We start from the raw sequence: 72089 nt of genomic DNA on the forward strand, positions 1-72089 counted from the left end.
AGGTGTTAATGCCATAAATCCCATGCTCATGCAAGTGGTCTTCAGGAGTCTATTTGTATGTTATTTACAGGTGAGTAAGCTTCAGCAAGTAAGTTTGTCTCAATTATGAAGCAGCCTACAAGCCTTTGAGCTTCAGCCAGACATTTGATACCTGATACAGCAGTGGTATATAAATATGTAGTGAACTACAATTATTTAAATAACCCGAGATGTATTTAAGACTAATTGAACAAGCAGTCCACTGGTTTATCCACTTAAAACTATCAAATTAAACATTTATGTGTGCAGACAATAACACATAAAACCCAACATATTTTATTAGAGTGTGTTGGGATTCCACAGGCAGTGCTCAGGCCTAGTTTGATTCCTCCCTGGAGTTTCTTCTATGTGAAGATTGTATGCTTCTCCCAATTTCTAATGTATTTTCCTGTGCCTCTGGTTTCATAAACATTTATTGTAACTTTACCGGCCATTTCAAATTTGTCTGGGCTCAATTAATGTTTCTTTCTAGAGACTGACATGCCTTGCAAGGCTGGTTGCTAACTTATCACTGTTGGCGAAGGCAATTCTTAACATGTAAACATGAGTGTTTTCAAAATGGTTATTTGTGTAAATAATTTCATGTTTGGTTATTAATTTATGTATTTTTGCTTTTACCAAATAATTATGTGAAGTAATTATATGAAGTAAAAATTAAGATATTTTCAGATTATTATGCAAATATACAGTATTGGCTAAAGTAACGAACTGTCCCATCCCCCTCACTGACTCCCTGTGAAATTCTACGCAAGTATGTTCACTTGTCTAGGCTGCAACTCTACTAGAAACTGTATAGCATGTTTAAAGGCCTTGAAGTTAGTGTTCACAATGAAATATGCTAAATATAATAATACGGTGTCATTGTTTCAAAACACACAAGGATATATACAGGCTTTTTACTCATTTTGATGTATTTGTTTAAGTATTTCACCTTTCATTTGTGTTATTAAGCTTCCTTTTGAGGTACCAATTTAAGAAAAAACAGAATGTGGTCAAGATAACCTTTCTTAAAGGTGTAAATATATATATATATATATATATATATATATATATATATATATATATATATATATATATATACAGTATATATACTACTTTGAAATTTAGTGTCTTGCATATAGGCCTCATCAATTCCCTGATTTTCCAAACAGTTCGTCTTCCATTATTATGTCAAAGGAAGCCTGAGCCTATTACAATATCTACTTTTAAATATATTGCCTAGTTATGGTCTGTGTGGTGTTAGTATGTTCTTCCTGTGTCTGCATACTTTTTATTTCCTCTGTTTCAAAGATGTAGATACTTCACTAATTGGTGACTATAAATGGGCCTTGTAATGGGCATGGTTGGTCTCTGACTTTCTCCAGTTCTCCCAGGCTAGATTCCAACACCCCACCCAATCTTGAGTAATGGATAGATGGTTTGAACACCCCACAATACTTTAACAAATGAATGCCACTGTGTTGGAGTCACATACAGTATACAGTATGATGGAAGCATTGACCTGCATCACTGGCCTGGATTTGAACCTACATTTGCAGCACTATTCATGGTTCCTCCGACATTCCATCAGAAAGAAACATCAGAAAGGATTTTATGTTTTTCACAAACTATAAAGATATCATAAAGTACTTGGCCACAACTGCTATATATTGCATGTATTAACCATTTATTTTCTGTAGGACAGAGATCCGTACATTAATTTTTCATTTCTTACTTGAAACTTTGTATCTGTGCAGTAGTTGTTGAGGCAGCAGTGAACAACTGATGGGTGTTTTATTTCTGGATGAAATATACAATAACAAAGATATGTGTGTGTCTTTTATATCCAGAAGTACATTGGCCTTCCTGAACTGTCTTTGTCTAATTTTTTATTAAATACTATTGAAACAGCCTCCTTTCTGATGAGTACCATCTCGGCAATTAAGTGTAAGGTAGGAAACAGTCCCAGAAAAGGCAAACAGCCACAGTCTTTCATATATGGTCAGCTTAGAGGTGTGAACTGTCAATGAATTACAGTGGATTCACAAAATATACAGACCCCTTTAATTTTAAATTAATACATTTGCCATTTCTACCCAGCAATCTACATTTAATGACCCATATTGACAAAGTGAAAACATGTTTTCAGAGTTTCCAGCAGACCCCCGTGACCCTGTGTTCGGATTCAGCGGGTTAGAAAATGGATGGATGAAAATTTATTGAAAACCAAAAACTGAAATCTGTCATTCAGGTAAGTATTCAAAACCTTACTTTAGTACTTTCTATAAGTCTCTTTGGCAACAATTGCAGCTTTGAGTCTTCTTGGGTAAACCTCTACAAACTAAACTGGGCAATTTCTCCCATTCTTCCTGGCAGACCTTCTCAAGCTCTGTTAGGCTGGAAGGGAAGCATCTGTAAACTGCCATTTTGTAAGTCACTCCACAGATGTTCTTCAAGTCTGGATTTTGGCTGGGCCACTCACAGTCAGAGATTAACCCTGAGGCATTTGAATGCACACATCATTATTGTGCTAAAAGGTGAACCGTCACTCCAGTCTGAGGTGGCATACACTCTGGAACAGGTGTTCTTCAAGGACTTTTCTGTATATGGCCGCATTCATTCTTTCCTCAATTCTGACCAGTCTCCCTGCCGCTGAGAAACACTCCCAAAGCATGATTCTGCCACCATCTTGCATCACAATAGGGATGGTATTAGGCAGGTGGTGAGCAGTGCCCGGTTTCCTCCAGACATAGTTCTTGGAGTTCTGCCCAAAGAGTTCAGTTTTGTCTCATTAGACCAAAGAATATTTTTCCTCATCCTTTTTGAGTCCTTTAAAATGCAATTAAGTAAACTCCAACTAAGAATTTGGCACTCTGACATAAACAACTGATTGATGGAGTGCTGCTGAGATGGTTGTCCTTTTGACAGGTTCCCTTGTCTCAGCAGAGTACCTCTGAAGCTCAGTTACACTGACTCTTCTTGACTGGTAATTCAGTTTGGCTGGGTGGTCAATTCTAGGAAGAGCCCCGGTGTTTCTAAACTTCTTCCAATTATTAGGGCCACTGTGTTCCTGGAAACACTCAAAACAATAGGAATTGTTTTATACCCTTTCCCTGATATATGCCTCACCATAATTTTATCATGGAGATCTGCAGATAGTGCCATGGACTTCATGCTATGTTTTGTCCTTAGATGCAGTGTGAATTGTAGGACTTTATATACAAAGAAGTGTCTTTTTCTAAGTTGTGTCCAATCGATTAAGTTTACTACGGTTTTAAATTTACCAATCAAGTTCTGGGCACATCTCAAAGAGAATTGGAGCAAACAGAATGTGTCTGACCACAATTTGGAACACCAGAGCTAAGCATTTGAATGCTTGTATAAATGAGGGAATTCAGTTTTTGATTTTTAATTAAGATTTAAACCTTTATGAAAATTATTTTTCGCTTTGTCATTAAGGATTATTAAGTGTAAACGGATGGGCAAACCGGCAAATAAATCCATTTAAAATTAGATCTACAATACAATAAAGTGTGCAGAGTGTCAATTAACACATTGTAGTATACCATTTATTTAGAAGAAAAAATCTTTAACAGTACACCAGTACAACCTAACACACCTTATCATTTACTCTCTGTACGAAGTGTGTATCATTGTTAAATGCATTATACGTAAGCCCACGTCTTACTATGTAGAATAGACACAATATACATACACTCTAAAAATGTCACATGTTGAGAATGGACATATGGACATACAGCAAAGTAAAAGAATACTTGACCTTATTGAGGAATTAGTTGGAATGAAAGTCGGCCGGGCATGTGGTGTACTTTATGGACTGGCTCAGTTACACTGGATCGCTGACGTTCTCAGTGACGGCCAAGACTGACCGCGTGTTAAATAGCAGGACGGCGAGCCCTTAGGGACATATCTCATCTTGCTCTTTGAACGGGAGTTTACTTCGCGCCCCCGTTTCCATAGAAAAGGACGCTTTAGATCAGTCAAAGCCGCATGCAGGCAAGCAAGCAAGCACATGTTGCCAGAATCTGTCGTTTTACTTTACTTGTTGTGTTTATATGTATTTGTAAAAGACAACACACTGTATTATCTGGTCACTCGAAAGTAGTCGTCGTGCTGGGGAGAAAACGTTACGTAAACTAAGACATTCGATGAGCTGCTCCGCAGAAACACTTTTTAATAATAATCCGCAAGTAAATAAAGTGATATTGTGTATTTAATGCTAAGAACCCAGAGGCACGCTAAATATGTTGACTAGCCGTATTTCCTTTTATTTAATCGGTGTGACTCTATAGCGTCATGAGATGCTTCCTCTTGTTTTCATGAATCTCCTGGGAGATGCTTAAGGTGCTAACCACCCTCTGCCTGGTACAAAGATTCATTCAGGGCGCCGCACAGCACGACCTGTTTTCTGTTTTAATCGCAGATTTATTTTTCTTCTTTTAGATTTTTTTTTGCCAGTCTGCATTATGCAAAGAAGATGAAAAAGGAATTGATGTCTGGGAAAAAGAAGAAAGAAAACAAAGGCGGAAAAAATGGCAAAAAACGTTCGACCGTTGAAGCTGGCACAATTTTAAGAAGGTTTTTAAAAACCTATGAGAAGCATTGTGTCCAAACCCAAAGTAGTGCCAGTATAACAATCACGAAGAATGTGCAATACTGCTGTGAACATGAGAAGATCATGACTAAGGTGAATGCAAAATGTATTTCATATAATGTCTTTTGGGGTGCACATAATATTAAATAAGTTTTTTTTTTTTTTTTTCCAAAAGACAGTTGATTTAATGCTTGTTGACCGAGTCTATGCACTTGTGGATTTCAGTCCACCTCTTTAAACACTCATCTACTGCATTATACCTAATGTGATCGGAGAAACAGCTGCTATTAATATATTTTACTGAATGGAGTTTCATTTTAAACATACACTGTTAGTGTTATTATACTGTTTTCTGTTATTCTTTTTTAAAAGGACAATATATTATTAGCTAAAATAAAGTTTATACTTATTACAGACATCTCAGAATCTCAAATTTAACCCATGGCCTGGTCAGTGGTCTGTGGAGTTTGCGCAGTCTGGCTGTATCTAAAGGATTTCTATAGGTATTGTGTTTTTTTGACATAGGGAGGCATTTCAGGTTACTTGTCTGTAAGTCGGCCCAATGTAATTGTGTGTTAGTGTGCTTGTGTTTATGTGAGTGAGTGTCTGTGTTTTTGTGTGTGAGTGTACCCTTAAATCTACTGGTATCCCTCATTGTAATGGTCCCAGGCTGTTGCTCAATGCTGCTAGGATAGACACTAGACTTGCACAGGCAGAAATTAAATATTTTCCTAATAAATGGCTGGATACACAGTTAAAACTACTGCCTCAATTTCCTTTATTAAAAATTGTGTTGTAAACAAGCTAAACATGGCAACAACTAAGGGCATAAAGCAAGTCCATCTGAAATCCTGAAGACTCTTATTCCGAACAGCAAATGTTTCAGTACTGCTAGTAAATCCAGTACAATTAATGTGCTCATCTGTTTAGCTAATACTTGCTTTTATACCCCTCAGTAGTTCGATTAGTTCAGTGTTTGTACAGTTTAAGCACTGGCAGGTTCAGTAACTTCTTCAGAATCACCTGGTACGTTGGAATATGAATAGAATGACATTCTTTACTGGCATATAGCAGCCAGGACGCCACACTACAATTTGTGTCTTTATAAGCCCGCTGTTTATTACACGGGAACTGCAGAGGAGCCCAAGCTGAACCTGAGAGCTTTTGGAAAAATCTTATTTGCCATGGGATGCTGCTAATTTAGGTCATTTTGATAAATCTTTTATACTAAGGAGTTATGTGACACCAAAATCAAACGTGATTTGAGTGATGTGGTATTTGTACTTTATGAGGTGTCTATTTTTATTTTATGTGTTGCACCAACTATATTTAGGAACAAAACCTAACCCTGTGTTGCCCTCCTGTAAAAATGGGAAATTATTGTAAAATTTGGGGGAAGGTAGGTTAAACAATGTGAATCTGTATACCATTTAAACACACACATAAACATACATTCATCTTTATATATTAGGTGTGAAGATATCTTTTTATTTTGTGTTCTCTAAAGTAAAATAATGACAACCTTGTTTGCATCACCTGATCTCTGCTTTTAATATGCTGTAGATACTCCTTGCTTCTCCTGAGGCCGCCACTGCAAATACTCCCCCAGTTTACCTCAAGCCATTGCTCATGACAATCAGAGATGAACGATACATGTTTGGAAAAGAACTGTGCATATGGAATGTATCTGTGAGCAATCAAGACATCGCTGACCTTGTAAGTAGCAAAAGACCTTTTAAAACTGGGATGGAAAGTATGATGATAATAATAATAGTGGTAATGTATCATGCTCAGTTCTCGGAGCTTTTGATTGATTAAACAGAATCCAGAGCCAAATTTTGCAGAATCTGTAAAGTTTTTGCTGTACACTTTTTGCAGCTGTCTGCTTCAGAATATTACTGGCAGAGAATATACCTTGTATGATGTTTCATGTCATCAAAACTAGTTTCTATTTTAGTTACTTATAGTCTTCATACTATTACATACAAGGTTACTGATGTCTCCGAGCAGCTTTGCCCTGTATTGAATCCTTCTGTTTAACTTTTTGCTTAAAAGACAGGGTCTTTATTATTCCCTTTGTCTGCCTTCCCTTGTCCTACCTGAGAATTTCGGTTGCATCCTGTTTGGCAACAAGTATAACAGAAGCCACTTTAAAGGTGCATGCACCCTCTATAGATACCCGATTAATATCTTCATTGATCCTTATGATAAAGCTAGTTATCCATCTCTTTCCTTTAAATTTAGAATTTCCAAAGAAAAATAATGTGTTGTCCGAACTCTACCTTGGCAGGTTACTGCACTCTAATGAACGCAAAAGCCCTGGGTTACATTCTGAGGATTATTGGCCTGAGATACTAATTGAAGAGTATAATGCTCTTGATTTGCCAGTCCAGACACTATGATCACCAAGCGTTTACAATTCAGTGTGTCTGCAGATCAAAACACTTCTGATCATTACATTAAGGCTCCTGTAGGTGCAGCTACAATTATAAAAAACATGATAAGTAGTAATTTAAATCGGTAAAATATGATAGTGGGCGGCACGGTGGCGCAGTGGTAGCGCTGCTGCCTCGCAGTTAGGAGACCCGGGTTTGCTTCCCGGGTCCTCCCTGCGTGGAGTTTGCATGTTCTCCCCGTGTCTGCGTGGGTTTCCTCCGGGCGCTCCGGTTTCCTCCCACAATCCAAAGACATGCAGGTTAGGTGGATTGGTGATTCTAAATTGGCCCTAGTGTGTGCTGGTGTGTGGGTGTGTTTGTGTGTGTCCTGCGGTGGGTTGACACCCTGCCCAGGATTGGTTCCTGCCTTGTGCCCTGTGTTGGCTGGGATTGGCTCCAGCAGACCCCCGTGACCCTGTATTCAGATTCAGCGGGTTAGACAATGGATGGATGGATGGAATATGATAGTGCAGTCCCACAGAAAGGGTAAAATCCCCAGTTTACAATTAATTTTTATTTTTCTAATGGAAATGTTCATCCATACACAGTTATTCAGTATACATGCTATCATGTGATTGTGTAGGAGAGGCATCATCTTTTCCTGACTTGCATGGAACACAGGACCCTGTCTTAAAAAGCCAGGACCAGACACTCTTAATGCCAGCTAGAAAGTCTCAGTTTTCATGACGTCGGATTGCAGCTTCAGCAACTTATGTGATAAGATGATCAATCCTAGACCACGTGACAGCATGGAGACATCTCTTGCAGGCATCAGCTGGACACCCAAATTCAAACAAATGGCTATAATTCAATAAGTGGAAACCTTGATAAACATAAATTTGCAGAAATTGTCATTAAAAAGGATGGGCTTATGTGCATCCAAGAAACCAATGGCAAGACTTTTCTGTTCCTTCTTTTAAAAACTCTTGCAAATCCCAGATCTGTGCTTTTCTTATCAAGCTCACTACTCTAAACCTGGCTGTAACTTTGGCTATCCATTTTCTGGCAGCTGCTCTCGAGCTAGGACAGATCATGAGGTCCCCTAAAACCTTATAAAGTTTGTAGTAATTTCCTAAATTAGAAAAATTGATAAAATGCTTTAACTCCTAATCCTAAGAGTTGGATGACATTTGGATCACTCTGGGAAGTTTGAGCTACTTAGGACTGTTTTCCTACTCTGAAACACTTGGTAAATACGGGCACAGATTTTAAATGCAGCACCATACAGTTCCCACGACCCTCCATATCACAGATGTGAGTAGCTGATGACTAACTCAAACCTTTATAATTTGTCCGATTTACAAAATACAAAAACATTTATTTCTATAGTACGTTTTCATACAAGTTATGTAGCTCAAAGTGGTATATGATATGTCAAAGAAAAAATTGCAAGGAAAGTAGAATAACAACAAATTAGAAATACATAAGTACAGGAATTAATACATTTAATACCAAAATAGTAAATAAGAATACATCAATACTTAATTAATACAGATATTCAAGTAAAGTAGAATCCTTAATTATATATTTATTGTAAGTTTCTATGTTTATAATGCTATCTACTATATTAAAATGTAGAATTAATTCTTGCTGACATATATTTCTCAAGCTTTATCTGATGTTTTGATGTAATTAACTTTTTAAACTTTAATATTTTATAATTTCTTATCTTTGTTTTACATGGTAAATTTGTATTTCTAATTTAAAGTACTGTTACACTTCCATAAAGATGAATTAGGTTTTCAGCAGAATGTACATTGATATTAAAGTAGGTAGAGACTCCCATTTGAACCAGCATGTGGGGGTCTGACTGAGGACCAGGTTGGGGCTGGCTAGGTTCAGGGTTATACAAGGTCCTGAATTGTTTTTTATTTTAAGAAGGACAGTGGGGGATGACCAGTAAATGTCAGGATCTCACTGAAAAGTGATTTATTTAAAATTGTTACTGTGGTAATTCTTTTTTTTATTATCAAGATATCATTAGAGAATGTTCTGGTTAATTTCATGCAATTTTGGAAATTATGACTGCCTTTATTTTTGTTCTTATATATTTTTAGCATTATTTTTCATGAGTGTTGTGATGTTGTTGATGGTAACAGCATCTGTTGCTAGCCATGAGAACCAATGGCATTAAGTGTGATGTCAGCATAACACTACTGTACTTGTAGAAGATGTCACTGAGCATGTTTGGTATCTAAACTTTGGATCAGAAATGTGGCAACCCGCAATAGCTGAGCACTTGAACAACACAAGAAGAAAACAGAAGAAAATAATTGGTTCAGTTTGGTAACAGTTGTCATTTGACTAAGAATTCTGAATCACCAATTTGGTGAAAGGCTGTTTTCATTAGCATGCACCTCACCTCTATATGTGTATGACTATCCTATTAATATGCCACATAATTAATGACATAATCTGTCTGTCGTTCAGACTACCACAAAGTATGTTTCAAAAAACAAACATAACAGAAATATATTGGGAACTACCCAACTTACTAAATGGTAGCAAGAGATTCCATCGTTTGGTGTATTCACTCCTCTGAGTCACTGTGGAACAGAGCCTATCTGGACTTCACCTCTCTCTCTCAAAGGGGATTATGCAACAGAAGTACAGGAGCAAACTATTGATATTGTGCATTACAATAAAAAATCTAACATTTTTTTTAGATCCTTTTCAGGCATTGGTCACAGTATTCATTGTGCTTGATGGCTGATTTATCCATTTACAAATAAAATGTGAAAATATTTGAGAGAGTTTAGAAAGTCATAGTTTAAATAATACTGTTGATAAATTAAACAAGCCTGTTAATTCTGTATAAAAAATATTAGATATTAGTTTTATATTTTAATAAAACACATCATATTGTTGTTGGCTTTTTTCTTAAATGTCAGTCATTAGTCCTCGAACTCTGTGGCAGAACAAGATACCCTTTTACTCACTTGGAACTGCTGGACTGTGGCATTGATGTCTGGTCTGCCGAGCGCCTTGGAAAAGCCATGTGCTTTAGTGCACTGCAAGAAGTTAACCTGGATTACAATGAGTAAGTCTCCTTGTAATTGTTTATATTTTATATGTGTGTTTTATGAAAAAACACAATGATTTAACACTGACCATGTATCTTAATCAAAACAAATATTCATTTTTAAGCATGTGTCTTGACATGTCCAGCTGTATTCACAACATCTAAGTTTTTCTTAGTTCAGGTTAGGCTGGATGTTAATTGGGTTTTCTGAATTAGCCTGGTTTGAGTAAGTAGGTGTCCTTGTGACAATGCCCTGGAATGGACTTGAATCCTTTGCAGATCTAATTCTTACTTTGCATCTATTAATCCCTAAAAATGGCTCTCTGCAACTTCTGTTAGCAGAAAACAGGTCCAGAAAATGGCTGGAATGGTTGACAAAGGGATGAAGTATTGTAAAGCATCCTGAAACAGAGATATAGAGGGCATTAGAGTTCCCATGTTTGCTGCCTAGTTGGAAAAAAACAATTTATAGTAAATCATTCTACACCATGTTATAGAGTAAAAAATCCTACACTTACCTGAAGTGTCACTGTCATCTCCCAACAAATTTTGTTTGTAAAGGTGCCAACTTTGTGGAACTCTTGACCTGTTTGTGAGGCTCCATTGATTATAATGTTAAAATCATACTTGAAAGCCTATTTTTACTCTGTTAGATTTTAGACTGCCTGTCCCTCTATTTTTTTTCTAACTGGAATAATATGTTCATGCATTCTTTACTGCGCTGTCAATCAACTCTGAATATCAATCTATTCTTATGTGCATGCAGTTTATATACTTTGTTAAATTATTTGTTTTTAAAAAATGTATCCAATAAATGTGTAAAAACATATTTGTAACACAGATGTCAGAGATGTTTTAATTATAGGTATTTCTTTACCACTTGGTAAACTCTCTTTTCAAGCAGTTTAGGGATTCTAGCACCTGTCTGTAACCCACTCATATACAGTGCATCTGGAAAGTATTCACAGCGCATCACTTTTTCCACATTTTGTTGTTACAGCCTTATTCCAAAATTGATTAAATTCATTTTTTTCCTCAGAATTCTACACACAACACCCCATAATGACAACGTTAAAAAAGTTTACTTGGGGTTTTTGCAAATTTATTAAAAATAAAAAAATTGAAAAATCACATGTGCATAAGTATTCACAGCCTTTGCTCAATACTTTGTCAATGCACCTTTGGCAGCAATTACAGCCTCAAGTCTTTTTGAATATGATACCACAAGCATGGCACACCTATCCTTGGCCAGTTTCACCCATTTCTCTTTGCAGCACCTCTCAAGCTCCATCATGTTGGATGGGAAGCGTCGGTGCACAGCCATTTTAAGATCTCTCCAGAGATGTTCAATCAGATTCAAGTCTGGGCTCTGGCTGGGCCATTCAAGGACATTCACAGAGTTGTCCTGAAGCCACTCCTTTGATATCTTGGCTGTGTGCTTATAGTCGTTGGCCTTTGCCATGAAGCTCAAAATTGAGCTCAGGTGCATCCTGTTTCCCCTGATCATCCTTAAGATGTTTCTGCAGCTTAATTGGAGTCCACCTGTGGTAAATTCAGTTGATTGGACATGATTTGGAAAGGCACACACCTGTCTATATAAGGTCCCACAGTTGACAGTTCATGTCAGAGCACAAACCAAGCATGAAGTCAAAGGAATTGTCTGTAGACCTCTGAGACAGGATTGTCTCGAGGCACAAATCTGGGGAAGGTTACAGAAAAATTTCTGCTGCTTTGAAGGTCCTAATGAGCACAGTGGCCTCCCTCATCCGTAAGTGGAAGAAGTTCAAAACCACCAGGACTCTTCCTAGAGCTGGCCGGCCATCTAAACTGAGCGATCGGGGGAGAAGGGCCTTAGTCAGGAGGTGACCAAAACCCGATGGTCACTCTATCAGAGCTCCAGAGGTCCTCTGTGGAGAGAGAAGAACCTTCCAGAAGGACAACCATCTCTGCAGCAATCCACCAATCAGGCCTGTATGGTAGAGTGGCCAGACGGAAGCCACTCCTTAGTAAAAGGCACATGGCAGCCCGCCTGGAGTTTGCCAGACCATGAGAAACAAAATTCTCTGGTCTGATGAGACAAAGATTGAACTTTTTGGTGTGAATGCCAAGCGTCACGTTTGGAGGAAACCAGGCACCACTTATCACCAGGCCAATACCATCCCTACAGTGAAGCATGGTGGTGGCAGCATCTTGCTGTGGGGATGTTTTTCAGTGGCAGGAACTGGGAGACTAGTCCGGATAAAGGGAAAGATGACTGCAGCAATGTACAGAGACATCCTGGATGAAAACCTGCTCCAGAGCGCTCTTGACCTCAGACTGGGGTGACGGTTCATCTTTCAGCAGGACAACGACCCTAAGCACACAGCCAAGATATCAAAGGAGTGGCTTCAGGACAACTATGTGAATGTCCTTGAGTGGCCCAGCCAGAGCCCAGACTTGAATCCGATTGAACGTCTCTGGAGAGATCTTAAAATGGCTGTGCACCAATACTTCCCATCCAACCTGATGGAGCTTGAGAGGTGCTGCAAAGAGGAATGGGCGAAACTGGCCAAGGATAGGTGTGCCAAGCTTGTGGCATCATATTCAAAAAGACTTGAGGCTGTAATTGCTGCCAAAGGTGCATCGACAAAGTATTGAGCAAAGGCTGTGAATACTTATTTACATGTGATTTCTCAATTTTTTTTTTGTTAATAATTTTGCAAAAACCTCAAGTAAACTTTTTTCATGTTGTCATTATGGGGTGTTGTGTGTAGAATTCTAAGGAAAAAAATTAATTTAATCCATTTTGGAATAAGGCTGTAACATAACAAAATGTGCAAAAAGTAATGCGCTGTGAATACTTTCCGGATGCACTGTAGATAATAGGCACAACTGTGTCCTTTTTCACCTCAGCATTACTTCTTATTCATCCATTGCTCCAACCTGATTAATCCACTTTTTGGGTTGTAGAAAGCTGGTGCTTCTCTGAGCAGTATTGAGTGCAAAACAAAGACCAGCCCCAGACAGAGTGCCAGGTCATCACAGGGCTCAATTACATGCTTGTTCACACTCATTCACACCAAAAATGTCATAATAACCTTGAGGTTTTTGTGGTGTGGAAGGAAACCCACATAGACACCTGGAAAACAAACAAATGTCTCACAGCTTGAACTCAGGACTTTGGGGCTGTGAGGCACCATATTAACAGCTGCACCACCATCACATTGGTCAGCTGTGACCGTTCATCCTATATTTTTTATTTAAATAAATATTTCCAAATGTTAAGTACTTTGGTGTTTATGTGTGTATATCAGCTGTTACAGGGAACGCTGCAGTCCCACATGTTATTTGCTATGTCTTTACATTTCCAATATTTGCAGTACTGTGGTAAATGCTTGCATAGTTACACAATCAGTCCCCTGTTAACTTTTCTAGTGCTGTGTTTTGCAGTAAATCATATCACAAATGCTATTTATAATGGATCACTGTTTTTATAGCTCTGTAGCACAGTGTTTATGACATAAAAATGCAACTGTTTCAAATAAATATTCATAGTATGTAAGTATATAAAGAAGACCAGTAAGGTACGTTCAGAGAAGGGCATTGTTAGGTCAGGGTGAAGGCTGCTGAATATCAGTTGCAAGTATAAGAAATATTTTACAATTAATGTAAAGGAAATACATGTTTTTAAGTGTGACAGTGCAGATAAAGTAAAAAATATAGTAGATGAGAAGAACACTTTGACCATTAAGTCATAGAAGCTGAAAAGGACAAGCAGATACTGGATTAAATTAATTAGCAAGCTTTCATCAGATATGATATGATGGATGTAAAAGAACAAAAAAATGTAGTTGTGAAATAAGATAAAGAAATCAATTCAGAACCCTTCTGGGAACAATGGTATGAACATTACTTTCCGGGAACTCTGCTCCACTAATCTTAATTACAAAAAAATATGGATAGATAGATAGTCAGGGCAATCATATAATGGACAGACTAGCGTAGATTAGTTATTGAGGGTAGTTTACTCCCTAGGGGAAAAGGCAGTAATGATACTCTGATGTGGTCCCAGTTTGGACTCCCACAGTGTTCCATAGGACCTGTAGTTTGGAAGGGCAACCCTGTCGGTGGTCCCGGGAAGCTGCCAGAGGACACTGCCAGGAAATGGTCTCTTTACTTTGAGAAGGGATTGGGACCGAGGCCATGACAGATAAGAGAAAAGATGAGCTGATGCCACATCCAGGGATTGTTTCTCATGCCTCATGCCCAATTGTTGCCAGAATGGGTGCAACCCTGGATTAATGGATGTAATCATTAAATATCCATCTTTTTCAGAGATATTGTGGCAAGGTGTCCTCGGAATTGAATTGATGTTTCAGGTAATTCACAACATAGTGAAGATGAATGTTTTCTCACCATGATGATATCTCACACTGCCACCTGGTGAAATTTTCCAGATTTACGTAAAGTACATGAGCAAGTACAAATAGTACACTGCTTGCATAGCAGTAGTGCCCGCAGGAGCATGCATTGCGTTGCATCGTGTGAAGTATAAACCCAACCTAAACAGTTCACCACTTGCACAGCAGTAGTGTCCGCAGGAGCACACATTGCATTACAAGAAGTATAAACTCAGCCTTACACAGCATTACACCTTTTCTGCTCCTGTTCATCATGTCATAAGCTGTCTGCATGTCACAATATATCAACAAAACATAATATAACAGAATTTAAAAAGAAAATTACAATGCAGAGGAACATTAACATTAATACAGAATAACATTACTGTTAGTGATTCCCATTTACGATACTTTTTTCAATTTTCTCGGCATCACGCTTTATATCGTTCACTGTTGTTCTACTTACTACTACATAAATTGAAGCAATTGCTTGAAGCGCTTTTGCCATTTCTTAAACATTTAGTAATTTCAATTTTGTGTGATAATTCCAACACCATGCGCATATGTTTATCAGCCGTAACAATGTATAGTAGTTTAATTATAAAAAAAGAGAAAAGCCATGAAACACTATTAAAACTGAAGGTATATAACTGACACTGTGATTTCAAAATTTGGCATGACACAAGGTGCTAGAGAAAAATACAAAGCACTAGCAGAAAGGAGAGTTGCTTCAGTGTGCAGAGCTCGCAGCATATCGTGTGGCCGTAGTAATAGGCAGATGCTGGCATGCACAATGTTTTGTTTTGCTTTGTTTTTTTGCTCTTTTTTTTTGACAGTTAATTGAGTGACGGATAATTGAGGTTTTACTGTGTGTATGTACAGTATATATATATATATACAAGGTGAGTGAAAATTATGTTAACACTATTGGTATTGTATATACATTTTTACAATTTTTGTGGACAATTTATGTGCCACATACGGTACATGTGTTGAACATGATGGTCGAACAGGTTGAGGCTTTCCTGTAAATCATCTTGCACATATGAAGTATGTTTTGTGAATAAATTGTTTCCGCCATTCAAATGTTAACATAATTTTGACTCACCCCGTATATATATATGTATATGTATATATGTATATGTATATGTATATATATATATATATATATGTATATGTATATATATATATATATATATATATATATATATATATATATATATATATATATGTATATGTATATGTATATATATATGTATGCAATTTTAGATCTCTCCAGAGATGTTCAATCGGATTCAAGTCTGGGCTCTGGCTGGGCCATTCAAGGACATTCACAGAGTTGTCCTGAAGCCACTCCTTTGATATCTTGGCTATGTGCTTAGGGTCGTTGTCCTGCTGAAAGATGAACCGTCGCCCCAGTCTGAGGTCAAGAGCGCTCTGGAGCAGGTTTTCATCCAGGATGTCTCTGTACATTGCTGCAGTCATCTTTCCCTTTATCCGGACTAGTCTCCCAGTTCCTGCCACTGAAAAACATCCCCACAGCATGATGCTGCCACCACCATGCTTCACTGTAGGGATGGTATTGGCCTGGTGATGAGCGGTGCCTGATTTCCTCCAAACGTGACGCCTGGCATTCACACCAAAGAGTTCAATCTTTGTCTCATCAGACCAGAGAATTTTGTTTCTCATGGTCTGAGAGTCCTCCAGGTGCCTTTTGGAAAACTCCCGGCGGGCTGCCATGTGCCTTTTACTAAGGAGTGGCTTCCATCTGGTCACTCTACCTTACAGGCCTGATTGGTGGAGAGATGGTTGTCCTTCTGGAAGGTTCTACTCTATCCACAGAGGACCTCTGGAGCTCTGACAGAGTGATCATTGGGTTCCTTGTCACCTCCCTGACTAAGGCCCTTCTCCCCCGATCGCTCAGTTTAGATGGCCGGCCAGCTCTAGGAAGAGTCCTGGTGGTTTTGAACTTCTTCCACTTACGGATGAGGGAGGCCACTGTGCTCATTGGGACCTTCAAAGCAGCAGAAATTTTTTTGTAACCTTCCCCAGATTTGTGCCTTGAGACAATCCTGTCTCAGAGGTCTACAGACAATTCTTTTGACGTCATGCTTGGTTTGTGCTCTGACATGAACTGTCAACTGTGAGACCGTATTGTGTGCCTTTCCAAATCATGTCCAATCAACTGAATTTACCACAGGTGGACTCCAATTAAGCTGCAGAAACATCTCAAGGATGATCAGGGGAAACTGGATGCACCTGAGCTCAATTTTGAGCTTCATGGTAACATAACAGCATATACATACACACACAGAGTTTTGTTCAAAAATTTTAGAATGCCTCCATTTTTCCTGATTTTATTAAAATTTATGCGTGTTAAAGGCTCTGTGTACTCTGAAAGTAAACCACAGAACAAATAAACAATTGGCAATAAAAAGAATCCCTGGAATTATTTTGTTTAAGAACTTTTGACTCCACATAACCACCTTTTGCTGATAATACAGCTGAACACAATCATGGAAATTGGAACTCTTTCAACAATGGAAATCAAATATTGTTCGGAAAGTTCTTCCCCACACAGAAGTTCTCACAAATGTGTTGCACTTGTAAATTGTTCTGCTTTCACCTTTCTGTTCAGCTCATCCAAAATCAGCTTGATGGGGTTTAAGTCTGGAGTCTGTGCTGGCCATTTCAGGATGTGAAGTCTTTCTTCTTACATAGCTCTGAAATAGTTTGGTGGTGTGCCTTGAGCAATTATCTTGTTGTAGGATGAACTCCTGACCAACTAGGTGTAGATTAGCTGGTTTTGCATGGTGCTGCAAAATACTGTGGTAAGCTTTTTGGTTCAAGGTGCCAGTCACTTTGTGCAAATCAAAGACTCTGGATCTAGGAAAAGAGCCACAGACCAACACGATTCCTCCTTCATGTTTGACGGTTAGTAACACACAAAAAGGAGTTGTTCTTTTGCTCACCTGACAGTGCACCAAAAACCTGCATTGTGAACCAAAGAAGTCAAATTTTGAGTAATTGGTGTATAAGATTTTCTTCTAGTCTTCAGCAATCCACTCATCATGGATGCTTGCCTAGGAAAGCCTATTCATCTTATTTTGAAAGTTTTAGTAATGGCTTTCTTACTGCCACTCAACCTGTCAGACCTGCAGCTGGAAGTCTTGTCTTCACAGTTGAAAGTGGCACTAGCTTACCTTGACCACTACTGTTGTTCTGTGAGGTGCCTACCACGCAAGCTGTTGACACTCGGACCTGTTCCCATCAGTGTTCCCTCCAGTTTCCAAGTTCCATTGGATGGTGTGGGAAACTGAACTGACACTATCGGTTTCTTTGCAATTTCTTTAAATGAAAGACCTATACTTTTAAGTGTTATAGTATTCTGGCTGTCTTCCTTTCTTAATTTACTTTTCCTCACCATTAAGATAGCACTATACATAGTTTGTTGCAACACTTCTTTTATACAGACAGAGGATTTGTAAGTAATCAACAAAAGTTCACACACCTGTAGGAATTGTTTACAGCACCTTTCAAGGCTTGCTTAATTTACATTGTTACAGAAAAAGCCGTAAGTTCTTAACCCATTACTTGTTCCACAAAAAAGCCCTATTTGTATAACTGAAAAAATTGCATTATTTTTTCAGTTTTTTGTAACCTAAACATTTTTTAAACCTCTGGCAGTTTACCACTTACCTCTGTACTACTTCAGGTTTTTCACAGTTCATGCCCTAACTACAGTACAATGAATTAAACTCCCTACATCTTTTCACTCCGAGTGAACTATACTCTTGCGTGATCTGAAGGACATTTCACACTCTGGGGGTCATTTTAACAGGAACTTTTGATCTAGGGTCTTGTCCTTTCCTCTAGGAGGAGCACCGAGTGACAAGACACTTATTGTACCATTTCCTTTATTTGGCCAATGTTTTGTAGCTAATTGTTCATTTGGCACAATGTTTAAAACACTCTGGTTTTAGCATTTAATTTTTAAATATATTAACACAACATGTCATGCAGACAGGCTTTTTGAAAGTAAGGAGCGCAAACACAAGGTGCTATTGCCTTGTCCATTTACAAAAATCAAATGCATTGCATTTCTCGTGTCTCTAGATTCAAGTAAATTCCTGTTTTTTTTCCTGTTTTGCTAAACAAAATACAGTATATTTGGGCATAAAGTCATATTTCTTGGCCAGACTTGGCCACAGAGTGTTTTTGATACTTGGTCCCGATAAAGCCTAACTTGGTTGTGCTGTCATTTACTTTTTGTATTACCAGTTATACTACAAGTAATTACTTGGCTGTTCTTTTGCTAAACAGATTATTTAATTGTATAGTGGAGAGTGATTAATCAGTCTTTTTTAATTTTATATAAATCAAGTTTAGGTAATTACATTTTGTATGGATGGTTTGTTGGTTATTGTTTTTATTTTAATTGATACATTATTTAATCCTTTTAGGTTCAGTGATGAAGGTTTGAAAGGATTGTTAAGTGGACTCAGTGGAAACTGTCAGATTGTGTCACTGAGCATATGTTATTGTAACTTGGGCCCAGCTAGTGGATACTTACTGGGTTTGTTTATAACTCAAAGCACCGTAAGGTGAGTCTCTTAAGTTTTTTAATTCTCTGAAGTGTTGAGCTATCATTACTTATACTATGAAAATAATATCGAGTATCAGCTTTTTTGATCTTTCATCAAACCCCTGACCTGCAGTGTATTTCACTTAGTTAACATTTCCTGTTTTGGGACTGAAAGGCATCAGTCTTTATGATGTTTATGAACGTAAGCATTGCATTTAAATGAAGGCACTGTAGTACAGAAAATAAAACACATTCAAATCATACTTCTTTCAGTATGTCATGAAATGTTTTAGGAACGTATATTATTAACTAATTGAAATCTGTTGCTGCTGCATGCTTTGTACCTGATTAATTATGAATTACTGAAGTACAAAAGCTGAATTTGTTTTTAGTTCTTTCTTATTTCATAAGAAAACCTTTCTAAAAATGTATACATTTTAATCATGTCTGTTTTGTACTGTATGTTAATATCCTTTGAAATTTTCGTGAGTTTTATGATTCTTCATCTTTTTCTTGTTTTTTTATGTAAAACATTGTATGCCAGCAGTATACAGAATAACATTGGATTACTATTATTAAAATAAGTTAAGTAAAGGTTTTACTAATTTGAAAGAGATACTCATCTTTATTGGAACACCAATGATGTCATTTCAGAGATTTGTATGTAAATGGAAATCAACTTCAGTGTGATGGGGCTTTAGATTTGATCAGAATGATAGCTGAGCATGCTGAGAATGTCTCACTTCAGAAACGTGCCTCTTCCAATGATGAGGATGACATAAATCTTACTCATCATCATCTTGAAGGTAAACTACACCAATTTGCCCTATGTTCACTCACACTATCATTTTATTCTTATTATTTTTGTAGTGTTTTATTATTTTTGTTATCATTATTTATATATATAATTCGCTAAGGGCACGCAAGACAGTGAGTGCAAGCAAGACACAGAGCGCACACAAGACAGAGAGCCACGCCTGCCAACTCACAGAGCCCTGCCCGACAACTCTAAGACCATGAGATACCCTCAACAGAGCCCCGCCCGCCAACTCTAACTAAGGGCAAGCAAGACAGAGAGCCACGCCCGCCAAAGCCCGCCCACCAACTCTAAGGGCAAGCAAGACACAGAGCACACACAAGACAGAGAGCCATGCCCGCCAACTCACAGAGCCCTGCCCGACAACTCTAAGACCATGAGATACCCTCGACAGAGCCCCGCCCACCAACTCTAACTAAAAGCAAGCAAGACAGAGAGCGCACGAAAGACAAAGAGCCATGCCCACCAAAGCCCACCCACCAACTCTAAGGGCAAGCAAGACAGAGAGCCACGCCCACCAACTCACAGAGCCCCAACCACCAACTCTAAGACCATGGGCTATGCATGACAGAGCTCCGCCCGCCATCTCTAATCCTACTTCCGCGTCCACCGTCGCTCTCGATCAAACAGCAATAATTAGCAAACAAACAAAGATAACTGGCAGTAATAGTGCAAAATTCACAATTGGTATGCCAGTTTGAACAGATAAGTTTTGAGGGTAGTTTTAAAATGTGTTATTGAATCGAGCTGATGTATAAGAGAGAGAAGAGAATTCCCGAGTTGAGGAGCACTATGACAGACGCTCGAGCTCCCATAGCACAGAGTTTGATGTGTGGTACAGAAAGTCGAGCTGCAGATGAGAATCAGAGTGAGCGAGACGAGTGTCAGTCTGTAGGAGATCAATGAGGTTGTAGGCAGCTTTAAATGTTAAGAGCGGTATTTAGTATTGTATTCTGTAGTTAACAGGGAGCCACTGAAGTTGAGAGAGAATAGGTGTAGTATGTTCAGTGGATTTAGAACAGCAGGTTATTATCCTGGCAGCAGAATTTTGAATAAACTGTAAGCGATGGATAAGTTTTTGTGGGATGACAGATAGAATACTATTACAGTAATCTATAGGTGAGGTGACTTGGGCATTAACCAATACTTTAGTACTGTGTTGCGTAAGAACAGGACGAAGTCTGGAAATGTTTCGGAGATGGAAGAAAGCAGTCCGAGAAATGTTACTTATACGGGAGGAATTGTTTAATAATAATAATAATAATAATAATAATTATTATTTAATAATTGCCATTATTAGTGTATAAATGGATATAAATAATTGCATGTAAACGATTCGCCAAAATCTGTTGTATGTAAACGATACTGTTTAAAACGTTATTGTTTTTTCATCAGAAAACCCGGTTTTCACATCTACTTGTATTAGTTTAAATGGCATTTTACCACTCACAATAGGGCGGACGCGCTGACTTATCGTGTCGACTGGGCAACAGAGTGAATGCGGTGTCTATCTATATATGTCTATGTTTTCCGTAGCTTGCTAGAGAAAGGTACTCTCTCGACCATTGGCATTGGTTTCGCTCCTTGGTATTTTCGTTATCCTGCGACGGTGGTTTCCTAAGCCTTTGTTATACTGAATTCCTTTCTCACCGTTTTCCATTCCTATTCTTACACCGCCATATGCTACGGCGGGCTTCAGCTAGTTTTTAATATTTGTAATGTATAAACTGGGTGCTAGGGATGCCTGACCCTGCATCAGGCAAGTAAGGTGGTAAAGGTAGCAAAACTTTGTCAAAATCTGGAGAAACTGGAAACAGGTAGCCCATTATAGACAATGTCAGGTAGATGTCAGGTAGAACTGGCAGAAGATCAATAACCTTCAACCCTGCACTTAGGGGACTGCATGGAGGTGTCTCTTTGAAGTCAAGAACGGCTGACCTGCTGCTTTAAAGAACATCCCTTTAAAGGACTTCTGAAGGTTCAATGATGTGGGAGTCACTTCAAGAAGTACCAATTATTCTGCCAAAAATGACTGAGGCAGAATAAAATTTGGAATAGAACTACAAGATAAGATTTGTAATCGAGAAGTTAAATACACAGTTATCAAGCCAAAATTCAGAATCCTAAATCATAGTCAACATTTTGCTTGTAAGAATTCATATGCCAAGAACACAATCAAAAGTAAATTTAACAATCTCTTAGTTTTCACTCTGTAATTTCTTAAGATGAAATGTTCACCATAACACATTTTCATTTTCAGGTCATTTACCTAAAATACTGTAGCAACTGCTCTACAAAATGTTGGCCACTACAAGAAATAAAATGATGTTTAAAAGTCGCAAAAATAATTTATAACTAATTAAATAAATTAAATTAGGGAAATACATTATCAGAATTGGAATCTAAATATTCCAAAATCTAAAATAAATCTCAAAAGGTCTACCTAAGTACCACAAAAAAGTAAAAAAAAATTAGAAATGAAACCAAATCATAACACCAATAGCCAGGTATACCTATAATAATAATAATAATACTAGTATTTTATTTTATTTATACAGCATCTTTCCCATGCTCAAAGCACTTCACAGAAATTCAAAGTAAACAACAGATACAAAACTGAAAAAAGTCAAATACAAAATAATGTTAGTGTAAAACACTAAATAATAGATAAATGCAGGAGACACAATCTTTTAATTATATAAGGAGCCAACAAACCAGAATAAAACAAATACAGAAATACAAAATACTACAGGAAACTCCTGAACAAATAATTTAATTTGTGATACAAATACAAATCATCCTGAACACCTAGACAGAGAGGGTAAACTGATTGTCAGGGTAAATTATAGACCTTCCTGAGCAAATGACTTTCAAGTTGTTTTTTAAAAGAATGAATCAAGTGAGCTGCTCTCATTAATTTTGGGAGGTCATTCCAAAGGCTGAGCGCTATAGGGCTGAAGGGTGTGTCACCTATAGAACGCAGATTAGTTTGGTGATTAATAGGCCTTAGTGAGTGAACAGGAGTGTAGTAACCGAGGCGGTTATTGATGTTGTCTGATACAAGGTTATTATAGTTTTGCCTTTTTATGTTAGTTTTTATTTCTATATTTTTTCTGACCTTACTTGGAAATTCAGTTTAGTTTTAGTTTTCCTTCATCATGTATTTTTAGTTTTAGTTTAGTTTTTATTTCACAAAGACATTTCTATTTTATTTTTATATATATTAGTTTCAGTTTTAGTTTTAGTAATTATGGCATGGAGCGCCTACGGAGTTAGATTTGTGTCACAATCAGACAAAACTGTACACTTAACAGATTTGGATATGAGTTTAATGTTAGTGGAAGCTTACTATACTGCCTGGTTTATTATCTGGTTTTATTTTTGTCTGATAAAAACAAGCATAATCAAAACTAGACACTGAATATGAACAATTTTAGACAGTTTTATAATTTTTTAAATATTTTCTCATGAAAATCACACGGGCTTAGGAAGAACAGGGCTCTTAGACTTGAATCAGTGTGCAGACCCCACCTAGCTGTATTGAGGGAAACAAAGAACAACAAGCATGCAGTGTCAAGGTTAGGTGTGGTGAGTCTTGAATAGCCCACCATAAGAACAATAAACTCATAATGAGCAGGGCAAGAGCAGGTAATAAGAGTACAGACAGGCCCAAAACAACAGAGTCTGATATTAGGAACAATATATACATTATCTAAACCTGTTTATCCAGAGGGATTTCAGAAAACCTGGAGCCTACCGTGGCAGGTTTGGATGCAAGGCAGGAAAAGTCCCTGGTATGCAACATATATGATAAGGCTGATGTTAAAAACAAAAAGAATATGATATTTCAACTATCTATTTTGGGAGAGAGAGAAAAACATTGAAAAAAGGGAGACAAATATTTTAAAATATTCTGCTAATGGATTACTTTCACAATATTAGGGATTTTGAGTTGTGAATATGAACTAAAAAAGATAAATTAATAAATATGGAATAAATACAATCAATCAATCAATCAACATTTATTTATATAGCACATATTCATACAAAAAAAATGTAGCTCAAAGTGCTTTACAAAATGAATAGAGAAATAGAAGACACAATAAAAGATAAACATAAGTCAACATTAATTAACATACAAAAACCCACTAGTAGTTTTTCATTACTTGTCAGACTCTCTACCTTTGTTTGTATCGCTTCGTTGTTAAACAATGTTTTTAAAGCAAAAGTGATTGGTCAGTAACAATATGCTGATCTTGTATGATGACCTAGTCAGTTTCTCGATCGCCGTTTTATTTTTAAAATCCGGGAGTGCTCTCCCCTCGACTTTCTTGTATACTCAGATATGGGGATGGATATTTGAGGAGTAAACTGCAAGACAATGATTATATTTCAATATTATGTACATTACCATCAACAACAAATCACATTAATAATATATTGAACAATTATTAAAAAAGTAAAGTTGAATAAATCGGACTCTGCAGCTGTATAAATAAAAAAAAAATGAGTATGTGTTCAGATAAAGTACCACTTCTGGGTGATGGATTTGGCCCAAAAGTTAATACAGATCTACAATTGTGGTGTAACAACCACATGCCGAATTTCATCCATCTATCTACGTTTTTGAGTTAACGTGTTTACACACGCACAGAGACGCGCACACACGCAATTCCAAAAAACAGTATTGTTGGACACTGGTTAGTCTATAACGTCAAGATTCATCGAAATATCGAGGTCGAATTTTTTCATGATTACTATACTTTCTGTATACTTTATATATGAGAAAGTAAAAACGATTTCTCCTGTGCTAAGTGGCAGGTGAATTGCTGTCAACAAATAGCAGACACCTGAGAAATAAACTGAAACGTTACTCACTTGTGATTTTTCTATGGTAAACGTTTTATTGACCAGCACATTCTGATTTCAGCCATTTGAATTACATCTTGATACACAAAAAGCACAAAGAAAGGCGGCACGCAAATCGCTTTCTATTTCACATGCTTTATGCACCCGCACTCAGTTTGCTCTGTCACCGCAAATGCTGTGTGAACTGCCTCCCTCCTTCACCAGCTGCCGTTCACTGGATGAATATATGCGGGCGGCTCGTGGTGGATGACTTTCTGTTTTAGAGTTAAAACTTACAAGGGTTAAAGACTAACGGGAAGAATATTCATTCAAAAACGAAAACTGCAAATATTTTAGTAAATTATTATTTTATTTCAGTTAGTTTTTCCAGCTACTTTAATAGTTTTGTTTAGTTTTAGTTTTTCATTTCGGTTTTGTTAATTATTTTATTTCAGTTTACGAAAATGTTTTTTTAATAATAGTTTCAGTTTTGATTTTAGTTTTCGTTAACTATAATAACCTTGGTCTGATACAAGGCCATTTAAAAATTGTAGTTTAATAATACAATTTTATATTCAGTCCTACAAGACACAGAAAGCCAGCAAAGTTGAAGCAGGATGGGTGTTATGTGCTTGCTGTTACAGGTCTGTGTTAGGACTGTAGATGGGGCAACTGCCAGCAGAGAGCTCAGTAGTCGATACAGGATGTAACAAAAGCTTGGGCAAAATTCTCAGCATCAGAGAAGGAGAGGAATGAGCGAACATGGGACACATTATGGAGGTTGAAGTAAGAAAGGTTATTAATGTGATTTGTGCGGGTAGAATAAGAAAGGGAGGAATAAGAAATGACACTAAGATTCCTTGCAAAAGAAGAAGGTACAATGATGTCACCTGTAAGAGTAACTGAAAAGGAGCTCATTTCTTAAAATGAGTTTAGTGCCAATTAGTATGACTTTGGTTTTGTTGTGGCTTAATTTTAACCTCTTTCACAATATTGGGCTTTAAAAAAAGTGGAAAAAGCATTAGTCCGGAATGTCACTCAAGCAATGGTATACATGCGTCTCGAGAATTATTTGTCATTATTATTATTTGTATCATTATTATATTTTCTACACTTCTGACTTTGTACTTTTAGTGTTATGCACGTTTTACAGTAGAAAGATGAGATTAAATTTTTAAGCCAAAAAATACAATACTTTTTACTTGTTTTTTTGAGAAGAAATGTAACGCTTAGGAAGTTAAAGAGTTATGCTCCATCCAGGTTTTAAATTTACTGAGGCAAGCTGTGAGCTGAGCAAACTCAGATGACCTTTCACTTTTAACACTGAAGCAGATGCGAGTATCATCTGCAAAAACAGGATGTGCCTTCTCAAAGCTATGAAAAATATGGCCAAGGGAAAGCATGTAGATACAGAAGAGCAGAGGGCCAAGGACAGAGCCTTGTGGAACTCTTTGTGAGACCGGCTCTGACCTGGACCTGCTGTTGCCAAGACTAACCAAACCATGCATGTCAGTCAGATTGAATTTAAACCACCGTAGGGAACTGCCAAATATACCTGAATATTCTCCATTCTGGACAGTAGAATATCATGTTTGACTGTGTCAAACTTGTTCACACTAATGTCTAACAGAATTAATATGCTGCCATAAGAAAATTATCAGTTACCTGAAGCAGTGATGTTACACAGCTTTGCAGTGTTCTGAAACCAGACTAAAAGGGTTCCATCATCTTATTAAAATAATAATAATAATAATACATTTGATTTATATAGCGCCTTTCCAATGCTCAAGGCACTTCACAGAGTTTAAGAAAGAACGGCAGGGTATACAGTATATAGCATTGTACAAACCAGATAAATAAATAAATGCGATTAAGACAGTAAATTCAGAGAAAAGCCTAACAGACTACATAATTGATGGTCTAGTACACACACATACAGGTTACATGAGCATCTTGACAGAGAGGTAAACTGAGAGAAGGGTAATAAAGTCAAGTAGAGCTAAAAGCCTTCCTGAACAGATGAGTTTTGAGTTGTTTTTTTAAAAGAATTCATGGAGTCAGCCTATCTGATTAATTTTGGTAGGTCATTCCAGAGTCTGGGCGCTATACAGCTGAAGGCCCTTCACCCATGGAGTGTAGATTAGTGTGGGGCACAACAAGATTGCCAGAATCAGAGGACCTTAGTGGGCAGAGGCACATAGTGATGGAGAAGGTCACTGATGTAGTTTGGCTCAAGGTCATTTAAGGCTTTGTAGGTTATTAATAGACTTTTATATTCGATTCTGTAAGACACAGGAAGCCAGTAAAAGCAAAGCAAGATGGGTGTGATATGCTCGTTGCTGCTGGTTCAAGTGAGGACTCTTGCAGCCAAGTTTTTAATAAGCTGGAGCTGTGATATAAGATTTGAAGAGGAACCTGCCAGTAGGGAATTACAATAATCGATGTAGGATGGGATAAAAGCATGGACAAGTTTCTCACCGTTAGAAAAGGACAGGAAGGAGCGAACGGATATGTTACGGAGGTGAAAGTAAGAAAGTTTCTTAATGTGATTTATGTGGGCGGAGTAAGAAAGGGAGGAAACAAAAATGACACCAAGATTCTTTGCAGTAGAGGCAGGTCTGATGAGATCACCGCCAAGATTGAACGGGAAGGAGCTCATTTTATTAAGTTGCATTTTAGTCCCAATTTGCAGGAGTTCAGTTTTGCTGCAATTTAATTTTAAAGAGTTCTGCTCCATCCAGGTTTTAATTTCAATGAGGCAGGTTGTGAGCTGAGAAAGCTCTGATGAAGTTCCACTTTTAACATTGAAATAAAGTTGAGTATCGTCTGCATAAAAATGGTAACCCAGTTCAAAGCTACGAATAATATAGCCAAGGGGAAGCATAAAAATACAGAAAAGCAGAGGACCGAGGACAGAGCCCTGAGGAACTCCTTGTGTTAAGTAACTGGTGAGTTGAGACCTCACAATACTGTGGGGAATTTTTGGCAGAAAAAAATAAACGAGAAATAGGCTGAAAACTGTTGAGACTGTTAACATCAAGACCACACTTTTTCATCTTTGATGTTACAGAGGTGATTTTCAAAGTTGCTGGCACAGAGCCAATGTCAGTAATGAATTCATTGTTGTTGTAACAGCCGGGATTATGACATGAAGGCAGGATTTAAGAAGTGTGCTGGGGATGAGGTCTTGTACAGAAATAGTAGGTCTCATCTTAAAGAGCAGGTCATTAATAAGTCATTAATAATAAATGGTAAAGATGGAGATTGAAGACAGATTAATATACAAAAGGAGGATTAACTTGTATTACTTCAATTATTTGAGTTTATAATGTTATTACAGAAAAAGTAAATTAATTTTTCATAGTCTGCAGTTGAAGAGGTAATTGGGCCAGATGCAGGTTGAAATAGTATATTAACTACAGAGAACAAAACCCCTGATTTAACATGGTTAGTCTCTGGTTTTCTGCCTTAATGTGTACTCTTGCTGCAGATACTCATTTCTTCAAGCCCGTAGCAGGAAGTGACCATAGGAAGAGGCTTTAAAACTGCCAGAAATAATATGGATTTAGAGTCTGTAGGAGCGTTTGGAGCAACGTCACAAAACAGTGAGGTTTACCAAAGGAGAACCAAAACAAATCTATTTTTACATAAAATCTTAGTAAGTTAATGTTAATGTTAAATTCACATAAGCATATCCTTAGTTATAATAAAATGTTTAGCTTTACATAATTACAAAGATAATGAAAAATTCTGTCAGAACCCCTACAAGTTAACATGTAAATAGAACATTTCTGTCACTTTGTTATAATGCTGATGTAGTAGTACAATAAGTATTTTTTTTGAGGTGAGGCAGAAGGGCATACAGTTTTCTGAATGTGTAGTAAGAATGTGATAACATAGTAGTGAAGTAACATAAAAATACAACAAGGAGACAGACGCCCGAAACTAAAACATCTTAGATAAGAAGTTATTTTTTTCTGTGTATTAGGAACTTTTATCATGTTTTTGTGAATGCGATGACCTATTTGCCATATTGCAGAAATATGAGTTTAGACCAAATATAAGTGAATTGGATAAAACTACTTTATACCAGTCCAGAAGTATCTGTCTGTACTAATAACATTATCTCAAATTATTTTAATCTAGAACATGGTAGTTGACAAGAACACCCCCTATCACCATTACTTTTTGCAATTGCCACTGAGCCATCAGCCATTCACTTTTGAAATGTATCAGAGACAAAGAGGATTCTCACTTTGGACTTAAACAGAAAATATTACACTATATACAGATGATATGGTACTATATATATCAGACCCACAAACATCTTTACCAGTAGTCCTTAATGCACTAGCAGAACTTCAAAAGATATCCATCCATCCATTATCCAACCCACGATATCCTAACTACAGGGTCACAGGGGTCTGCTGGAGCCAATCCCAGCCAACACAGGGCGCAAGGCAGGAAACAAACCCTGGGCAGGGCGCCAGCCCACCGCAGTACATGAATTTTACTAGAAATTTTATAACTAATTTGTTAGGAATGTTGAAATTTTTTGTGCTGCATCTCACACTTATTCTTTGAATGTTGGTCATCTCAGCAGCTGTATAGTTTGTAAATGTTAAAGAAATGCATCTACAGAGTGGCAGAAGATATGTTTATATGCTCTAGACCAAACTATATTTGAAAACAACACAGAGTAGAGAGAATTCATAACCAAACTATTACACACATCAGTGGCTTCTTTACATTAAGCATAAGTGGGGTACTAAAAGTCCCAGGAGATGGAGATGTTGTGCAGAAATTAAAATGAGTTGTAAACTTGCCTCAACAGTTGTTAGAAAGCTTACATGACTTGTTCAATGCAATTATTTATTTATTTTTGGAGCATTTTTGTGAATTTAACAGGTGTATGTACTGTACTTGCATATTTTGTTAATTTGGAGTAGTCTTCATCATTATCATAAAGCATGTTGATAACATATGTACAATATGATTTAGCACTTTGCCCACTGAACAAAAATTAAAAATTCATGAATACACATTTGTATTTCTGATACAGTATTGAGTAATTGATGTCACCTCCCTTGCATGCACATTCAGGCTGTCAGCTCTGCCTCATACTTTTCATTTGGAGGCAATACCATCCACACTCACGTTTTCCAGCTCCATGAGGTGAGATGATCCAAGCCTGGATCCTTCCAATACTGCTGCCAGCCATGTACCGAGGCCAATGGATTTAAGTAGCAGTTCTCATAGGTTCTGATGTTTAAGCACTTGATTATCTGTCACTCACTCAGACAAACATCACCTTCTCTCTGTGTGTCCTCAGGATGGCTTCATAAATCTCTGAGAGAATCCTTATCCCAGGAGCCGCACCAAAATTGTAATGCCAGTAATGCCACTTACACACACACATACTTTATACTACTTAAGAAATAGCTAGAAGGTTCATAATTGTATACCATCTGCTTAATGGTGCCACAATCCTTCACAAACAAAAAGCCCCCAGAGAAGAGGGAAACATAAGGCAGCTAAGACTTAGAAGGGGCTGTTCATTCATGAAGACAAACAAATGAGGAGCCACTGGTTGCTCACATTTAGCTGAACAGGCAAACAAGAGCACAGTCAACAGAAATTTGTCTTGTTAGATAAAAGCATAAAATCATGGCTGTCTCACAGGCTGAATGACCAGCTCAAAAACATATTAATCAAAAAAGAGTAAGATCGCTAAATGGTGATGAAATACAAAACTGCTGTTATTTAAATGGACCATTTTAAAATGTTCTGCCAGATTGCCTTAATGGCTCAATGCACAGTGGTAGAAAAACTGGATGCCATCTACAAATATGTGCATCCTCTGGAAAATAAAGTACAAAATAGACTATAGCGGCCACAGAGGTAGACATGACACATGGGAACAAAATATCTGCTGCATGGAAAGATTGCTTACTGGACATAGCTAATAATAAAGAAAATTAAACAAACATTTAAGTTCCCAGTGCCCCAATATAATCCTAGTTTCAATTCTATAAAAACATTCTCCTTCTTTTTCCTCTTCATCTTTTCCCAAAAATATACTAAATAAAAAAGCTGATTTTTACATCAAGCAAAGCCACAAACAAAAAATCTTTTTGCCCAAAAAAGCAAAAGATAATTATTTCATCCCAACTATAACAATAAAAATTTAGGAACCTCATCGCTAAATGCTTCTTTCAAATAAAACACTCAGAAAAGAGAACCGTGTTTATCACATGACTTCTATCCAAAGCTCAAAAATTAAAAGGTGTTTAGAGCCTCGAAAATCTTTACTGCTGAATGGAAGTCAGTGAATCTTTTTTAATTTATTTAGTTCAACTTACAATGTGCCTTATCACAAAACATTTTACAATGATAACAAGGTTTACAATACCATATTAGATTTTAAATACAATAATATTAGGCAAAAACAAACATATACCAGATACAAGAAATACGGCACTGTTAAACATTTGGACAACACTGAAAGCATACACGATAAACACATGACAATAAATACAATGAGTAGAGCTATAAGATCCAGCAGAATCACTGACTAAGAAAGGGAAACAAAAACCTGCAGGCAAAGTGGATCCCCAGGGCCAAGTTTGAAAACCACTGTTCTATAGTGTTTAAAATATACATAAACATGAATATGTTAGTTGGCGTTTAATGCCAAACACAATGAAATCGCTTCTCAATTCATGGTCACAAATGATCACTGTACTGCAAAAATGATTAATTTAGGACTGTTTCTTTTGACTTTAGGTGATCATTATATTGAATGCAAGATCCTCTCTCAAACCTGTCTGCAAGTTTCTAGTTATTTATAGCTTTCTGCATTCTGGACACTAATACAATAACTTTTCACTCAGACTGACTGTTTCCAGCATTCTGTACGTTCTTCCCTATTTTAACGTGTAGCTTAGAGAGTTACTGCTGCCTCACAACAGGGAGACAGGGGAGACTGCAGGCTCTACCTGTGTCCATGTGGGTTTCCTCTGAGTGCACCCTTTTCCTCCCACATTAGAACACTCTAGACGAGAACAGGCCATTCAGCCCAACAAAGCTCGCCAGTCTTATCCACTTGTTTCCTCCAAGAAAACATCAAGCGAGTTTTGAATGTCCCTAACGTCTTACTGTCTACCACACTACTTGGTAGCTTATTCCAAGTGTCTATCGTTCTTTGTGTAAAGAAAAACTTCCTAATGTTTATGCGAAATTTACCCTTAACAAGTTTCCAACTGTGTCCCCATGTTCTTGATGAGCTCATTTTAAAATACAAGTCTTGATCCACTGTACTAATTCCCTTTATAATTTTAAACACTTCAATCATGTCACCTCTTAATCTTCTTTTTCTTAAACTGTAAAGGCTCAGCTCTTTTAATATTTCCCCATAATTCAACCCCTGTAGACCTGGAATCAGCCTAGTCGCTCTTCTCTGGACCTTTTCTAGTGCTGCTATGTCCTTTTTGTAGCCTGGAGACCAAAACTGCACACAGTACTCAAGATGAGGCCTCACCAGTGCATTATAAAGGTTGAGCATAACCTCCTTGGACTTGTACTCCACACATCGTGCTATATAACCTAACATTCTGTTAGCCTTCTTGCCCAAAGACAAATGAGTTAGGTGTATGGGTGAAGCTAAATTGTCGCTTGTTGTTTTTTTTGCGTGTGTTTATGTGTAAGTGTGTGTGTTCACCCTACAATGTACTTCCGCTCTCTCCTGGAATTGTTCCTGCTTTGGGCCAGATGCATGCTGTTACAGGCTTCAGCCCCCTCGTGACCCTGCTGTGGAAAAGCTGGTTTGAAAGATGGATGGATGGATGGATATAGTTATGTCAGTAGATGGAACAGTTTATTTTTTTATATATAGTGCTCAGTTCTCTCTGTATCTCCATGGACTCTCACTTTAACAAATAGTTCTTCTCCAACTATTTCTCTCAGCTAGAGAATATGTTCTCATTTGGCAGTATTGCAGCCAAACTGCTAGAATTAACCAAATGGAAAACCCTAAAAAAATAACACAAAAGCAACAGAACTTTTGTTTCTTTTAGTTAACGGATACAGTGCTTTCCACAGCAAGAACTGACAATTTGTTCCCAATGACTATTATACTGTACTCCAATTTACTTCTTTGGGGTGGCAGAGAATGTCTTACAAGCTATGATAACAGGTCTATGTTCCCAGCAGGATTCGTGGCTGCAGTTTATTCTTTCCCCTTCCTTTCTCTATTGTTAGATTGGGTTTTCTGTTCTTTCTTTTCTTAACAGAGATGGGATAAGGAATGGCTTACATTTTGACACTATTGTTATACCAGATTTTTATTTTCTTTTTTATATTCTGTGTAACTGCTTTTGCTTTATTTATCTGAACTATTTTTAGACCCTGTTTCTGAAATGAGCTTTGTGGATAAAAAACCTGAACGAATACAAACAGCAAGTTCGAAGTCATCATTCACCAAAAAAAAGAGAAAACACAAAGGTAAGAGAAAGTGAGAAAAAAATCTTCATAATCACTGTCCATACTTAGAGTTCTCAGTTAACTTGACACCCTTTCTTCTTATGGAAGTTAAATTGTTGTGACATTAGGATTCATGGACCACTTTTATTAAATCAAGTGGTAGAGATTCAAAGGGACATTGCAGCTGGGAGGTCAGTTGTAGCCAAGATCAATACACAAGTAGGTAATAGAATACTCATAAAAGTTCTCTTTTTGAGGATATAACTAAATTTAAAGTCATTAACAAAACCAGAACCATCGCTTGAAGATTCTGTTTTTCCCAAAAGGTTTGGACACTACTTTAACTGTGTCAGAATTTTCTATTTTGGCATCATGATATCACAGATAACTAGGAGGTACATCACAGTGACCAGAAACACTAAATGGCAGAACCCATGAAAAGCAAATGCACAAAATGGTGATAAAATGAGATAATCAATGTAATGATGAAAATAATAATTAATAAAAAACTAGCATTATTTGTAGAACCTGACATCAGGGCTGGAATGTTAAATAACAATGCCTGAGACAAGGTATATTTTTGCGGCCCATTCTTTCCTCCTTAATTTACATGCTGCAAGTATTGCAATATAGTGCAGTCTCTGAATATTGGACAAAATATAAAAATAATAATATATCATATTTGGAAAAATTGTGAAACAATGAAAATATTAGCTTTAAAACAATTAACACAAAACAGGCATTGAAAACAAAGCAAATAAATAATATGAATCTGAATGCGAAGTGAATCTCTGCTGTATTGCTCCTCCTGCTTGCTTTTATAAATAATTTGACGGTTTCAAACACTCCTGCAAGCTAAAGGGCATCTGACCTTTTTAACTAAACCTGTGTGGTGTGAACTGTAGAGACTTTTAACAAACATTGTGACTGGCACCTTAAACAAAGTCCAGAAATTAGCAAAATTTAACAAAATGACGTAATCGGTATACTGGGCAAGAAAAATAAAAATAAAATAAATGAAAGATATTGCAGACAAAAAAGAAACAAGGTACAGAACTGGCGTTAGAATCAGAGAGTTGGAATGTTGCTATTGTAAGGTGTCCCATTTTTTATATCTTCTTCTATCTAGTTTTAGCATCCAAATAATGAAAATTCAAAAGGTTTTCTCACATATATATATATATATATATATATATATATATATATATATATATATATATATATATATATATATATATATAAGGTAACACATTCTAATACTGGAAGAGGTTTCCATTTTGTGCCACTTTACCACTATATTTCCTTCTATACACCCAAGTTAACACCTGCATGTATGGCTTTTTAATAAATTAACTTAATTACTCTAAGTAGCACCAATATTAGTAGCAAACAGATGGGTATCTGAATTCCGTGACAGTATGAGCCAGCTTCCCCATAAAAATGACATATCCTCCTAGTCTGTCTATAGCAACGTCGATTACAAGTAAAGTTGGAGAACAGACGTGCCAGTTGACATTTATCTAAAAGCTACGAGGTATTAAGCAGGACATTATGCTGAAAAGAGCATGTATAGAAACTTTCATCACTTAAACACTTTTGACCTTTTACAACAAATTTATGCTAACTCGGCAGTGTTCCTTTTTTTTTTTTACTGTCTAATGTAAAAACTGCTACTAATACCAATTTTACATTATTTGTATCTTGATAGGAAACACAATGCCTTGTTTTGCTTGTTTTTGTGTGACAGTCCAACAGACACTAAGACAACTCAGCAGGCTATTCATGTCAGCGTTGGAAAATGAAAAGAGAGAATATTAAATTAATTAAAAATGCTTTTAAATGAAAAATGGGGCAATTTAAAATTTGAAGCTGCCGGCTTAGTAAAATCATGATGATAACATCTTGGCTTCTGAAGTTTAAATTTTGTTGTCTTAGTATTGACTATTGCTTTTACAATAGCATAAATACAAATGAATGCATTGTTTAAAGAGTTGTGCATATTTATTAGCTTGTCACCTTCTAGTATCAGTTCAATTACAGTACCTACAATAGCAATATTTTATTAGAATGAATTGTTGGAAGCCTAATTCAGTATTACATGACTTTCATTTCACTTGATTACCATGCATCTACAGGCTAATAGATGTATTTGTAACTTAATTTAAAACTGAAATGTCTGAATATAGTAAATTATTGAGTTCCCATATTTTTAGCAGAGAAGTTCAACTGCTTAAGTGCCTACAGTATTATTTAATCTATTTTTGTTAATTTTATTTTAATATTGACCACCTGGAAGATTATTGTAAAAGATGCGTACAGTATACTGTATGTGTATCTATGTTGCTGATTCACTCCCTGTCAATCTCCATTATTTAGAAATGCTCAGTTCTATGCAAATGACTAATCTCTCCTTACTGGGTCAGGTAAATTAATAACCTAAGACATATTAATAAATACTATAAGCAGCGCTTTTTTGCCAAAAAAAAGCTTAAGAGCCTTAGTATGTGCTAAACAGTAAAGGAGTTTACATGAGCTAAAGTGTTACTGTCAAAATAATGGGAACACATCTCTAACAGAGAAATATGTGTTTAACTAAAGGTAAGAAAAAAAGTACTAAAAAGCCACCGGAAGTTGGTCCTTGGCTTGTAAAACTTCACCTGGCTGATAATGAAATAGATGCCAAAGGAGAAGAAGGATTAAGAAGCCCATTGCAGTTCATACAGATGCTCTGTTTGTGAGTACTGCATTTTGTGTACTCTTCTCTTTGTTTCATGAAGTACTTATAGATAACAGAGATCTTCTGTGATGTAGTCAGCAGGACTAAGCTACATTTCGGTCCATTTATGTTGTTTACAGAAATATATTGAAATATATAAAAAGTAATCTGGAAGAATAAGAATGGAAATCCACCCTAAAAGAAGGTTAAGTGTCTGAGTGTCTGTCCATTTGCTATGTGTCTGTCATTCCAATAGATGGTACATCATAAATATTAACAATGGTTTTACAAATCCCATATTAAATGTTATATAACAGAGACATATGCATTGAATGATGCATTGCAAACGTTAACATTGAGGTCTACATTGATTACTTAGATTTTTAACTTGTTTAAGATGGTAGCGCAGCTAGTTAATAAATAATAATGAATATTTTTCTAGCACAGACATCTGCCTGGATGACATTTCTACCACCATGGACATCTGCAAGAGGGCAAAATAGTGCTCTTTTGAATTATTTAAATAATTTAAAAATCAATGGTGGGCTTTTCTGTGATCAAGTGATCTATCTATCTGACTGATTGTCTGTCTGCCTGTCCTTTGAGTGTTACTAATATTGTAGTATGATTAAGGAAACCTCTGTGAAGCAAAACATGAATGTTAATATAGCATTCCTACCTTTTATTGCTACAAAAACCGTATCTTTTCACTCTTGACACTGCTAGAATTTTAGAAAATCTCCATAATTTGTATTATAAATTTCTGTAAAATGAGTACATGCTTTAACAAAAAGACTTTCTCTTAAAATTGATGACTTTGCTCACATTTTATAAATTTGAATGAAGAAAGAAAAATGGCTGTTTTGCTCCAGCTGCCATTTGATTGCTAATGGCCACATAAGGAAAGGACCGCATGACAATGAGAAGGGTGGGTCTTTTACATCTCTGCATAAGAAAATCATGTTTTGGAGTAAATTTTTGCTATTTGTTACCTGAGATAAAAGTATGACAATGGCACCATGTAGTTTTCTGCCACTTCTAAATCATTTAACTAAATCACTTTGTAAGTGATTGGTGTCCCAGGTCACTACCAAAGGTGTCTGCATTACAAATTGTGGTATTAGTGCTTTATTGGTGGCGACCCGACACAGACTGACACCAGAGGCACGTATAAAAAAGCAAAAACTTTTATTTTCTTCCCTGTGAACCCCACAGACACAACACAGTCCAAACACAAATAAAGCACCCAAATCACCACACTCTTCTCCTCCACTCCTCTGAGGGCAGCTTCGTCCACCTCCTCCCGACTCTGGCGCCCTGAGTAGTGGCTACAGGCTCCTCTTATAGCCCACCCGGAAGTGCTGCAGGTGCTCATTGACCTATTTCTGGCTGCGCTCCCGCCCAGACAGGCTCGTTATGCCGTTTAACTCTATGCAGCTCCCCCTGGCGGAGGCCACGAAGTCCAACTAAGAAGAGCTCCGGTGTTCCATGTAAGTGGCCCCGACGCAACCCAGGGGAGCTGCCACCAAGTGTTCCTGGGGAACGTAGCATGCATCCCATGACTGCTCCCCCGGATCCAGTGTTGAAGGGGTGTCCCGGCCGGGCATGGGCCCTGGCTGTCCACTATAAAATATAATTGCTTTTTTATATATTTCCAGTAATTTGTCTTTTTACTGCTTAAACCACCAAGCACATCACCACTGGATAATTCAGTAAATCAGAAAAAGAGCAAATAACAAGCAGTTGGCACATACGCTAGGCCAAAATCTTGTTGTCAACAGGGAAAAGGGAAACAGAACATTTAGTATTACAGTATACAAACAATAGAGGAAAAGAAGCCTGTAGTGATATGCACTTCCTTCACGAAGAATGTGTCTGGAAAGTCTGAGCCAGGTGGCTATGCAGCCCTTCTTTTTCTTGTTCTGACTATTCTAACAGCACATAAACACAACCCAAAGCTGGGGTGCCCATGTTTGAAGGTCAACTTGCACTCCCACTGGTTTTCTGATATACTGTGAATTTTTCTCCCATAGCTAGTAGTAATTGCTTAGTGAAAGTTCAGCATAACAGTAAAAGAAGAAAATGAAAACCAGCATATATGATTACACTGATAACAAAGCCAGCAATTTAAAAAATACAACAAATATATTAATTGCAGCAACAACAGGCTCAAGTAATAATAGTATGATCAACAACTACTTCAGAGTTCCAAGACTAAGTGTGTCAGGAACCCATAAATATGGTTGGAAAGAAAACAGATCTTGCAAAGTGGTGGTGACAATCATGCTACTATCATAAAAATAAAATTATAAGCAAGTGATAAATCAAAAATGAGCAATGACATGTTACATGTTGGTCAAACAGTAAGTATTTCACTGCACTCTGCATGTGTAACAATACTGTACTAGAATGAGCTTCTATGAAAATATTAAGCATTAATTCTGTTTTTACAATTCTTCAAGCATGTATACTTATTGTATAAGTAAGTCTAATCCTCACCCTTAGTCTTTAGCCAGTGTAGCCACCTTTTAATATTTGCCCCCTCCTTAGCCGAAACCCAAAGTAATAGCTCTAAAGATTCCCTCCCCAGACTGTTCACCATATAGTATCTGATGATCATTAATGACTTTCACATGTTACAATGAAAAGATCGAGTTCACTCACTTAAAAGTTCAAAAAAGAAAAACATATATTATGCTGCACTTGTCCAGGCTGAATATTTCCTCAGTGACTTTTTAGTATTGTTTTGCTCTAATTCTCTCCATCTGTTTTTAATCTATGTTGCATTAGATTCCATGTTTAGTGGAAACATTAAAGAAATTCCTGGTTTAAAGTTACCTCACTGCTATAGGGGCTCCGCTGTCTTTAGTTTCAGTCTCATTTTCTATGTTTGAAATGCTCCGCTTTGTAATGAAGATAATTCATGTTTGGGTTCAATAGCTGTGGCTGTCACCCACTTAACAGGAGGATTACTGAAGCCGCTGTGCTGAGCTGATGCTGCTCTTGTCCTGTTTTTAGACAAGAGAACAGAAGTTTGAAGATGTTCTGTCTTTGAACTACTGCAAAGTATCTAGCAAACAGTAGAAATAGTGACAAGAATAAAGGGGGATTTTTCTAAAGTGAGAATTATGCTGACTTTAGATGTCTGTGTTTCAGAAAATACATTTCTGATCACAAATTAATTATGCATTTAGTTTTATTATTAGAGGGCTGTGATTTGTGCTCCTGTTTGGGTAAACAACTGGGTTAGCTGAGCTTCTACTAAATTCTGCCTAACTCTCTTGACACTTTAAAATGAATATAAAGAATATTTTTATTTGATGAAAAATAAAGTCATTCAGAATTGTGGAAGATCTTGACTAGTGCAGAGTCATTGAGAACATTTCATTGACTTTTGATCCTTTATAATTTCAAATGTTGTGCCACTGTCATGACCATCTTGATTTAAGCATTATATCAACTGGGACAAGACTGTCAGAGATGCAGAGACTTAAGAACAATTCAAAGAGCTGTCAGGCTTAAAAAAGATGCTCTAAGAACACAGAGACGACAGATAAAATTAAAATCAAAGCCAAAATGAAACAAGAGTTAACAAAGGGCTAAATTCATAAACTAGCTACTAATGTAAAAATGGCAGATCAGATTGGAAAGAAAAGGGACCAGGAGATGACAGACATTAGAATCATAGTTGAAAATGAAAATACTGGTCAGAAATGTTTAGTAACAAAAATAACTGAGTGAAAACTAAAACAAAACTCATAGCCAAAAAAACACAGCAATCTGTTATTTATCCACAAACCAGAAGAAGATGTGGTATCAATCTCTATCTCCCTCTTGCTGTAATAATATGGGCAAATTAGCTGCAAGATTTTTGTGCATCCTGAATGTTTTTATTCTTAAACTGAATATATTTATTCTTCAAGAATACAATAACTTTGATTACACAAATGTAAATGAAATTAGGGTGAACTCATTAGATGTAATGGTAGGGTAGGGTGGCTTAGTATTTTAAAAAACAGTCTTGAAATCCATCTAGATTTCAAGTTCAGATATACCACTAACTTAATAAATGACTCTAAACCATTTGTATATGTCTGTAAGTAGTGTTAAAATTAAAGATAGTGATCATTACGATAGGGAATATATTAAATCAATTTGACCGATAATCGTCAGTGGATGCTGCTTTAAAAAATATTACTGAGGAAAACCTGTAGTTTTAATAGAGCATATCAAGCTAACTGCAGATTAGTTGAGGTTCTGCTGCCATGATAACACTGCATACATGGACTTCACACCTTGTCAAATTTTTTTTCTAAAGCTTGCATGGTGTGGACAGAGTTCAAAAGCAGTTTGAATGAGTTGGAGAGGATGCTGTTGTGTTCTGAGTTGCTGCCTTTTTACATATTTTACAATGATAGCAAATCATTTTTCACTTCAGGTAAGCACATCTTGCCTGAAGAAGGGGCCGAAGTTGCCTCGAAAGCTTGCATATTGTAATCATTGTAGTTAGCCAATAAAAGGTGACATTTCGCTTGACTTCTCACTACAGCCATAATAGCTAACACAGTACAATGCCCTAGTACTACAAGGAGCAGATATGAAGAGTAGGATTTATCTATCCATATATCCATCCTTTCATTTTCTAACTGCTTATGCAGTATGATTTGCTATATAATTTCAAAGACACAAGAGAAAGAAATCAAGTAGTAAAGAAAGTTTACCAAAAAGTTGTAGTAGTAGTATTATCATTGTCATGTCTAATCAACAAGCAACATATCACCACCATATTACCATATCACCATCAAACATAACTTCATTTAATTAATAGAAAACACAAATCATCTTACCTGTGTACTCCTTACACTATTTATGAATGAATATCCTGGCACTGTACTACCACAAAAACTGGCCTATATCTTGAGATTGTTGCGCATCAAAATGAAGTGTTATTTTTATTTGATACTAGAAGCAGCAACTGCCTTGGATCTGGATCCTTTATTTTTCTGCTAGTCTACCTACAGTCTATTTTGGTGTTTCACTTGCTCTGAACCTGCAGGTAGCACTGTTGTTCAAACTACAGTAAAAAGGGAAAAAAAAATAAAGATACCACCAGGGTCAAAAATTTTGGTCAGGATATAGTTTATGGTCTTCATTTGATCAAATATGGGAGGTGCGGATTTGTATACCGAACATGTATACAATATTTACATATATACAGAAACGCACAGATTTTGAGCTTGTCTAGATAAGTAAATTTAAACTTTGGCCCTTTTGTCTGTTAGTATGGCTTCAGTCTGTTCTAGTGCTTCACTTGCTCTGGATCTCAGTGACACAGGTGAGCCACCCTTCTTAAAAATCACAGTAGTAAAAAGAGAACTAAAAAAAAACAATGTTACCCTTTAGGCAGGGTCTACTCTTCAATATTAGCAAACCAGGCGATCATCTAGGGCATCAAAGTCTTCTATGAGCAGCATTTTGTTAAACAAAGTAGATGTAGCTGTTGATATCAAGAGGGTGTTCTTTTCTGTGAATCTCTAAGGGAGACCTCCCCCAACTTCAGGCTTTATATATGACATGCACATACAACTAGTGAGAATTTCCAAGGGGTCCCACTATTCGATCCATCATCTAAAGAAGGAGACAAGGAAGATTTCTGATGATTTCGAGGTCTAGTATGGAGCTGAGCAGTAGACTGTTGTTCTTAAACACTTAGCAGGGCAATTGGTTTAAGGTTGCAGGTTTTGTTCAAAAACGTTTATGCATAGTAATTGTTAAGTACTTCTGAATTGCACAATGTAATTTAGCAAACATGGAATCCACCTTCTTTCTCCAATTACATTATTTAAGTTTTAATAGGAAAAAAGCCCCCTGATTATCGATCACATTGGTCAACTATTTATGTGTTATGGCTTACTAAGTAATTACTTTTTTATCCACTATTTTCTCTTTTCCTGTTTTTGATACTGCTAAGTCTGTTTTTGGTATCCCATTCAGTATATATATTTAATTTAAAATCTGGATGCTTTATTAGGTAGTAGTAGTGCAAGAAGTAGTAGCTGTATGGCAAGCCAATTCTTATTTCAGTGTCTCACCAACATCCAACAGACTACCGCTCTCCAGCACCAATCAAGAATATGTTAAAATATTTGACTTCATTTTTCATCAATTTCCTAACCTGCTTATCCATTTCATAGTCCTGTTCATCCTTTGTTTAAGTGTAATCTGAGTGTGGCTGAAAGTCTACTGTATAATATGATATTCTTTTTGCATCCCATTTTGGACACTGCCTGATAAAGCCTAGACATTGTAGCACATTTTGTTGATTTATATGGGGTAGTTCCTCAAACATTATGTATAATGATGAGCATGTTTCCTTGGTGTCTTGTATTTGGTCATGCTGGCTTTGAATAAAAAAGAGAAACAATTGCTATCTTTATTTATGAGACAGTTCTTCATTCTAGAGACTGAACAATAAATAGCATTTCTGTCATTTACACAAGAAGGGAGCACAGCCACTTTTTAAATGACACATTTTTTTAAAAAAGTTGTATACTGCACCCAGAATCCTTGTCAAGGTCTTACAAGAGTCTAAGGTGAATGTGACCCACTACAGCTGATATGTCTTCATAACATAAAAATGTTATAGGACAATTTATCTATACAACATTGACACAATGATGATGATTAATAAAAACATTTGCACAGGTACATGGGGAGTATGAAGAAATAAGGCAGGCTTGGTTCATCCTTTATGTACGCCATAAAGGAAAAAAGACAGAAAAAAGAAATAACAGAAAGAAGAGCTAGTAGTTCAGCTGAGTCATGGTATAGGCAAAATTGACCTGCATTTTTAAACCCAAGCTTCCCTGCTACAAAAAGAAGCCAGCAAAAAGGGATTACGAGATGGATCGTAAACTTGAATGTAGTAAAAGTCAAGAGGACCAGACACCAAAGCCAAAAACACTACTTAAAATTCATAGGCAAAAATGACTCACTATAATTCTTAAACCAAACATCACTAGAAGAGGGAAACACACTGGAAATACTAACAACAGTCTGAGATGTCACTGACCACGTACTTCAGGCTTTTAAATTGTTCCGCTGATAATGTCAAGAGATGCTAGTTCTGGAAGGTATGTTCTTGCAAAAACGAACTATTTCCTAGCAAAATGTTTGTGCCATTGCATAAACAAAATGCAATTGTGGTAAATCAAACACTTAATGATAACAATTAATAACTGCCTAAAAACAATAACTTATAAAACTACTAATACAAATTGAATCTCTGATGTACAACACATTCCAAAATGACCTTGAAATAAAATGTATTAAGAGCTAAACATATTTTTGTCTTAATCATAAAACTTACTATCCTTTGAGTTAAAATGAATGCTTTTAATTTTGATTACACAGTAAAGCAGTGTTAATGTGAGTGCCCATACCTACAAAATGTGAAAGATGACTTGTATGTTGTAAGAAATATCTAGCAATAAGCCTCTTGATGAACCTGACACATGAATTGCATTGCAGTGCAAAATTGTCCTTGAAAAAAACATTCTTAAGCTTGTTTATCTCCTTAACTGTTACCTTTTAAAATGGTATAGGGGTTCTTTACAGTTGCAATGACTGGCCTTTTTTAATCTTGAATAGATATTGGACTCCCTGGCAATTGCCTTTGTCACATCTGTGATACTGGATTCAAATGTGGGCAGTGATATATTCACTAAAGGTTTCTGCATGCAAGATTTCTCTGCTTAACTCTTCCCACCAGAAGAATCCCTAGTATGGCTTCAGTAAATGCTTGTGACTCTCAGTAAATGAGATTGTGGGTCACCTTCATGGTGACTTGTGCCCATTGCTTCCCAGAGTGTCTACTTACTTTGTAGTCAAGCCTGCAGTAACCCAGGTAGTGAGAAGCCTTTTCTTGCTATTTTATAGGTTAATCAAATTTTCTGCAGAATTAACTGAGCTGGATATGGATGACAACAATGTGGGTGATCTTTGTGGAAGATTAATCCTTGAAGCTCTGAAAGAGAGAAAAGAAGGTATAAAAGTTGTTTGCAGCAAAAGCACTTTTAACTTTTCCATCTTGATTTTTATCAGTCAGTTATTTCAAATGTATATTCTTCTTTTAATTTTTCTTGGTATATTTATAGCTAAACTGCCTGATTTGAAAGTTAAAGTGACAGCCCAGATGAATGCTGATACGTTTAGTGATATTTTAAAGCAGAGCCAGAAGCTGAAATCTACAAAGAAATCCAAAAAGAAGAAGGTAAAGTACATTGAGTGTCTGCTGTTTACTAAATTGTTCGATAATACCTCACAGTCAAGGTAAAGGAAGGTACATTCACTTTTTTAAGAAGGCGCTGCATATCCAATGCATCACTTAGTGTATTTTTATAGTTACTGTTATTTTTACCAGCATCTACAACAGTAGTGTACACATTGAATTCTAATTTCTAAGTGTTAGCACAGTTTTTGTATAATAATAATAATAATAATACATTTTATTCATATAGCACCTTTCCCATGCTCAAAGTGCTTCACAGAAATTCAGAAAGAACAGCAAGGCATATACAATATTGGACATATTTAATAACCTCATAAACTGCTAAATACAGATACATACATGATATATACAACACATTGAAAAAGAATAAGAGACAGTGAACCAGAATATAATGCAAAAATACAAATACTATGTGGAAAAACATGAACAAATAACATAATTTGTGAGCAAACACAAATCTCCCAGGATATCTAGACAGAGAGAGAAAACTAAAGGAAGGGTCAAAAGTCAGGATAAGTTAAACGCCTTCCTGAACAAATGAGTTTTAAGTTGTTTTTATAAAAGAATGAATTGAGTCAGCTGATCTTATTAATTTTGAGAGATCGTTCCAAAGGCTGAGCACTTTAGACCAGGAGGTTTTGTTACCATAGAGGGCAAGTTAGTTTGGGGAACAAAAATGTTACAAGAATTACTGGACCTTAGTGGACAAACAGGAGCATAGTGATGGAGGTGGTTACTGATGTAAAAAGATTACCAATAACTTTCCAGATTGCTTCTTTTGCCTTTTCAGTATTTGTCATCTTCTCTGCTTTGAGGTCTTTCTCAAATTTCACAAATTTGCTCATAATTTTTGAATCCATGTTTATAATGTAAGCTACTCAAAAAATTAAAGGAACACTTTGAAAACACATCAGATCTCAATGGGAAAAAAATCCTGTTGGATATCTATATTGATATGGACTGGGTGATGTGTTAGGAACAAAAGGATGCCACATCGTTTGATGGAAATGAAAATTATCAACCTATAGAGTGCTGAATTCAAAGAGACCCTGAAAATCAGAGTGAAAAAATTATGTGGCAGGCTAGTCCATTTTGCCGAAATTTCATTGCAGCAACTCAAAATGGTACTCAGTAGTTTGTATGGCCCCCACGTGCTTGTATGCATGCCAGACAATGTCGGAGTATGCGTCTAATGAGACGATGGATGGTGTCCTGGGGGATCTACTCCCAGATCTGGACCAGGGCATCACTGAGCTCCTGGACAGTCTGAGGTGCAACCTATATATATATATATACAGCAGGTAAAATAAGTATTGAAAGCATCACAGTTTTTCTCAGTAAATATATTCCTAATAGGGCTATTGACATGAAATGTTCACCAGATGTTGGTAACAATCCAAATATTCCACACATACAAGGAAATCAAAACAAATAGGTCCATAATTTAAGTTATGTGTAATAAAGTGGAATGACATAGGGAATAAGGATTAAACACAGTTACTGAAATTTATTTAATACTTAGTAGAAGAGCCTTTGTTGGTAATGACAGCTTCAAGATGCCTCCTGTATGGAGAAACTAGTCGCATGCATTGTTCAGGTGTGATTTTGGCCCATTCTTCCACACAAACTGCCTTCAAATCTTGAAGGTTCCGGGGGCCTCTTCTATGTACTCTGATCTTCAGTTCTTTCCATAGATTTTCAATTGGATTCAAGCCGGGTGCTTGATTGGGCCATTCTAGCAGCTTTATTTTCTTTCTCTGAAACCAATTGAGAGTTTCCTTGGTTCTGTGTTCGGGATCCTTGTCTTGCTGAAATGTCCATCCTCGTTTCATCTTCAGTTTCCTGGCAGCAGATTTGAATGTCCGGGTACATTTCTCCATTCATCCTTCAATTATATGAAGTCTGCCAGTACCATATGCTGAAAAACAGTCCCACACCATGATGTTCCCACCTCCAAACTTCACTGTTGGTGTGGTGTTTTTGGGGTGATGTGCAGTGCCATTTCTCCTCCAAACATGGTGTGTGTAATTACTTCCAAAGAGTTCCATTTTGGTGTCATCTGACCAGACTATTTTCTCCAAGTATTTTATTGGGTTGTCCAAATGTTGTGCAGCAAGCTTTAAATGAGCTTCAACGTGCTTTTTCTTCAGCAGTGGAGTCCTGCACAGTGAGCATGCATAGAGGCCATGGTGATTGAGTGCATTACTTATTTTTTTCTTTGAAACAACTGGACCTGCTAATTCCAGGTCTTTCTGAAGCTCTCCGCAAGTGGTCTTTGGCTCTTGGACAACTCATCTGATTAATCTTTTGAGTCCTCTGTCACAAATCTTACGAGGAGCACCTGGACATGGCTGGTTTATGGTGAAATGATGTTTTTTCCACTTCGAGATTATGGCCTCAGTGGTGCTCACCAGAACATTCAGAAGTTTAGAAATATGTCAGTATGTCTGTAACCAATGCCATCAGTATGTTTTGCAACAATAAGTTTGCAAAGGTCTTGAGAGAGCTCTTTGTTTTTACCCATCATGAGATGCTTCTTGTGTGACACCTTGGTAATGAGAAACCATTTTATAGGCCATCAATTAGGACTACACCAGGTGATATTAAGTTGCACTGATAGGGGGCAGGATCACTTTCTAAATACAGTTGGTTTCTTGACTTTCCATGCCCTTTTTGCGCCTCCTTTTCTTCATGTGCTCAATAATTTTTTCCCCTGTCATTTTCACTTTATTACATATAACTTATGGACATTTGTTTTGCTTTCTTTGTATTTGTGGATTACTTGGGTTTCTATGACATCTGGTGAAAATTTCATGTCAATATCCCCATTAGAAATATATTTACTGAGAAAAATGTTGACACGTTTAATACTTAGTTTCCTTGCTGTACAAATCTCTAAGTGTTTAAATCCTGGACATTTACCAAACATTAGGACTGAATATATAGAAAAGGTGATTATCATGTAGAGGTGCAACAGATTAAAGCTGCTCTGTCTTAAAGTGCTTCCTGCATTGATTCCATATTCTGAGTGAGTGATAGACAATTAGATTATAAGTATATTGACGATAAGTTTTTAACTGGGGCACAAAGCAGGGCATATAAAGAAGTATGGCAAGTTTTTATTTCTATTGCAGACCAGGCTTGTGTATATTAATCAGTTTGTGTCGATAACCAGGTCTTTATAGTTTGTATATTTGCTGCCCAGTACTAAAATTGAAAGTTAGGTATTGCCATGCCCCCTTCTGCTTTGTGTCAGTGTAGAGTTGCCCTTTGCATACATGGATGTTTCAAATTCCAAATAAATGAAGATAAAATTGAATCCAATTTCTTAAAGAACGATTTTTTAATGTATATGGGGAGACACTGAAATAGAAATAGAAGTTTGGGAAGGATCTTCATCTTGACAGTATTGATTCTCCCTGCTAATGTGAGCTTGAGGGTAGACAATTTGTTCACATCTTGTTTAATTTTTTCCATGCAGATAGCAAAATGTTACTACAAAAGATCTTTATATTTACTTGTGATGTTTACCCCTACATATTTTAACTGATCTGCTAAAATAAATGGGTAGGTGTCCAGTCTAATACTGTGTTCTAGAGAGTTCACTGGAGGAAGCACTCTTTTATTCAAGTTAAGTCCAGATATCTTGAAATTCAGCTAGTTCTAGTTTGAAGTAGTTTGAAATAATGTTGCTAATGTAAATCTGAGGCTTCAGGACTGGTATAGAGTAGTTTGATCCATGCACTGTATATCTGGGATAAATCCAAATTTGTGCAATGTGGTGAATAGGTAGTCCAGTACAACCATGTTAAATGCTTTTTCTGTGTCCAAAGATAATAAGATCTCTGGTGTGTTAGATTTTATGGGTGAATATTTTACATTAAATAAATGTCAAAGATTAGAAGCTAAGTGTCTGCCTTTAATAAATCCAGTTTGGTCTTGATATTTAATATTACAGAATGAAGCACTTTCTCAATCCTTCTAGATAGAGATTTGCAGAGTATCTTATCATTATTAATAAAATTCCACTGGTTAGCCATCAGGGCCTGCTGCTTTACCACAATGAAGTGAGTTTGTAGCATCTAGTAATTCTGAGAGAGTCAGAGGTTTATTCCGTTCCTCTGCACTGAGTATCTAGCTGTGGTATTTGTAATGCATCAGAAAAACTTATTAGATTGTGTTATTTTCTTTAAACTAGGTAGAATATAAGGACTTCTAGTACTCTCTAAATGTGTGGGTTATTTTTTTATGGTCAATGATTTTATCTCCATCTGTATTGATAATTTCTATTATTGCGTTGAGAATTTCCTGCTTGTGGATTTGTTGACCTAAGATCTTATTATCCTCCCCAAGGAACTTCTAATGACCTCAACCAATTTATAGCATTCTTCTCTTATCTGTACTTATTTTTCCTGCCCATTATACATTATAAAAGACTAGTCTGAAATCCATTATTAGATGTTGTTATTGGTGGCACTGGCTTCTAGTTTGAGGATTTGTTTTTTACACAATATTTTAAAAGTCTAAGTAAACTATTGTGGTAGTTTTTCAGGCTGGCAAGGAAATGGTAGGGACAGGAGGGGCACAGGATAGAGATTAAAAAGGAGACAGGCCTAAAAGGGTTCCCTATTCTAGACAAGAAACCAATAGTGGCCACAGGAGAGCTCCTCCATGTGCCAATGTACTGTAGGTAAGCAGTATGCCTTAATAACTCAGAGTGCTCACATAAATAAAAAACTCTGTAGGCACTAAAACAAGATAGAGGATTTGAGCAAAAGGTAGATGTACAAACATGTTCCCCCAACTGTTCCCCAGTGAGCAGCATAAGGTCCTGTACATATCCCATTTTTAAGGACCATGTTCATCCCACATGTACATTGTTAAATCAGCACCAGAGCCATAACTCATAAATCCATCTGCTATATACTGTATATTACATATCCCTAATGGCACCGGTACAAACACTGAGGGCATCTTCTGCCAGATGAACGCCAGTGCTAGAGTAACACTTCCTCACAGGAAGACAGTGTGATAGTTTAGATGCACACCTTGGTTGAATAGGTTGCTAATGTACTGTATTTAAGCTATGATAGTGTGTGACAATGCGGGTCCTGCACCACGTTCCCTCTTCCAAATTTGGGTTCCCTCAAACCCAACACCATTGGTAATGTAACTGGATGAGCTGTGCAATGAGGACAAATCAAACTGAGCAAGAGGATGGTGTATAGGTGCAAAATTGCTTTTATAAAAAAATACTCAGTGTCCAAAAAGAAAGTGCAGTGATTCCCTTTTAAAAACCCAGTGTCTGTCAGGGGAGTTGCCCTACCTGCAGGTGCAGCTGCCCTCCACCCTGGTCCGGTAGCTCTGCATGGCTACTTTCCTGGACTGTGACTCAGGTTCCCCAGCGACCAGGGCGCTCACACTGGGGATCACTCTCTCAAGCCTCACTGACTCCCACTGCCTTCCCCGGTGAGCATCACTCCAGCTCCTCATTTCAGTGCGGAAATGCCCATGCCTGTATCACGCCCGGGAACCGCTCCAACCACATTACCACGCCCCCTTCCTTAAGCCACAAGTGCGCTGATTATTTATTTAAAATAGCAAACAGCCATGGACCTCACTTTACCATATAGTGTAATTTTAAATTACACTGTCACCACAATGGATAGTTGCTGATGCAACACAACACATTCATGATGGCTTATGAGTGGTTCAAACACACATAGTGCAGTGCTCTGCCATTAGTCTAATTGAAGCCACTGTCAAAAAAACATGAATGCTCCACTGTGGGATTGCACCATTGTTGAACATGTCATAGTTAGATTTCTTTGGGCAGAGGGAGTAAAACCTACTGGAATTCACCAAAGGATATTGGGTTGTGCAGATCAGTAAGCTGTTTGGGAACCCAAACTTTACGGTGCCCCAAATCATCATGCACTATGGCATGTGCAGATCCAGAGCTGATATCCAAATGTGCCGCAAAAAGGGAACAACATAATTCATCAGTCTTCAATAATAAAGGCATTCATCATGTTGATGTGGACTTTTATGCATGATGTTGATAGTCGACAGATTGAGATTTGTTGTGACACTTGCTCTTCATACTTTAAACCTTTCTACTCATTCAAGCTGTTTTCACTTCCATATTGAGCCAACAACCTTACAGTGAATTTCAGCAGGTTTCACTCCCTCTACCCAAAGAAATCGCTCTACTGCATTCAACAATGGCATCCATGTTCATTTGACCTTGGCTTCAACTAGACTAACCAAACAACCCATAAGCCAGCACAAAAGTGATGTATTGTATCAGCTTCTATCTTTGTGGTTACTGCGTAATTTTTAAATTACCTTTACTTTTTGATTTACCCTCATATAAAGCCACCACACTTGATGCATATTTTACTCAATTTAGATTTCCTTCTCTCCAGTATACATTTTAAACTTCAAACACCTGTTTACACATATGAGACCTAGTAGATTTGAGGAAATAGATGTAAATACTATTAAAATGGTTAAATGTGAATTACTAAAGTCTTGTTTGTGTCTTTCTTCTTCAGAAAAAAAACTGAAACTCTGGATGACCTTATAGGCCACTGCGACATGAAAGATATGACTGGAAGAAAACACAGTTACTGAAGGTCTATGAGATACTAATGTGTGACACTCCTCTATTGCTGTTAAAATACATGACAAAGTTTAAGTACAGAACATAGTAAAATGCACATTGCACAATGTAATATAGTTATTATGTGTAAAATTAAAACTATTGCCTACAGATAAACTGAAGAAGGAGCATACTAGAATGAAATTGGTGTAAGACTTCCTTTTATTTCCAACTGTTAGAAAATAATTCATGTTTTGCAATTTTTTTTACACTTCAAGACGGTGGCGTAGCGTGGGTGTCAGCCGCCCGGGTGGAGGAAAATTTCGCCGCCCCTTATTTAGGTATTTCAATTTAAAAGACTAAAATATACAGTAATTCTTTGCCTCCCCCTAAAAGTGCCACCCGGGGCGAGCCGCCCCTGCCGCCCCCACTACGCTACGCCACTGCTTCAAGATGCACTATAGTACAGTACAGCAGTTTAGAAGGCAGAAACTACGATAATTATCTAGTCAAGTTGTCCGAAAAGAGATTCTTACTGCTCATATACTCTCCAAATTTATTCATTTTTAAATGCAATTTGAAAATCAGTTTGTTTTGCCCAATGGATTTTGCTATGACTGTTAGGAGGCTCTTGGAAGTCCAGCAGAAGCAACTGTTTATTATTCCTTTGACCCCCCAGCATTCTCGCTTGCTAATAACAGATTAAATGATAGATGTACAGTATGTCTGGAGGTCACTCTCAGGCAGAGATTTTCTGTTCATTATATTTTAAGCAATTTAGATAATATTCATTATATAGTGAACATGTCTGATTTGTCTACCCACTGAGAGAGCTGGTACAGTAACTCTAACTAAAAGCCTCATGATCTCCTTTTTAGCTACAGAAACTGATCACATCTACTCCAAACGTGCAATACATACATCAGCCAGCAGTCTCTTTGTTTTTTTCTAAAAAGAAAAGCTTTACTTTGTGCTGTGTTGCCTTGAGAATCCTCAGATTTATATTAAACTTTCATTTTCTCATATAAAGACCACACTGTTATCTGGTTGGCATTCCATCTGATAATTGTGAACAAAAGCCTGCTTAAAACTGTGCAAGTGATCAGGTCAGTTTAACATGGAATACTTCATCCTGCATATGATATGCAACATGCCAATAAGTGAATTGTGGTTGTCTGTTCATTGGGACACCAAAGACCTATGGTCTCACAACTTCAAAAAATTAATCAATACCAAAATGTATTTTAGTTACATGTTTGAACTTACAAAACCTAAAAAGAGTTCCAACTAGTGCAACTCTAAACTATTTATTTAGAGGTGACTGTGTATCTTTTAAAATGCCTCCTTAAAAGGGCTCATTCTAGAACTGATAAAAGTAAAGTGATAGCAGAAATGTGACTCAATACAGAGTGAAAATTAACAGCTTTGCATGAAAGAATGTATAAAATAGGATACAAATAATATGCAGTGATGCTTCCGTAAAAATTGGAGCTGCATAAACCCGAGACTGATTAACCATACTCTGTTTTGGTTTGGCTGTGGGCTCTCAAGGTTTTTACAGTTGCCAACATGGCCAAGATATGAACAAAAATGTGTTGTAGCGTGTGGCCAGGGTCATTGCTTCCACACTGGAAGGACTGGGGGAGCAAGCATGGCCAGAACATTACCTTCCTCCAGACGATAAATGGCAGCCCCCCTGGATTTTAGAGGTGCCATGGACTCCTGCAGGGTTTCATGGGAGTTAGAGTTTGGTGCAGCACCGTTGGGATCCATGGGTACCACCAGGCAGGGCTGCAGCAGGATCTGCTGAGCCCTTTAGGGCAGTTCTTCCTCAACACCCGGAAGTGCTGCCGGAAACTACATCATCAAGCACCTGGAGCACTTCCGGGTGCAGTAAAAAAGGACCCAGCAGCCACTACTCAAGGAGCCAGAGTTGGGAGGAGGAAGACAAAGCTTGACCAGAGGAGTGGAGGAGAATGAAAATTATTGTGTTGTGTTTGTGCTTGTGAGACAGTACTGTACTTGTGGGAAACGGGGGAAGGCGTTTCCCATGAGTTAAAATGAAAATAAAAATAAAATCGGTGTGGGCCTTGAACTTGTGTCCCACGCTTGTCTGTGTGGGGTTCTGGTGGCAGTGCCAGCCTGGGTGGTTCACAGTATCAACACATGAAAATGTTTTGTGGAGGCTAGTCTCAAAATCCAAGCAAAAAAAGATGTACATTTCGGTTTTGCCTGTAACCGAGTTGCTAGTTTGCATTTCTTTGACACAAACCCACCCCACCTTACTTCTTGCGCGGATATTGTCTTGGATGTGCAGTTTTTGTATGTTTTCACTACACATGTACTAAACATATTTGTTGCCTTTGGCTGCCTTTCCAAATTTGTTTCCCACGGCACAGAGGACCATACCAAACACAGCTGAATTTTCTGTGTGGTCAAAGACGTGTGTCAGGGTCAAGGGAAGCCTTTTATCAGGAGAACCAGCCAAGATCAGCAACTCCACACAGGAAAGCTAAACTCCTGAGTTCATTTGGCATGTTTTCCTAAGACATTTTGCTTATACTTTTTTATTGCTTTGATTAAGAACAAAATGTAATAATAGTGGAGTGTCTCTGCAGTGCTGAGGTAGGGATTATGACATCCAGACGCAATAACTTAGCAGAGGTTGCATTAACGATTTACACTATATATTTGAAAAGGAAAACATTAACAGTTTATGAGATATAATTACACCCTGAAACTGAATCTGACTGATGTCTATGTGAAGCAAAAAACTGACTTAGCCTCTTTCATGACCAAGTTACTAGATTTGCTTTTACTGCAGTCTGATTACTAAACTTTGTCTCCTTGGTTTGAAGACTTCTGTGACCTGAGCTTAAGTTTTATTTGTTTTCCACTCACAAAACATTAATGTATTCAGTGGCTTCTCTGGAACCTTTAGGAAATTAAATTAATTAAAGGGAACACATGTGCAAATTAATGCATACAGAAAATTCCCATTTAACCTGCTGAACTTGGTACAGTGGCAGGAGATTGTAGATTTTACTACCATAAAGAACTATTATTATTATTTCCTCAGAATCTGCTGCTATTTCAGAAACTACAATTCAGAATCGCTCTCAGGTAAACTTCAAAAGATATATTTCAGAAGTACTTCATATAATGTTTAAATGGAAAAACCCTGCATTTACAACTCATATTGAAGAAGCTGAACAATTGACATCCGCTGATGACAAAAAAGCAACTGCTGTAGAATCCAAATGCAAAGTGCTTGGTGATAAACTAGTTGCGATGGAAGATAAAAATAGAAGGAACAACATCAGAATCAAAGGTCCCCCTGAAAACTGTGAAAGCCCAAACTCATTGAAATTCATAGCTGAATTATTTTCTAAAATAATTGGAAAGGACTTCAAATTGTACACTGAGATCACAGCAGATTTATTGTAGCTCGAATGCCTCAAAAACGAGAAGCCTGATTTTCTGTTTCGACAAAAAATAGGTTAAAGATAATTTGATTTTGATTCTCAGACAGAAAGAGGAGATATTAGAAATATAACCGGATTCATATTTTCCTAGATTTCTCTCCTTCAACAGCTGCCAAAAAAGCTGCATTGTACTGCATCAAACAGTGCTTACGCAAAGTTGAAATCAGATACTGCATCTTCTTCTAGCTAAATTAAAAGTGATTGTTGTTAGCAAATTCTACATTTTTAGTTCTTCTGACAAAGCAGAAAAAGATGTAAAAACACTGATCCCAACGTCATCCAAAATATGAACATAAGTCATATTGTGTCCTGGAAATGCAAAGAAGATTCTGCTTACAACTTGGTCAATCTGTAATGTAACATTAGCTGTAACTATACAATACAATTTATTTTCATATACACTGTAGCCCAAAATCACACAAGGAGTGCTGCAATGGGCTTTAGCAGGCCCTGCCTTTTGACAGCCCCCCAGCCTAAACTCTCTAAGAAGACAAGGAAAAACTCCCAAAAAAAACCTTTTAGGGAAAGAAATGGAAGAAACCTTGGGAAAGGCAATTCAAAGAGAGACCCCTTTCCAGGTAGGATTGGTATGGCGTGGGTATCAAAAAAATGGGGTAAGTACAATACAATACACAGAACAGAATACAAGTAATCCTCAATACAATATAATATCGCAATAGGAATATTACAAATACAGATCAGAATTTGACAGTAGATGATATTATATAATATGATTTGGATTTGTTCAGAGTCCTGGGGACCTCGGCCATCAAGCTGCCTCCCCTTAGTGGCCATTACACAGCTGAGTCAGTGCTGGACCAGCCAATCCAATGAAAGGACCCCTCTACCCAACAATTAATGCAATCCTCCATCAGAGATGACTTTACCTTAGGCAGGCAGAACAACTTGGCAGGTGGGCTGTGGCACCTAGTGCCACATTTGAGTACTGAGAAGTGAAAAAGAATAGGTGAGGGTTAGTGTCAAATTATAACTATTATCATATTACTTATGTTTTTGTGCTAATGACTAACAACAGAGATGTAGTCTGTACAGTTAATTAGCAGCTCTAGTCAGGGTATGCTAAACTGAAGTAGTGAGTCTTGAAAGCTGAGACCAAAGGGGCAGTAGCAGGCAGACCATTTAAGAGCTTGAGTGTTCTCATTACACCAGGGTGAATTTCTATGTCTTTGATCACTTTTGTTTTAAGGAGAGCCACTGCATCCAGAGCATCTCTCAAGGTCATGTTATACTGTGATGTTAGCTGATATAAATTGTTTTCCACATTTACATTTGATGTTAACGGATCTAAATGGTGGAGGGTCTGGTTTTGTCTTTTGGTCTAATTATACACTTTATTTTATTGGTAATCAAGTAATTTAAGGTCTGCATCAAGACTAAATTTACTGGATGCCCCACAACAGGGATTATGGGTAACAGCTTCAGGAAAGTAACAGGTGGGATAAACATCAGCCTGTGATTTACAATCACACGACTGTAGCCTGGATGGTGCTCTGATCAGTCAGCCAGGCAATATAACTGCCATATTTTGGGATAATACAAAAGATCCCCTTCAGTTAGGATGAAGACCATCTCTCTTGAAAAATCCAAGCCTTTCCCAAAAATCATCCCAATTGTTCACAAAGGCTACGCTTTTATTTGAACACCAGGTTTCTAGCCAGCAGTGAAGGGAACAAAATCTGCTATAAATCACACCCCCTCTATATAATCTTGATAAGGGGACTAAAACAATTAAATTATGACATTTTCTTTTAGCTTTGGTGCATAAAGAGATGAAGTTCCCCTTTAATACCTCAGATTTCTGTATATAAATATCATTAGTGCCCGACATGAAGGAACAAGGTAGATACTTCATCGTCGTCGATACGATCCAATTGGGCCCCTATGTCAGAAATCTTTACCTCTGGGAGGCGTTTAACATAAACTGCTGGTTTAACATAGTTTGGAATTCTCACATTCTGCACTATGGAATTGCCAATTATGAGCACTTTGTTCTTCTCAGGATCCACAGGCGCACTGCAGAGTGCTGAGAATCTGTCCTGAGTCCAAATTGGTGAACTGGGTGCCAAGGGACTAAATTTTGATTTCTTAGATTTCAGCCATGCATTGACTTCAGTGGGACCTGGAGAGACTGAAGCCAAATCAGAAGTAGCCAAATTTTCTAAACAAACCAAGTCAATCCAATTTTCTGTTTGCCTAATTGCTATCAGGTTCCTAATGCGGTCCTCCAATTTCCGTATATTTCACGACCAACTCTAAATTAACTAAACACTTTTGGCAGGTGAAGCTGCCTACATTGTCAGCCAGAAAACTTGAACTGTACATGCTGCAGGACGCACAACATATAAACATGCCCTAGATGGGCAAAGAACAAATAGAACTTACGTTTGCGTTTAGAACTGAGTTTATTGTCTCTGTTTCTGCAGTAGCTTTGGTGCTTTTTGGTGCTGAATCACTAAGAGACCATCAGCTTTAAGTTTCCACCACCTGCTGGGCAATTTACTTCCATTTCTCACTGTCGGTTACCTCTCCTCATTGGATGTCGGCTTAACTTACAGTTAAACTTACTCGGTGTTGTGTAGAGGTAAATGCGTGTGGGAGACGTCACTGCTCTGTGCTTCCACTCACTGCTGCTCAGAAGAGGTTGGGCCTGAAAGAGAGAGAGAGAGAGTTAATGCTGTACATTCTATTTTCAGTACAATATTGAAATTTATTCTAGTACATATTTGTATATTTTGGTAACCATTAAGTAAATAGTAATTTAAAGTGTCATTAGACTTATAGATTTTCTCTTTTTTTGTTGTTTAACATCATACCCAGGTTTATTATATCTGAACTGTACTATCATAAGATATCTAAGTTTTAATATCCTCTGCTGCTAGGGTTTTTTTTTTTTTTTGGATGCCATGTATCTAGACATGTCAGAGAAATGGGAGGCTGTGAAGTGTGGTCTAGCCTCACTTAGGGAGGCAAAATGGGGGAGAGCTGGGGCAAGAAGAGAGCAAGTTACTTCTTATTTATTTTTTTCACCCCAACAACTGTAAGTGCCAACATAATAATAGGCTCCTTAGCCATAATACCTGGCAATAATATGAAATTAAGATTAAAGCTATTTTATGAAACAACACACTACTTTTACTTAAGATTACAAAATGTCCTCTAAAGCTCAGAAGCAGTGTCTTTCTGATAAAATAGTGAACTTTGTAAGCTGGAATGTCAAAGGTCTCAATCAGGATCTAAAGAGAAAAAAGGATTTCCTCACATAACAGGTCTAAATGCCAAAATAGTATTTTTACAGGAGACTCACTTAATAAGTAAGGACCAGTTTCGATTTCAAAGAGATTGGATTGGCCAAACTTTTCACTCCAGCTATACATATGAGAGGTGTGGGTATCTTAATACGTAAACCTATTTTATTGGAGCATCAGACGTAGTATCTGATCCTGAAGGACGATATGTCATGGTGATGGGTAATTTATTTAAATCTAAAGCAATTTTGAAAAATATTTATGTATCTAATGTGGGTGATAGAGATTTCATCCAAGATGTATTTGCATCTATTTCCAATATGAACACTTATAAAATTATAATGGCTGGAGACTTTCATTGTGTTTTAAATCCAGACCTGACTAGGTCTTCAACTACAGTGGTGATACCATCTAATGCTTCAAAAATAATCACACAGTTTGTAATGGATTATAACTTATCAGACTCATCGAGATTCTTAAATCCAAACAAAAGAGCATATTCCTTTTTCCCACCAGTATATTGTAGTTACTCAAAAATTGATTATTTCTTTATTGATAATAATTTATTGCCCACTATCCAATCTTGCAAGTATGACGCTATTGTTATCTCCGAGTGTCGTGGAGAAAAGCTCTCTCCCTCTTTAAAGAAGGCAGTCTTGGAGTCCAAATGGGAATGAAGGATAAAAATCTTTATTAAACTTGGCCATTTTGCAAGTGCTTAAACTAGGAAGTGCATCGTTTTATATTACATTTCTTATCATCTACGGAAAATATTCTCCTCCTTCTAGTTCTTCCCATCATTACCTAATGTCCAAGCCCACCATTACCTAATTCCCATTACCTGGCCTTATGTCCATCATCTGACTGAAACTTGCCAAAACTACTCCTTACCGTGTGCAGGCGACTGAGAGTTGCTTATCAATCAGTTCCCACTGCTAAGTTGGAATCAGGAGGACCCACACATAAAATACTGGGCTGCTCGAATGAATGAGCTCTAATTACACAAGCATCCCTCAAAGCTGTTTTTTGGCAGCTGTATCTTTTGAGACAATGGTGCTACGTTTTCTTAAACAATACACTACCCTTGGCTTGTCTTTATCTAATGGTATTGTCCAGGCAAGCAGGTAAAGTCCTGGGTGCTTCAAGTGAAAGCAAATGGCTTTGAGCTGATAAGCGTAGGCAGCTTTTCTATCTGTTTAGACAAATAAAAAAGATATGCACACAAGCTTTTAATTTTATGAATTTTTACATAGTCTTCATCTTCTTCTTCTTCCAGCTGCTCCTGTTAGGGGTTGCCGCAGTGGATCATCTAAAAAAATGTTGTCCGCATATTGATTTGGCAAAATTTTACACCAGATGCCCTTCCTGACGTAACCCTCCCCAAAGCTAGTTAATTATAACCCATTTTACTTTAACTTGATTTAAAAGCTCTAATATATAAAAAGAATTAATGCACAGGTCTAAATTTGGTGTATATACATGTTATTGGATGCTATATTCTCTAAACTAATAGTCTATTTAGTTTTCTCAAGGTTAAAGCAGCTGCATTTCTTGAAACAATTGTCTGTTTAACTTTCCAGAGCACACAGTGTCCTTGACTTTGCACTTTCTGAAGTTTTAAACTTAGCAGCAAGAAAGAAAAGATAGGCTGTTTTTAAGCAAAAATCAGCCTCTGTGCTGACAAATAAACAAGAACTTATAAGCTAAAAATAAACATGTAAATAATTTTTAATAATTATAAACATAATAATTGAAAGCACATTGATCACTAATTATACATTTTCTATACAAGCACGCCCCTGTGATCGTGGGGCTTAAATCATCATGTTCTACACACTCATTTCGCAGCTGGTGTCTTAACCTCCTGTGATTAGCCAATGAGAACTTCACAGAATTCATTACTAAACAAATTAATTTTTTTAGAGACATTTGCATGTTCAGAGGTCTCTGCAGGAATACTTTGGGAAACTCTGAAGGCTTTTTTAAAAGGGCAGATTATTTCACATCTTTTCCATTTAAATGAATTGGAGACCAAGAAGGAGCCAAAGTTAATCCACGCAATTACCAGAATAGATCAAGAATACCCAAAGTCTCCAAATGAGGAACTTTATAGGCAAAGACAGTTTCTGTAATCAGAATTTATCCTGTTGACAACAAAAGAAATGGAACAGCTCCTCTTTAAATCACAACTTCATTTCTATGAAAATGGAAAGAAGGCTAATACGATCTTAGGTCAACATATCCACAAGCAGGAAGTTAACAAAGCAATTACAGAAATTACCAATACAGATAGAGATAAAATCATTGACCATAAAAGTATAACCTACACATTTAGATAAAACACAATCTAATGACTTTTTGATGCATTAAAAATACCACAGCTAGATTCTCTTAGTACAGAGGAATTGTACAAACCTCTGACATTCTCGGAATTACTGGATGCTATAAACTCACTCCAAAGTGGGAAAGCAGCAGGCCCTGGTGGCTACCCAGTGGAATTTTATAAAAACATTTTCAAATAAGTTAGTTCCAATATTATTATCGACATTTATTGAAGCTACAGAAAACAAAATTCTACCTAAACTTTTTTGCTAAGCATTAATTACTGCCTTTCCAAAGAAAAATAAGGACTTGTTATAATGTGCATCATACAGATCATTTTCAATTCTGAGTAATGATGTTATGATACTCTCCAGAGTTCTAGAAGGACTGAGAAAGTGCTTCCCTCTGTAATATCACGAGACCAAACAAGATTTATTAAAGGCAGACACACAGCTTCTAATCTTCAAGGTCATTTGATGTAATATACTCACCCATAAAATCTAACACACCAGAGATCGATAGCTTTATGCAGAAAAAACATTTGACATGATTGAATGCGATGACCTATTCACCATATTGCAGAAATTTGGGTTTGGACCAAATATAAGTGAATTGGATAAAACTACTTTATACCAGTCTAGAAGTATCTGTCTGTACTAACAACATTATCTCAAACTATTTTAATCTAGAACATGGTAGTCGACAAGAACACCCCCTATCACCATTGCTTTTTGCAATTGCCACTGAGCCATTGGCCATTCACTTCTGAAATGTATCAGAGACAAAGAGGATTATCACTTTGGACCTGAACAGAAAATATTACACTATATACAGATGATATGCTACTATATATATCAGACCCACAAACATCTTTACCAGTAGTCCTTAATGCACTAGCAGAACTTCAAAAGATATCCATCCATCATCCAACCCGCTATATCCTAACTACAGGGTCATGGAGGTCTGCTGGAGCCAATCCCAGCCAACACAGGGTGCAAGGCAGGAAACAAACCCTGGGCAGGGTGCCAGCCCACTGCAGGGCACGATATCTGAACTCAAAATTAATTTGAATAAAAATGTGATTTTTTCAGTGAACTTTCTAGCACACAATTTTAGACTGGACAGCTTCCCATTTATTTTACCAGAAAAGTTTAAATATTTAGGGGTAAACATCACAAGTAAATCTAAAGATCTTTTTCAACAAAATATTGCTATTAGCATGGTAAAAATAAAACAATGTGAACAGATGGTCTACCCTTCATCTAACATTTTCAAGGAGAATCAATACTGTAAAGATAACCATCCTTACCAAGCTTCTATTTCTATTTCAGAGCATCCCCATATATATTAACAAATCATTCTTTAAGAAATTAGACTCAATTATAACCTCGTTTATTTGGAATTCAAGACATCCATGCATTCAAATGGTGACTCTACAAAGACCTAAAGTAGAAGGTGGCATGGCACTACCTAACTTTCAGTTTTATTACAGGGCAGATACAAGATATAAACACCTGGACATTGACAAAAATGCTGAATATACAGAAGCCTGGTCTGCAACAAAAATACAATCCTGCTGTACTTCTTTACACTGTCTTTTGCCCCAGTAAATGCAAATTATTGTCAATATACCAATAATCCAATTCTCCATCAATCACTCAGAATATGGAACCAATTTAGGAAGCACTTCAAGGCAGAGAAACGTTTGTCTGTTGCACGTCTACATGATAATCACCTTTTTCTACCCTCTCAAACCAAATCTGTATCTAAAAATTGAAAAATGGTCAGTACTGAAACACTTAGAGAACTGTATATAGATAATGTATTTGCATCTTATGAACAATTACACTTGAAATTTAACTTCCCAGCATCACAATCCTTTCCACTACTTTCAAATCAGAAAGGAAACCGACCTAATTTTCCTCACCTCCCACCCATTTCTATTCCAGAGAGCATCTCAATAATATATAACATTTTAAAGTCTCTTCTATTCAAAGAGGTATGACAGGGGAAGGATTTTTTGCTTAAAATTTCAGAAAAGGAGTTTAAGGCAGCCACACACAGAATACACTCTTGCTCCATATACGCAAAGCATTCAATCATTCAACTTACAACCTTTTATCAAGCTCATTTATCTCATTTAAAATTGTCCAAAATGTATCCAGGGCAAGATTCAACCTGTGAACATTGTTATCTACCTCCAGTCTCACTGGGCCACATGTTTTGGAAGTGAACCAAATTAACATTTCACAGCAACTGATTCAGTTTGTCAGGCAAAGATACAGTACAAGTTCAAAACAGCAACACAAAGATGTCCTTCCTGTCACCTAGAGGAGAGTGGACCATGAGGACTAACCTTGACCATTAGCTGAAGTACGTCCCACAAGAGATCACCCCAACCTCTTTACAGCCATACATTGTGCTCTGGTCCACCATAACTAGGACGGTCATCATGGCTAAATTCACTGTTCCATGGGAAGTCGGGATGGTGGCTGCCTTTGAGAGAAAGAGTAAAAAGTATGCAGAACTGTTAGCTGCGTGCTTGTAAGCAGGGAGGACAGCTTTCATTTTCCCAGTAGAGGTAGGCTGCAGAGGCTTCACTGGAACATTCTCCAGATGTTCTTGAAGTTCCTTGGGATTACAGGCTCAAAGCTGGAGAAGGCCCTCCAAGATCTGGTGGAGGATACAGAAAAGGGAGTTTCTGGCCCCTGCTCAGAAGAAAGGATAAAGTGTGGGGAAAACAAAGATCATAAGAGCTGGCTTCAGTGATGGTAGGGAGAACTCCCTATTACTGCTCCACCACCTCAAGATGTTCCTGGACTAAAAGAGCAAAACATCAGTGAAGAATGACTCCTGGTTGATTACCTTGTAACCAGCAAGGTGGCATTGTCAGATGTGCGTCAGGCAGAAATGCCCAGCAGGTCGTCCCACCTGTGCTCTTGTTACATAATTCCGGACAAAAATCTTTGCATGCCTATCAGGCAGCCTTGGTGTCACAATCACTCCTAACCCATTAACAGCTGCATTTGGTGTACTTCCAGATGAGCTGAAAGTGGAGAAGGATAAATTGATTGCAATTGCCTTTACGTCACTACTAGAATGCAGACTTATCTTGATCAAGTGGAAGAATCCCAGCCCAGCTGTTATAAGTCAGTGGCTAAATGATATTCTACATAATTCAAAATCGGAAAAAATCTAATTCTCACTTAGGGGATCTGTTCAAAATATTGCAATGTCTAATTAACATTTTAAAATAAGCATTTATATCGGGGAAAGAGACATTCTCCTTTCTTTGTTGTTTTTGAGCTTGCTGTTGGCTCTTCTCTCTTTCTCTGAAAGAGAGAAAGGGGTTGAATTTTGTTTTGTTAAGTTTGACTTGATTGTATGAAATGTTATCATCTTTATTGTACAGTTGTGCTTGAAAGTTTGTCAACTCTTTAGAATTTTCTATATTTCTGCATAAATATGACCTAAAACATCATCAGATTTTCACTCAAGTCCTAAAAGTAGATAAAGAGAAACCAGTTAAACAAATGAGACAAAAATATTATACTTGGTCATTTATTTATTAAGGAAAATGATCAAATATTACATATTTGTGAGTGGCAAAAGTATGTGAACCTCTAGGATTAGCAGTTAGTTTGAAGGTGAAATTCGAGTCAGGTGTTTTCAATCAATGGGATGACAATCAGGTGTGAGTGGGCACCCTGTGTTATTTAAAGAACAGGGATCTATCAAAGTCTGCTCTTCACAACACATGTCTGTGGAAGTGTATCATGGCACGAACAAAGGAGATTTCTGAGGACCTCAGAAAAGAATTGTTGATGCTCATCAGGCTGGAAAAGGTTACAAAACCATCTCTAAAAGTTTGACTCCACCAATCCACAGTCAGACAGATTGTGTACAAATGGAGGACATTCAAGACCATTGTTACCCCTCCAAGGAGTGGTTGACCAACAAAGATCACTCCAAGAGCAAGGCGTGTAATAGTCGGCGAGGTCACAAAGGACCCCAGGGTAACTTCTAAGCAACTGAAGGCCTCTCTCACATTGGCTAATGTTCATGTTCATGAGTCCACCATCAGGAGAACACTGAACAACAATGGTGTGCATGGCAGGGTTGCAAGGAGAAAGCCACTGCTCTTCAAAAAAAACATTGCTGCTCGTCTGCAGTTTGCTAAAGATCACGTCGACAAACCAGAAGGCTATTGGAAGAATGTTTTGTGGACGGATGAGACCAAAATAGAACTTATTGGTTTAAATGAAAACCGTTATGTTTGGAGAAAGGAAAACACTGCATTCCAGCATAAGAACCTTATCCCATCTGTGAAACATGGTGGTGGTAGTATCATGGTTTGGGCCTGTTTTGCTGCATCTGGGCCAGGATGGCTTGCCTTCATTGATGGAACAATGAATTCTGAATTATATCAGAGAATTCTAAAGGAGAATGTCAGGACATCTGTCCATGAACTGAATCTCAAGAGAAGGTGAGTCATGCAGCAAGACAACGACCCTAAGCACACAAGTCGTCCTACCAAAGAATGGTTAAACAAGAATAAAGTTAATGTTTTGGAATGGCCAAGTCAAAGTTCTGACCTTAATCCAATTGAAATGTTGTGGATTGACCTGAAGCGAGCAGTTAATGTGAGGAAACCCACCAACATCCCAGAGTTGAAGCTGTTCTGTACAGAGGAATGGGCTAAAATTCCTTCAAGCTGGTGTGCAGGACTGATCAAAAGTTACCTGAAACGTTATTGCTGCAAGGGGGGTCACACCAGATACTGAAAGCAAAGGTTCACATACTTTTGCCACTCACAAATATGTAATATTCGATCATCTTCCTCAATAAATAAATGACCAAGTATAATATTTTTGTCTCATTTGTGATGGAAGAACCCTTTATTAGATCTATATAATTATTACTCCATAGGCATATATATATATATATATATAAATGTTTCACTATTACTACAATGCAATATGTAAATACTGTAGTTTCCATAATTTATTTTTCATTTACTTACTTGGCTAACGCCTTTATCCAAGGTGACTTACAACATTTACATGATACAATTGGTTACATTTCTTTTAGTTTTTCCAATTCGAGTACAGGCAGGTCAAGTGACTTGCTCATGGTCACACAGCCTCAGTGGTGGGATTTGAACCTACAACCTCAGGGTTTGAAGTCCAAAGCCTTAACCACTGTACCACACTTCCTGCCACTGCCACTTCCTTCATTGAATGCATTATAAAGGCATTCTCCTTACAATGGAAATTAACCAGAAATGACTAATTCTCAAATTACAGCACCTCCAAAATGCAGTTCTGTATGATTACATCACATCTCGTTTCATTAGACATTTCATATCATAAGCCTCTGCTGACATTTCTATTCCCCTACACCAGTTGGTTGTTATTTATGCATGCACCCTATGAGAAATGGCAGTGCCATATTACCTGCATCCAACTTTTAAATTCAACAAATAAATCCATTTAATGTTTTGTTAGTGTTATGCAGGTAAATAATCTATAAGTACTTTTGCTAGTATTTTTGGTTTTGTTTCCTCAATCATAATTTTTTTATCTTTCAATTTATTAGTTTCACTAGGCTCTCTAGTTCTGGTATGATTCTCTGCATCCACTTCAACTGTTCTTTAGGTTTGGCCCATTAAATTTACCTTCTGCACTCAGTCAGCCTCCCTTTCTTTTCCAATATGAGCTTCAGTCTCCTCTTCACAGTAGCCGAATAGTTCTGAATTCTTTTTTGAATTAATAGAATATTCTGGAATGACAAGTTGAGGTCATTTTCACCTTGAGCAAACAGACATAAACTGCTAGCTTTATTGAAATGCTCTATATGAGCAGATGTCGGGCCACACACCACAGAGGGCCCCTGCTCCAAATTCAAAACATTACTCAACATTATCTTTTCTTTACTGACACGTCCATACTTTCTGTGATTTTGAAACAAATTTCAAGATTTCAGTCCTACAGATACTCTTATTATTGTTGCGTCAATGTTGAAAATGTGCAAAGACAGCAGCAAACTTTTTTGTGATGGGGAAATTACAGGTCAGCCTGGGCCAGTCCAGGAACACAAGAATATTGTTGCACGAGTGGACCAGCTGTTTGCTCTGCAGTACACTGTGTTGTTCGGAAAAATCATTAACCTTTTTTGTGTAATGTGTACAATGAAACGTCAATATCCGTTGGTGTTGTATTTCAGCCAGGGTTCTTCATCCCATTTTTATGTTCTTTCTTGTTTATTTTTTATTCTTTTGTTGATGATATTCTTGGTCATTTAGTTTCCTACTGTATGTATCTTCTTTTATGCTTTGTCGGTGGTCTCCACTGTGGTTCATTGTGAATGCTCTTGTGATGTGGTGAGCTCTCTACTGATTATTTGTGCATTTCTTTGTGATTTCCTGACTTTTTTTAACGATTCTTTGGATTTTGTGCATTATGATTATGTTAGCTTTAGGGCTGGCTTACTTTGAAGGCATTACCTTCTGTGCCTTTAGCCTTGTGCTCCTCAGAGCTTATTTTTCAGTCACAGATCATATTTGCATAAGTAAATCTTTTATTTATAAACATTCTTTGTTGCCCTTTGTATGAATAGCTGGGCTTGGATGGTATTTCCCCTTCTAGTGGGCATTTTGAATATTTTTGGGGCTCTCCAGTTCATAACAATTGAAAAGGCAAAACTGTAATAAGAACACAGAAAAACAGGCTTTTTTCTGCCATTTTCAACTGTTGACATCTGACGTGAAATGTGCTAGAAGCACATGCAGAAACAAAACCAGCATCTTTCAGTTGTAGTCATGATGACATAAAACACGAGATAGCCCATTACGGTTATCAGATACAACTGGGAAGAGTCATTCAGTGTTTTTCCAGTAAAAGAGTTACTACTGTTTAAAAAGAGAAAGAGAACTACTTCTGTTCTATTATAACGCACAAACAAATAATTATCAAAAATATAAAGATTCCATTGTTGAAAAGTTTTGCATTGCAGAATATACATTTTGACAAAGTAGTAGCCAGATAGTACATATCATTGTGTTTATTTTTGTATATATGTTTATTATTTCTTTGTGTGTATCATAGAGTGCAGTATTGGTAAGAAACAAGAACTACAAAATTACAATTAAAAGGTAAATACTTTTAATTACATCTCAAGCATTAGGAATACCTAGGTAATACACTGGAATAAAAAAAAAACATTAAATTAGCTGTATATTTAAACTCTATAAAAAACTCTAGTACAATTAAAAGTTAATAATGTTTTAAAAACATAAATGTGTGTATATTTATTTTTTAGTAGTATTTTAGATGCCTGTATCAATGTTAAATAATATTTTATAGATACTGTAACTGTTGTACCACATAGACATACAATGGTGCTGTATTACAACACTGAATGTCTGTAAAAATGTTATCTATTATAAAAAAAAATTCCTGCAAAGGAAAAGCAGGGCGATGAGACGTGATCTTCTCGGAGGTTCTCGGAAGACACTTAAAAGACCCACAAGATGCAAGCAATATCAAATAAGAGCACGGCCAGCAAAACACTCAGTCGTGTAAAGGCACGTAACCTCACACAGATCCTGTGCTCTCAGCACATATAAAATGTATAAGGACAAGACGTTCTAGATGAAACGTCAACGACTAAGCAAAGAAGAAAGAGCAGCGTGGAGAAAAGAGACCCAAAAGCGTTGGAGGGAAAAAAAGGCAGATAAGAGATTATGAAAGCAGTGGATTTCGAAAGGCTCAAACAAACGATGGTGCGATACACATGCAGAGAAAGGTATAGAATATGAAAGCAGTAAAATTTGAAAGTATTGCCAGGTTGAAGCCTTTTTTGTTATAAGTGACTGTTAGTTCCGATTGAGGGTGGGCGGAGTACAGCACGGAAGACTGATAGCAGCGCAACAGCAGCAGAAAGACAGCAGATGATCCAACGACACCTCCTTAGCATGTGTTCAGCCGCACCCAGACAACAAGAGCAGCATTATACGTCCTAAGAAAGAGATTTAATCACGCCCGGGGCCAGAAAAAAATTAAGGACAAGTATTGTTTTTACAACGTCACGCGAGACAAGGCAGTGAGACATCATTTAAAACAAGTCCACGGACATCTAACCTAGCAGTTGTTGAATTGCTGTTGGCAGACACACTTCATGTGCTCCTAGCTCTTAAAACAACGACAACAGACCAGCAAAACATGCAGCTCGCCAACAGCAAAAACCTGCAGATGATCAGACTGCTTCTCCTTAGCGTGCGTTCAGCCAACCTAACCCTTACACAATGACAGAGACACGAAGTGGCAAAGGGACATCTACTGTGCAGGCGTTGAAATGATCGGGCAGCGAGACAAGCAGAACAGGCAACACACCAGCAGCAGAAAGACAGCAGATGATCCGACGGCATCTCCTTAGCATGCGTTCAGCCGCACCCCCATCACAATGAGAGCAGCGTTATACATCCTGTGAGAAAGAGATGTAACCACGCCCGGGGCCAGAAATAAAGTACTGTTTTTACAAAAGTTTTAAAATAAAAGTGAAAATAATGCAAATGTAACAATTCCCATGAAACTAACAATCTCTTTAAATTGTATATCCGGTAAACCAAACCCGGGGGTGGGCAAGCGAAGCGAGCAGGGGGTGGAGCCCCCTAGTATGTAATATGAAAGTAATTCAATTGACTGTAAAATTTCTGATCCCCTCATTTGTTTTTCCTCATACAGTATTTTAAAAAACAAAATTCTAACACTAAACAGTTTGTGATATTTTAATGAATGGATCCATTGGTAAAACTGTGTTAGAAATAGTTTTTTACTGTTTTATATTTAGTTACATTTAACGGCTACTGAGACAATGTAAGCATCTTAGCCAAGCACTGCCCTTTAATTGAAATCTTTCAACCTAATGTCACTGCTGATTGAGTCTGAATTGCTTTGTACATTTGTCTTACTGATACAAACGGTACACTGGTCTAGGATTCTGACAGTTTTTAATGATTGAATGTTTGGCTGCTGAATTCTGAAACAAAATGTTTTACTATGGTAATGTATTTGAAATGTAACTAACATTGTTATGTCTCAAAGCTGTACTGGTCATGAGCTGAGGGATAACAAACTTTGAAGTCACTTACTACTGGTGTACCCCCATTTTTAAATAATACTGCTGATCAATCAGTGGTCATTCAACACTATGGTACATGTTCTCCCCATTGATTCCTCCAGGTATTTCGATTTCTATCCACAGTCTAAAGCCATGCAGGTTGGACTGATTGGTGTGGCTTAAGTGGCCAGTGTGTGTGTGTGTGTGTGTGTTTTCACCATGCAATGGACTAGGAAACTGTCCACAGATTATTGTTGCCTTGCACCTGATGCTTGCTGGGATAGGCTCCAGCTGCCCCATGACCTTGCTTCTGGATGAGCGGGTTAAGAAAATAGACGGCTACAAAGAGATCATTTTGAGAAGTCTTACATGTATGCATCATTTGCACACAAGAGTAGAAGCAGAACAGAAGACATAAAAGAGCATGCAGTTAAACACAAGAAACATGCTGATATCAAACAACAGTTGAAATCAGCCAAAAGCAGCAAAAAATATTAACAAGGAAGTATACATTTCCTAACATTTCTTCCATGAGAATATTATGATTACACAATTCTTTAATATACATTTGTTTTACCTTTCCAAATAAATATAGAAAGATAAGTATAAATTCACTGTCCATAAACATATTTTCTGAACACTGCTCATATCACACATAATTAAACCTCATAAACCAGTATATTAATTGAGGAATACATCAGTTCTTATATAAGGACCTGCAGGTATAGTAGTTGGTATAAAGGGGCTCCTTATTGTCAAGACATTGCCAGCAGCAAGGGCAAGACCCAGGTGACAATGGTCAGAGGCAGGTGCCCAAAGGAGACTTTCTGGTCTAGAGAGCAGTTTGGCATGCCAGTGCATGAGGTCCAGGGCCACTTGGGGGCAGTAGACATGTAATGCATCCCTCCTTGTAAAACCTACACATTCACTAGACCATGAGAGAGAGAGAGAGAAGTGCTGAACTGCAGTAGCAGTTAACTCTGATGGTGTGTAAGAACATGGGGTTTAAGGTATTCTGATAAGGTCAATGTAATAAAAAGTATAAAGTGGAAGAGGGTCACCCTAGGGCATTACCATGACAAAATAAGCAGCCAAGTAGGGACTTGAGGAGAATCCCCCAAGATGTTAGCCAACAAGACTGGAAAATGCTGAGGACATCAGACATTAATCCTAAAGAAAGAGAGAGGACATCGACAGTTTACAAGAGGCTACCAAACCTCCTAGAAGGTGGTAGCATATAGGGGAGTGCAGAGCCTCATGGCCCATTTCGGTGTGAGGTCACGGAGGACCAGCACAAGGGCAGTACTTGCTTATCTAACTACAGCACATGGCTCCTGAATTAGACATGGGGCCAGAAATAGGCAACTAAGTAGCTGCTGGGAAGGTCTGTTCTGATCAACGCTACTTAGGATTTTGGCACACAAGAGACCAATACAGAAAATTCTAGCTTCTGTCCATGCAGCTGTTCTGAATCTGAAAGATTTACATCTGTTTAGGACAAACTTTAACCTGCTTGGCTGACAGATCTCTGGTGATAGGCCTTAAGTCTGAAGGTCTTTTCAAGCTGAACAGGAGTGCAGCGTATTCTGGAAAAACTGAAGGCCAAAGGAGGATTTAGTGCAGGCGTGTCCAACTCCGGTCCTGGTGGGCCACAGTGACTACAGGTTTTTATTTTAACCCTTTTCCTAATCAGTGCCCAGTTTTCACTGCTAATGAACTCCTTTTCCCTTCATTTTAATAGCCCTGTTTTTAAGGATTCAGTTTTCTGAATTGATTTGTTTCTTCATTAAATGACAGCCAAACAGAAATGAGATATGAAACAAATCAACAGATGACCAGCTAAACTGGAATGTCAAACTCTAGCCACTTTCACTAAAACCAGTTTCTTAATGAGAAGCCAATTCTTACTGTTAATTAAAGCCGTTATTGAATATCATGACTTGTTGCTACTCTCATTCTGCCAGAGCAGACTGTTGATTTTCTGTTTTTTCTAAGACCACCGTCAAGATGTTATGGTGACCTGAGCAGACCAACATGATTGAGACCTTCACCTTTCTTTATTTTCAGGTTAGCTGGTCGTGCGGAGGCTTGTTTTGTGTCTTACTATTGTTTGGCTGCTCATTAAGGAACAAGAAACAAGGGGTCTGAGTCAAGTCAATTAAAACTAAGGCAAAACAAGTTAATCAGCCACAAATTAAGAAGATGGTTAGAATGAAAACCTGTAGCCATGGTGGCCCATCAAGACCAGAGTTTGATACCCCGATGTAGAGCATTTTACTTAATAACAAAGTGCAGCTTTTGATCCACATGGGAAAATATTTTCACATTATGCACGGATATATCATTTTAAACTAATAAAAACAGGACAGACAAACACATTAGGCTTCCTTCCTTAGTTCCTTTGGGACAACAGTCAAATTTGTGAAGATACACGTAACAAAGAAACTCTCTCTCTCTGTCTCTGGGAGTCATCATCTAAAACTGAATGAAGACTGCATGAACCTGACCAGGTCTTATAATTGTATTGCCAGAGGATGTTCTTGTGAAGCTCTAGTTGGTGGTAAGCTGTTTTGACATAAATGAGTGAAGATGAAGACAATCACAGTCAGCAAACAGCCTGCCATAGACGTCTCAAGAGATAAATAAAAAGGAAATGACACAGTCTGTGAAAACAGTAAGAGTTAGGGTTAGAACTTCAGAAGTTAGTTGGTACTCTTCATGTTAGGCACATGTCAAATGTGATCTCATAGTACAATAAAACAGCATTCCAAATTACAGACATCTGTTAAAGTGAAGCTACCAATGGACAAAAAAAGAATAGTCTGAAAAATATGCAAAGGCCAAAACCACAAAATACCAAAACACAAGTAAGGATAAACTGAATGTTTAAGAGACAAGTAAAAAAGTCTACTTAGAATTGAAATAGAAAAGAAATGGTAGAATTCCAGATTTGTTTTTGTCAAGAAACTCAAACAAAGAATGTCACCTGTTGTGATAGACAGACAGATAGAGTTAGGTCCATAAATATTTGGACAGAGACAACTTTTTTCTTTTTTTCTAATTTTGGTTCTGTACATTACCACAAT

The 72089-nt window shown here is 37.3% G+C and overlaps 1 protein-coding gene across 1 annotated transcript; it reads left to right on the forward strand.

Moving 5' to 3' along the window:
* Window positions 1–3960: 3960 nt before the first annotated feature.
* LOC120533383 lies at window positions 3961–51118 on the forward strand. Its single transcript, XM_039760231.1, has 11 exons — window positions 3961–4035; window positions 4483–4726; window positions 6197–6349; window positions 9960–10108; window positions 18933–19073; window positions 19709–19860; window positions 33123–33221; window positions 35799–35934; window positions 43855–43961; window positions 44073–44188; window positions 50764–51118. Exons 2-11 carry the CDS (start codon window positions 4517–4519, stop codon window positions 50773–50775), a joined length of 1275 nt encoding a protein of 424 aa, XP_039616165.1. The 5' UTR covers window positions 3961–4035; window positions 4483–4516; the 3' UTR covers window positions 50776–51118.
* Window positions 51119–72089: the final 20971 nt, after the last annotated feature.

The sequence above is a fragment of the Polypterus senegalus genome, chromosome 1 (genome assembly GCF_016835505.1).
Source record: "Polypterus senegalus isolate Bchr_013 chromosome 1, ASM1683550v1, whole genome shotgun sequence".
In the NCBI taxonomy this organism is placed as follows: domain Eukaryota; kingdom Metazoa; phylum Chordata; class Cladistia; order Polypteriformes; family Polypteridae; genus Polypterus; species Polypterus senegalus.

What these genes read in the sequence shown, in the direction of transcription:
- LOC120533383 (XM_039760231.1), top strand. Translation starts at nt 4,517, where the DNA reads ATGAAAAAGGAATTGATGTCTGGGAAAAAGAAGAAAGAAAACAAAGGC. An exon ending in ATCAAGACATCGCTGACCTT is followed by an intron (nt 6,350 to 9,959) that starts GTAAGTAGCAAA and finishes CTTAAATGTCAG; the next exon opens with TCATTAGTCCTCGAACTCTG. An exon ending in TCTGAAAGAGAGAAAAGAAG is followed by an intron (nt 43,962 to 44,072) that starts GTATAAAAGTTG and finishes GTATATTTATAG; the next exon opens with CTAAACTGCCTGATTTGAAA.